The sequence below is a fragment of the Dendrobates tinctorius genome, unplaced genomic scaffold, assembly GCF_039654945.1.
Source record: "Dendrobates tinctorius isolate UK_male_01 unplaced genomic scaffold, ASM3965494v1 ptg000102l, whole genome shotgun sequence".
Lineage (NCBI taxonomy): Eukaryota > Metazoa > Chordata > Amphibia > Anura > Dendrobatidae > Dendrobates > Dendrobates tinctorius.
The window spans coordinates 11,886,960-11,959,048 of NW_027361770.1; positions in this window are offsets into that span (position 1 = coordinate 11,886,960).

Here is a 72,089-nt window from a genome sequence, read left to right on the forward strand (position 1 = left end):
GTTAAAAATAATAAAAAAATAAAAAATTGTGTTATTCTCACCTTCCGGCATCCCACACAGCATCCCCAAGCCTCAGCGATGCTCCTGCCAACTTCCGTTCCCAGCTACGGTGTCGCGAAATCGCTACATCATCAAAGGTCATAATCGCAAGGCATCGTTGGGAACGGGACTTGCTGGGAGCATCGCTGAGGCCTGGGGATGCTGCGTGGGACGCCGGAAGGTGAGAACAATTTTTTATTTTTTTATTATTTTTAACTTTATGTCTTTTTACTACTGATGTTGCATAGGCAGCCTCAATAGTATAGATTGGTCACATTCATCAAACACTATGTTTGACGAGTGTGACCAACCTGACAATCAGTTTTCCCAGCGATGCTACAGATCGCTTGGAAAACGCTAGCATTCTGCAAGCTAACTACGCTATTTTTTCATGGGAATTATGCATGCGGATTTCTCGCGTATTTCCCGCGGCATGGAATTGTGGAATTCCCATGGAAATTTCTGCGGGAATTCCGGACGTGTGCACATGGCCTTACTTTCCTATATTATCGTTTTGAATTTACCGACAGCACTGTGGTTTTTCATTTACAAAAAAACTCATGAAAAATATAAATTGCTTAATCATTGTGCACAAAGTGTAATTGTAATGATACTGTCTGACTTACAAATAGCTGGTGTGTCCACTTTACAATGACAATGTGGATTTCGATAAAAAAAATAGACTGATTTGCAATACAGTTTTATATCTGGCTCAGGCTAGTTTCACACTTGCTTTTTTTTGCAGCGCGTTTTTCCCGCAAAAAAACGCATTGAAAAAACGCATACATAAGCATACAACTGCTGCGTTTTTTTCAAGCATTTTTATGAGCATGCATGAAAAAAACGCAGCGTTTTTAAGCGTTTGTACGCGTTTTTAGTGCGTTTTTACCGCGTTTGCGTTTTTTTCCAACATTTTTAGGTGGCCCCTCACACTACCCAAACCATGACTTTACTAACCCTAACCCTGACCCTAACCCTAACCCTAACCCTGACCCTAACCCTAACCCTAACCCTGACCCTAACCCTTAACCAAATCATACTTAACCCTAACCCAAACCCTAAACCCTAACTAACCCTAACCCTAACCCTAACCCTGACCCTAACCCTAACCCTGACCCTAACCCTAACCCTAACCCTAACCCTAACCCTGACCCTAACCCTAACCCTGACCCTAACCCTTAACAAAACCATACTTAACCCTAATCCTGACCCTAACCCTGACCCTAATCCTTAACAAAACCATACTTAACCCTAACCCTGACCCTAACCCTAACCCTAACCCTGACCCTAACCCTTAACAAAACCATACTTAACCCTAATCCTGACCCTAACCCTGACCCTAATCCTTAACAAAACCATACTTAACCCTAACCCTGACCCTGACCCTGACCCTAACCCTAACCCTAACCCTAACCCTGACCCTAACCCTTAACAAAACCATACTTAACCCTAATCCTGACCCTAACCCTGACCCTAATCCTTAACAAAACCATACTTAACCCTAACCCTGACCCTAACCCTAACCCTGACCCTAACCCTAACCCTAACCCTGACCCTAACCCTAACCCTAACCCTGACCCTAACCCTTAACAAAACCATACTTAACCCTAATCCTGACCCTAACCCTGACCCTAACCCTTAACCAAACCATACTTAACCCTAACCCTGACCCAAACCCCAACCCTAACCCTGACCCTGACCCTAACCCTAACCCTAAACCCCCTTAACTAACCCTAACTCTAACCCAAACCCCTAAATTCCATGGTTAAAAAAAAAAAACGCATATGCAAAAAAACGCATACATGAGCATGCCAGTGCGCACATATGCGCATCCATAGGCTATAATGGCCATTTTTAGCGCAAAACGTGCGCATATGTGCGCATGCGCTTTTTTGCAGGGCCAAAAAATGCAACATGCTGCGTCTGGAAAATACCAACGCACACCCCAAAAAAACGCAGCGCATGAAAATCGCATACATGCGCTTACCAGCGCGCAGGTATGCGCACCCATGTTAAATATAGGGGAAAAAACGCATGCGCAGGTATGCGTTTTTTTCCAGCGCTAAAAAACGCAAATGTGAAACCAGCCTCAGGTATGAAAAATATTTTATCATGTCACACAAAATTCAGGCTAAAAATCCCAGATGCACAATACATGAAACTAATGCAGAGAACTAAACTACAGCGGTATTTATTCTTGCATACCCAGGAAAAGGAAATCCTAGCCTCATGTGATGATAACTGTGAAATTGTAAGCTATCGAAATTTTAGAGTACCTTTTGCTCTATAAAGTTATGTAGGGTATGTTAAAGTATAACCAACTTCCTCCTGACAGTACAAATTCTTAATTTGGAATTGATGTAATCAAGAAGTATATGCATACACGATAACTTTCTTACAGGGAATCACAGTGATTAAACATAATCATCTCATACTGTGTAATTTTGCGATTTTACATAAGATTCCCAAGTTACATTTCTTTGCTTGCCACGTAAAGGAAATACTAGCGAATTCTTTCAAAGGATTGCTTTTAGCAAACAACACTCATGTTACTTTACCTGATTACCTGGAATATTTGAATCATTTATAATACAGGCTGCATTATATCTCATATTAGCAAACTGTTTCTCTACAGACACTTGTCAAATTTTACTGGTCTCAGAAACGAAGTCCTGAAAACATGCAGACATCATCCATATATAAAGACACTTTTTAAACAAAACACCGTAAATTTCAGAATGATAAAAAATGAGGCTTAAGTCTTGTGGAATGATAATTATTTGCAACCTACATTCACCAGCATATTTCACATTATTAAACAATCGGAAAGGTAACTTGTAAAATTACATGTAACAGAAGTGCATGCACAAGGTTTACATCTAACAGCTGCCAGTACATGCAATAGTTCATTGTATGGGTGCGGCAGATGTTGGAGTTCCACTGATCTGGTGATGACCTACTCTATTGATAGAGCAACAATATCTTTTTAGTGAAAAACTCTTTTCTCATTATAGGTTTATGCTTTTCTATCTGAGAGCAGCATAAAATAGGTACAGGAACTCTGATGCAAGCGCTGTATCATTTACTGGGCACCTAGCATTACTTTTCATAAAATCGCTGTTTTATTTGCTCCTTAAGATATGGTGTCATTTCATAATCTATGGAGAAAACCCTACAAATTCCAAATGTTAGTGGATGACTCACCAATTCTGAGAACAGGACTCTTCAGCACTGATAGGTAAACGTGAACAGTAAAGTTCAGGGTCTGCACCGAACACCTACTGTTCAGGCACAGACCCAGAACTATGTGTTGCTGTTTGAGTTTGGCACCCCAAACATCAGATGTTTCCCGTGCTGTCATTTGCATGACAACACGAGAAACACTGGAGACTCTGACCAGCGGTAAGATTATTATTGCCGGTTAGAGCGCCAGAAGCTGTGAGCGGTGGTAAAACATTTACCTCTGGTCACAGAGGCATTGGCTAATGAGAGAGTACTACTCCTATCAGTCTAAGACTGCTGCTGCTAATAACCGCAAGAGCAGGCGTTGCTGATGGGAGTATGCATCAGCCGGCATCTGCACTTTAAATAAATAAATAACTAATAATAAAAAATGACGAGGGATCTTTCTATTTTTGATAACCAGCATGGAAAAACTGACAACTGCAGGCTGCAACCCTCAGCTGTCAATTTTATCATGGCTGGTTATAGAATACACGGGTAAATAATAAACAATAAAAGAAAGTGGCGTGGGGTCTCCCTCAATTTTGAAAAGCAGCCAATCTAAAGCAGACAGCTGGGAGCTATTATTCTCAGGCTGTAAGGGCCAGGCTTATTAGCACCCCAGCCTTAAAATAGCAGCTTGCAGCCGCCCCAAAAAAGGCTCGTCTGTTAGACGTTCCAATTCTGGCACTTTGCAAGGCTCTTCCCACTTGACCTGTGGAGATGGCAAGTGTGGTTTATATTTGTGGGGTTGATGTCACCATTGTATTTTCAGGTGGTATCAAGCCCAGCAAAAATGCTCTCCTAATGCCCATTACTTTGAAGTGCTGGTCTCCTATAAAAAAACTAAAATAAAAAACAATAGTATCCCTCATTGGTCCGACATACTGTCACTATCAGGAGAAACCACCAGGTGGGCACTTACCAGTGGTTTCAGCAGCCCTGACAGTAAGAGCACAGAGCCTCTGATGGCCTGTGACAGCTGTCCTCACAGCCAGGGCTGCCATTAGGGCATTACTGCCCTGACTGGCATATGGGGCCGATGGGCAGAGGGGGCTAAACCGGGCCCTAGAGGCAGTTCATCTCTATAGACGTGCGGGCCCGAGCCCGCACGTCAATCGTTAACAGTCACCAGTCAATCAGAGGCTGGCAGCTGATGTCAGCCGCAGCATGCCTGTTGCTGGCATCTGACATCATTGTTATTTGCCAGAGAGTGCGCTCTTCATCTGCATGGAGGGAGCTTCTCTGCAGGAGCGCGGCAAGGTAAGGAGAGCGTGTTTGATTTTTTAATTTTTATTGAAAGCGGCAAGCCGCCGGCAGAATTGACACTGGGGCAGAATGGACATGGTGGCAGAATGTGAGACATGGGGGGAAGAATGTGAGACATGAAGGCAGAATGTGACAGTGAGACATAGGAGGGGGCAGAATGGACACAGGGCAGAATATGACAGTGACAGTGAGACACAGAAGGGGACAGAATGGACACAGGGCAGAATGTGAGACACAAGAGGGGCAGAATGTGACCGTGAGACACAGGAGGGGCAAAATGTGAGACACAGGAGGGGTCAGGATGGGAGACACAGGGGGCAGGATTGGAGACACATGGTGCAGGATCATTGTGCAGGATGGATACATTGTAGACAGATGGGGCAGGATCGGGAGATAATATGGGGGCAGAATGGATACTTATGAGGGCAGGATGAGAGAACATATGGCTGGAGCCAGGAATGAGACACACGGGGGCCAGGATGGGGGATATTACCAAAGGGGCTAATTAAAGGATATTATTACTGCAGTGATGTATTTATTTTATTTTTGAGAATACTATTTTAAATGGGGTAGGTCCTGTAACTGTTCAGAGCAACACTATGTCGCCTTTTTTTCTTCATTTGTTGTAGTGTAGAAGTTGGGAAAAAAATAAGTAATGTGTTCTGCAATTGTAGCTCTAGGTAACTGTGTTATTTCCTGCAGAGATGAGCCCTGACTGGAAGACATGATGGCAGTCTCTGCTGGATGAAAGATGAAAAGCGAAGCTGAAGGACTTCATCTAGAGATGTCTCTGGTGAGTCAGTGTGTTACCTGTACACTGACACTATACACTATATACAGAGTTCCTGTGTACAATGTCACCAGTGATCACTGTATTACCTGCACACTGGCACTACATATAGAGGTCCTGCGCATAATGTCACCAGTAATCACTGTATTACCTATACACAGACACTGCATACTAAGTACAGATCTCCTGTGTATACTTATGGTGATAGTATTATGTTTATTAATGATCAGTATTGTAGTATTCAGTCACCATGTGGTGGTAATATGTGGTCTGGGCATGAGGTGATGGTATTTGTCCGTTTTATGTGCTATTATTCTGTCACTGTGGTGGTAATATGTGGTCTGGTCATGGTGTGACTGTATTTGTTCCTTGTATGTGGTATTAATGGTCACCATGTGGTGGTAATATGTTGTCTGGTCATGGTGCGGTGGTATTTGTCCCTTTGGATGTGATATTATTGGTCATTTTAAAAATTGAAAAATAAATAAAAAATATACCTAAATTGTATTGGATATGTTAACAAATGTTTAATAGGTTAGAGTAGAGTAGGGCCTGGCCAAAAAAGTCTACCTTGCTGTGGTGGCAGATTTAAAAATTCATTTGGCCAAAACAAGAGCTGCAGGCTACGGGTGTTATCTGGAGATAGGAACTGTTAATATGTGATTGGTGAGAAGTGGAGATTTTCCAAGAGAGAGTGGTGGGACTGTGGACAGTTCGAGGGGTGGAGGGCAGGGCTGGGGTGGAGCCTGGGCAGAGTCTCAAGGGGTCCCCGAAAATTTTGTCAGTATGAGGCCCCAAAATTCTGAGTGGCAGCGTCCAGGAGCAGGGCAAGATGACAGCAATACAGCAGAACTGGAGTGAGCAGAACGCCGGGTGGTGAGTGTACTAACAGGACCTGCAGCATGTGACCACGGGGCCAAGGCTTAGTGTCCTGCTGCTGGAGATGAGTGCAGGATGCTACAGGGACCCTGGCGCAGAGGAGAGGGGAAAAGGGAGGCCACCAGACACCAGTGAAAGGACCAGGCACCAGAAGGAGAGGAAATCCAAGACAAGCCGAGGTCAGTAAATGAGAGAGGCAACGCGGTACACAAGAAGCAAACTGATCAGGAATCGTCAAGGATGTAGCAGGAGTCAGAAAACCAGATAAGCAGATACACAGTACAGAATCAAAAGGCAAACTCACAACGGGGAACAGAACTGGGTCAGAGCCATGCAAGCAATCTAGAACACAGGCACTAGGCACAGGCACACAGGGGTCAGCACACTCAGCCAAGGGCAAAAGTATAACTGACGAGGATTGGAGCTTTGCAGGGCTATAAGAAGCTCTCCTTGAAACTAAGAGAGGCTACAATAATTATCCCCAGTTGTGCAGGTCAGAGCCTGCACTGGAATCAAGACATTAACCCCTGGCGTGCAGATCAAAACCTGCACTGAGATCATGACAGTCCCACGCTGTAAGACATGTCTGCGATAATTGGTTTTAAACCTGGATAGTGCAAAGATACAACCGTCCATGCTGAAAACCACTGGAGAATGAGCTGCTGCAAACCCAGCGTCAGTCAATAGTGGTGATGCAATCGAGGTTACCTCAGGTTACTGAGGCTGCATTCCTAGTTCACTTCAATGTGAATCAGGCCCATTAACTGCAGTGTCCTCAGTGAGATCACTGCTTGCAACATGAGAAAAAGTCTCATGGTGCAGTGTTGAGCTCAGTGCGTTTATCGGAGTTCACTGTAAGAAATTTCGTCCACCACTAACCAGTCTGAATGTAGTGGAAAATACTTCCAAAAGAAGAAGTGCTGCTAATTTTATATATAGGTTGCACAACTTTTTGACGCAATCACGGCAATCAAATGATCCCTGTAAATGTCAATGAGACATCTGCACCTCTCGACAGGTATTTTGGTTCACTCCTCAAGAGCAAACTGCTACAGTTGTCTTGTGTTTGAAGGTTGCCTTTTCCAGATGGCTTGTTTCAGGTCTTTCTAAAGATGCTCAATAGGATTTAGGTCAGGGCTCATAGAAGGCCACTTCAGAATAGTCCAATGTTTTCCTCTTTGCCATTATTGGATCTTTTAGCTGTGTATTTTGGGTCATTATACTGTTGCAAGACACATTGTCATAAGTATTCAGACCCTTTGCTCAGTATTGAGTAGAAGCACCCTTTTGAGCTAGTACAGCCATGAGTCTTCTTGGGAATGATGCAACAAATTTTTCACACCTGGATTTGGGGATTCTCTGCCATGGGGTCATTGTCTTATTGGAAGGTAAACCTTGGGCCAAGTCTGAGGTCCAGAGCTCTCTGGAAGAGGTTTTCATCCAGGATATTTCTGTACTTGGCTGCATTCATGTTTCCTTCCATTGCAACCAGTCATCCTGTCCCTGCAGCTGAAAAACACCCAAATAGCATGATGCTGCCACCACCATGTTTCACTGTTGGGATTGTATTGAGCAGGTTATGAGCAGTGCCAGGTTTTCTCCACACATACCGCTTAGAATTATCACCAAAAAGATCTATCTTCAGCTCATCAGACCAGAGAATCTTATTTCTCATAGTCCGGGAGTCCTTCATGTGTTTTTTAGAAAACTCTATGTGGGTTTTCATATGTCTTGCACTGAGGAGAGGCTTCCGTCTGGCCACTCTGCCATAAATGGCCCAACTGGTAGAGGGCTGCAGTGATAGTTGACTTTGTGGAACTTTCTCCCATCTCTCTACTGCATCTGTGGAGCACAAAAATAGCACAAAAAGAGGACTTAAAAATTCTCCAATAATACAGGAACACAGCAAAAAAGCAGAGGTGCTTACACGTCCAGGCCTCCAGACAAATGCACTATCAGGATGTAGTGGACCCATATAGTTAAGATGGCGGCAACACAGGGTGCAGTTGGGCCCATTTTGACTTGTAAACTGTGGTGTCTGTTCACATGGCATGTATTGTGATAGCACTGGGCAGCACGCCTGATCTAATAGAAGGGCGTAACAAATAGGCTGTTAACCTGGATGCTGTGCATTGCCGTTGTGTGAACAGCGCCACATACAAGTTTTTATTGTGCATTAAAATACCAAGCAACCGCCCCCTCCATGTATTGGTAGGTTGTGAGCGGTTTTCTCATCGGTATTCTTGCACCTGTGTTGCCGCCATCTTAACTATATGGGTCCACTGTATCCTAATATTGCATTTGTCTGGAGGCCTGGACAGGTAAGCACCTCTGGTTTTTTGCTGTGTTCCTGCTTCTGTGGAGCTCAGCCACTGTGATCTTGTGGTTCTTCTTTACCTCTTTCACCAAGGCTTTTCTCCCATGATCGCTCAGTTTGGCTGGATGGCCATGTCTAGGAAGACTTTTGGTGGTCCCAACTGCTTCCATTTAAGGATTATGGAGGATTATGGAGGCCACTGTGCTCTTAAGAACCTTGAGTACAGCATAAATTCTTTTATAACCTTGGCCAGATGTGTGCTTGGAAAGGAAGGAGAGCCATATTGACAGGAAATTGGGAACTTTAGGGAAAAGCTGGCTGGTGCACTATTATAACTACAGCCATTGGGTACTTGTTAAATTTATTTTTGCTATTCATGTTACTATCCTTTTTTCTAGCTGTCTGATTCATGTGTACTTTTATTTACTCCTATGTGTGTTTACATTATCACCCAATGTATTGCCATTTAAATGTGTTTGACATGGATTTCGAGCTGTTATACTCTACCACAGTGCATGGACTCTTGGAGACCCACTTCCTTGCAAACTCACACTATGCATTATAGACTCACCACTTGTGTAGTCATCACCTTATTCTAATTGGACATCTAATATGATTTCTATTAGGATAGTTATTACTGCTCATATCTACTCCTACTGAACATTTTCTAATATCCATTGTTCATTACCCTTCATACACCCTCTTTATCTCTGGGCCAATTGTCACTGTTTCACCCTCATCTTCTACCCTTGCCCATTATTGATGTGTTTTAATTGTCATGGTTTTTTCAATATAATTATATGTTTTATAAGTAGCATGGACTCAGATTTCTCCTTCTATTTATTTTTAGGAAATGTGAACACTCCTGGTTGAGTGTCCATCTGCTGGGTTGGCAGTAGTGTAAGATGTGTCAGTCCCTATTATACTATTTCTACTGTGGTAAAATTGATGCCATTTGGTGGTGTCTGCCACTAATTGTTTGAAATGTGAACACTCCTGGTTGGGTCTCTCCATCTGCTGGGTTGGCTGTAGTGGAAGAGGAATTGGTCTCTATTATACTAATTCTACTGTGGTGAAATTGGTGCCACTTTTGTGGTGTCTGCCAATAATTTTTGGAAATGTGAACACTCCTGGTTGGGTGTCCATCTGCTATGCCTGCTGTAGTGGAAGATGTGCTGGTTCCTATTATACTATTTCTACAGTGGTGAAATTGATGACACTTTGTGTCTGCCAGTAATTTTTGTAAATGTGTAGACTCCTGGTTGGGTTTCCTTCATGTGTGTAGCCTCCGAGACCGGCAGGCCTCCACTCCCTTTGAGTCAACTACCCATGTTACTATCCTTACATTTTTCTGACAATGGTAGTCTGCGAAACTGATATTTGTGCCACTTGAGTGTGGCTAAGCATGAAAACAGGTTGAGGTATTGCATGTGGTATCGGGGCTCCCGGCACAGGAGGCCTACAGCGATCCCTCACCCACCACATCTTAATTTGAAGTTCAATTGAAAACTGTAAATGCTGGCCCATACCCTGATACCTCATGCCTGGCCCATTGCTGCCATCACATTCGAAAATTTGTAAGGTGGGTGAATTGAGGCCACTTTCCTGGTGTCTGTCACTCATTTTATGTGTTTTGGCAGCTTTTGGGCTTTTGAAGATGTTATGTACTGTATGTGTTTGTCTTTGCCTTCCATTGACTTTAATGGCGTTTGGCTATGTTCGGCAAATATTCAAAGAATAAATCAGCGAATACTGCAAATTCAGTGATCATAATCTGAACCGAATATAGAAATATTCGCTCATTTCTAATGATGTCATGAAGTCAAGACGTTCGGCGGGGTAATAGTATTTTGCGCCTAAATGGGAGACGGTGGAGAGCAGTGGGGCCAGAGAGATGAGCAATAAGGTGAGTATAAATATATTTATGTATTATCATTTTTATCGTCATTCTGCTGAATCCGCACTGATGCGACTTAAGAAAAATCTGCCTTTTGGTGAATGTGTTCATTTCAACTTGAATATACCTTTTCCTCTCCTACTAATTAGGTGACTTCTTGTAGGAATTGGTCACTGAGGATTTTATTTAGGGGTATCAAATGCAGGTCTCAGTTTTCAAATTTATATTTTTAAACATTTAGAAAATTATGTAGCATTTCCTTTATAATTGACAAATATTTGCTGCTTTATCTTGGTATATCACATAAAATCCAAGTAAAATACATTTAAATTTGTGCGTGTAACGTGAAAAAAATGTGGAAAAAATTCATGGAGTATGAATACTCTTTCAAGACACTGTATATGCATTTAAACAGTAAAGATCATTTTATTTTTTATTTCATAAATCAATATTCCATATGAAATGAACAACTTTTTAAGATGTCTTATCAGAGCAATCTGCTTCTTTCTCCTGAATTGAGCTTTCATTCTCAATTCATAGGTAAAATCTATATTCAATGAAGAAAGATTTTCCCATTACTAAGATAGAAGATGATCGTTGGTGCTCATAAGAATCTATGGAGAGGGGAGGCAGAGGAGGAGAAAGGAAGATCTACAGTCAGAAGCAGACATATTGCTGCAAGTTCTCTTGCAATGACAGTTGCAGTTCTCCATAGAACCTTATGAGCACTAACTGCCATCTCTTATTTCAGTAATGGGAAATCTGTATTCACTGTAGATAAATTTCATATGTGAATTGAGAATTTTCAGAACAAATGATCTGTCTAGATGTTTGGAGTCATGCAACAAATCAAAGGAGGCGCATGTCCAAATAAAACAATAATACAAAAATTAATGCACACCTATTTTCGATTAATAAAGAATTCTTTTCTTACATTACATTTATTTTGACCATTTTGTCAGTTCATATAACTGTATGTAACAAACATATGAACCCAAAAGTAATATAAAACTCGACATATGCTACAAAGATTACTGTATTACCAGTTTTTTAATATATGAATTAATTAATAGATTTGCCAGTGCATTTTTCAGGGTAATCCTTAGGAAAAGGTAGAGATGAATTCTTAATTTTTTTGTTGCAGTTAACACATTTTGAACTTTAAGGCTAAGGCTGGTTTCACATTAGCGCATTTTCAGCGCGCGCACGGCCGGGGGTAGCTCCGCCCCCGAGCCGGCTCTCTGCCCGGCGTGCCCGCCCCTTGCTTGTAGCGCCGCCTACTAGCGGACAGCGGCGCCTGCGATCGGCGCACCCTATCTTTAGCATAGGGTGCGCAGATCGTGCGCAGGCCGTGCGCTAGTTGCGCTTTGACCTGCGCTGCGCACTTTTGACGGTGCGCCGTGCGCGCCAAAATCAAACTTTTCGGATTTTGGCGCGCACGGCGCACCGTCAAAAGTGCGCAGCGCAGGTCAAAGCGCAACTAGCGCACGGCCTGCGCACGATCGGCGCACCCTATGCTAAAGATAGGGTGCGCCGATCGCAGGCGCCGCTGTCCGCTAGTAGGCGGCGCTACAAGGAAGGGGCGGGCACGCCGGGCAGAGAGCCGGATCGGGGGCGGAGCTACCCCCGGCCGTGCGCGCGCTGAAAATGCGCTAATGTGAAACCAGCCTTAGTGCACACGTACCGGAACTCTCGCGGAAATTACCGCGAGAATTCCGGAATTCCAGTCCGCGGGAAAATCGCATTTTAAATTCCCGCGATTTTCCCGCGAAAAAACTAGCATTTTGCAAGCGTAATTAGCTTGCAAAATGCTAGCGTTTTCCAAGCGATCTGTAGCATCGCTTGGAGAACTGATTGACAGGTTGGTCACACTCGTCAAACATAGTGTTTGACGAGTGTGACCAACTTTTTACTACTGAGGCTGCCTATGCGGCATCAGTAGTAAAATATAGAATGTAAAAAAAAAATAAAAAACGGTGTTATTCTCACCCTCCGACGTCCCGCGCATCCGTTCCCAGTAATCCTTTGCGAAAATGCCCGCGATGACATCAGTTCTCGCGGGATCGCGATGTCTCGCGGTTATCCGCGATGACGTCGCGCGAATGACCGCGAGACTTCGCGATCCCGCGAGAACGGACGTCATCGCGAGCATTTTCGCAAAGGACTACTGGGAACGAGAGCGTGAAGAGAAGCGGGAAGGCTGCGCGGGACGTCGGAGGGTGAGAATAACAATATTTTTTATTTTAAATTCTATTTTTTACAGGGATATGGTACCCAAAGCCCGGAGGACAGTCTCCTCTCCTCCGGACCATGGGTACCATCCGCAATTGTTCTGCTTACTTTCCGCATGGTGTGCACAGCCACATGCGGGAAATAAGCGGAACAATGCATTCCTATGGGTGCGGGATCGCCGCGATTCCGCAAATTAATGAGCATGCTGCGGTTTTTACCGCGAAGCGATTCCGCCGCGGTAAAAACCGCAGCATTAGCACAGCATTACGGAATCCCATAGGAATGCATGGGATGCTTATTTTTTGCGTTTTCGCGGCAAAATCGCGCGGTTAAAACCGCAGCGGAAACACGAAAAAAACGCCACGTGTGAACTCAGCCTTACATTTTTTTATTTCAATCTTTTTTTGACTAGATTGAATGAATGATACATGCCTTCTTATAATTAGAATTCTTTTTAAATGATTTGATTGATTTTTAATATCCACACTGATTAAACTGTCTACATAGATTTATAACTTGCACATCAGCCTATTCTGACAAATCATAGGAATCATTTCTAGCCTAAAACCTATTTTTAAATATGGAAGACTGGCTCTAACTTCCAGCTAATAATTCACAAAATATTCTCACATACCCTATCTCAGTAAGACATCCCAACACAATATTGGTTTTTGATTAAAATTTTATATACCGTAGAAATTTATTATATTCACTCTACATGATTTAACTTTTTTCCTTTAAAGAGTTTATTTTTAGAGCATAAAATTTATATCTGTTTAATAAAATGTAACATACTTAAAATTAATAATTGTCTCAATTATATCCATGTTGGGGCCAGTAGAGATGTTATCAGGTTCAAGGTGTTACTAGCATATGGATGTAGCCAAGCCCTGTGCCTTTGATTGTCTAACCTCCCCTATTGTCCTAGCCAATTTATAATTTATCCCAAATTAGTTCCCACAATCCCTCTCACCTGATCCTCTACTCAGTCCTATATATTTAATAGCAACGTAAGGGGGCACGCGTGTGGGGTCTGGCACGTGTCTCCCTGCAGCATAAGTATCACTGCAGCAAAAGTATCTTGAAGATGCAGTTATTCCAATGGCAGTTAGTTATGGCAGGAGTCAGAACACTATGTACCTGTCTCTTTTGGGTATGTCTGCCGAGTAAACACTACTTATTACTTGGATCCAGCTTTTCTATTAACCCTCTTACTCCTTCACCATGTTTACATATGCCCTCACAGTGTTTGGTCCATTACTCCTCACTTTCCTACTCTATCCCCAAACCCCAGTACCCTCTAACCAAATAATCATCTCCCATTCCCTCCTTCCTCCCCACCTGACCTCCTCTGCTGACCTGCTTCTCAACCTCAAATCTGTCCTACTGAAACATAAAACAAGCTGTCCACTCTCCTTCTCCCATCTGCTCTCCCTTTCTCTGCTTCTCCTCACTGCTGGCGACATATCTCCCAATCCTGGACCCCCACAGCTCATACCCCCCATTACTACGCCTTCCTACCGCTCACTATCTAATAAGAACTACCGCAATCTTTCCAACGTAAAACCCATGCCATTGACACCCACTCCCCTGCTTCCTCTTTCTGGAGCACTCTGGAATGCCCGCTCCATCAGCAATAATCTTCATGTGTTTCATGACCTCTTTCTCTCTCGCAATCTTGCCTTCCTAGGCCTCACAGAAACCTGGCTGACACCCTCTGATACTGTGATACTGGCTCCCCTGCTGCACTATGTTACGGCGGCCTCCACTTCACCCACACTCCTCGCCCTGGCAACAGACATGGTGGAGGAGTGGGTCTGCTCCTTTCTTTCAACTGCACCTTCAACACAATCCCACCTCTTCCCTCCCAATGCTCCCCTCTTTTGAAGTCCACTCTGTCTGCATATACTCTCCCTCCAACCTCCAAGTGGCCATCATATACCGACCTCCTGGCCCGACCACTGCCTTCATTGACCAATTCTCTACCTGGCTTCTTCACTTTCTTTCAACTGACATCCCCACTATCATCATGGGTGACTTCAACATCCCCACTGATACACTTCAGTCAGCAGCCTCTAAACTCCTGTACCTTATTTCATCCTTTGGACTTACTCAGTGGTCTTCCTCAGCCACCCACACAGATGGACATATATTAGACCTGGTCTTCACCCGCCTCTGCTCTCTTTCTAAATTCACCACCTCCCCTCTCTCTCTATCCGACCACCATCTACTCACTTTCTCATCCCTGTCCTGCTCACCTGTCACCCATGTCCAGCAATATGCGCACCCCCGCAGAAAACTTGCACACCTAGACACCCACAAGCTCTCTGACTCTATTCTACCACTGTTCAGCAGTATGCACAGCATGCGCCCGGGACCTCTACACTCAGCAATTTGAAGCAGCATCCATAGTCGCCCCACATGGATGCACTGCCCATAATTTGATCTACATATACAGCAATCAGCGCTTGGTTACAGCGATAGTAATTACATATAAAGGACATGCTGAACTAAATCCAGCTTATTTGAAGCACACTTTTTATCCCTCTGAACCAGACTAATACTCTGATGAAGGTCCACTGTGGGACCGAAAACGTTCAGTTATTTCTTCTGTTTTGTCTGGATGCAAAATAAATTAAATTTCCTCATATTTCATCAATTTGAGTGCCAAGTTTATTTTTGCTTCTATTCTACCACTGGCATCCATATCCTCACTCCACGACACAGACACTGCCACTGCTTTCTACAATGCCACTCTCGCATCAGCGATTGACATGGTTGCCCCTCTCGTTCATGGCAGAATGCGACGTACCAACAGACAACCCTGGCACAATAACACCACTAAAAAGCTCCGGCAAGTGTCCAGGATTGCAGAGCAGCGTTGGAAGAAAACAAATTTGCAAGAAAACTTCACTACATTCAAGCAGGAAACACTCGCTTTCAAATCAGCCCTCACCTCTGCTAAGCAGGCCTACTTCACAACCCTTGTATCTTCCCTAGCTTACAATCCCAAACAGTTATTCAAAACTTTTAACTCTCTCCTCCGCCCACCACTGCCCCCTCCAACCTCCCTCATCTCAGCTGAGGACTTTGCCACACACTTCAAAAATAAGTTCAACCAAATAATAATAATAATAATAAATTTTATTTCTATAGCGCTGACATATTCCGCAGCACTTTACATTTCAGAGGGGACTTGTACAGACCATAGACATTACAGCATAAAAATAATCACATAGATCATAACAGATACCAAGAGGAATGAGGGTCCTGCTCGCAAGCTTACAATCTATGAGGGAAAAAGGGGAGACATGAAAGGTGGGTGGTAACAATTGCCCTGATTGTTTGGACCAGCCATAATGTTAAGTCTGTAACAGTACGGATACAGAGGGCTAATAGATGCATAAAGCATGTGGGAACATGATACGGGGAACCTGGTTATGGTAAAACTTTTGACTGTGCCACACAGGGATAGTTAGGTTAATGTGTTGAGGCAGTAGGCCAGTCTGAATAAATGAGTTTTCAGGGCACGCTTAAAATTGTAAGGATTGAGGACTACTCGTATTGACCTGGGAAGTGCATTCCAAAGAATTGGTGCAGCACGTGTATAGTCTTGGAGACGGGAGTGGGAGGTTCTGATTATCGAGGATGCTAACCTCAGGTCATCAGCAGAGCAGAGGGCACCGGTAGGGTGGTAGACTGAAACAAGGGAGGAGATGTAGGGTGGTGCTGAGCCATGGAGTGCTTTGTGAGTGAGGGCAATAAGTTTGTACTGGATTCTGGAGTGGATGGGTAGCCAGTGTAAGGACTGGCACAAGGTAGAGGCATCGGTGTAACGATTGGCGAGGAATATGATCCTGGCTGCAGCATTCAAGACAGTTTGGAGGGGGGAAAGTTTGGTAAGAGGGAGACCGATTAGAAGAGAGTTACAATAGTCCAGACAAGAATGAATAAGAGAAACAGTAAGAGTTTTTGCAGAGTCAAAGGTAAGAAAAGGTCGAATTCTAGAAATGTTTTTGAGATGCAGATAACAAGAGCGAGCCAGTGATTGGATGTGGGGCTGAATGAAAGCTCGGAGTCAAGTATGACCCCAAGACAGCGGGCATGTTGCTGGGGAGTAATAGTGGAACCACACACAGAAATGGCAGTGTCGGGTATAGGTATATTAGTAGCGGGAGGAAACACAAGGAGTTCAGTCTTTGACAGGTTCAGTTTCAGATATAGTGAGGACATGATGTTAGACACAGCGTTTAGACAATCACCGGTGTTTTCTAGAAAGGCTAGCGTGATGTCAGGAGAAGAAGCGTATAATTGGGTGTCATCAGCATAGAGATGGTACTGGAAACCAAATCTACTGATTGTTTTACCAATAGGGGCAATGTACAAGGAGAAGAGGAGGGGGCCTAGAACCGATCCTTGAGGAACCCCAACAGTAAGGGGAAGATGAGAGGAGGAGGAGCCGGCAAAAGATACAGTAAAGGAGCGGTCAGAGAGATAGGAGGAAAACCAGGAGAGAACGGTGTCCTTGATGCCGATGGAGCAGAGCATAGTGAGGAGGAGCTGATGATCCACCGTGTCGAATGCTGCAGAGAGATCCAAGAGAATTATCATGGTGTAGTTAGATTTAGCTGTTAGTAGATCATTAGAGACTTTAGTGAGGGCAGTTTCAGTAGAGTGTAGAGAGCGGAAACCGGATTGGAGAGGGTCGAGAAGAGAGTTATCAGAGAGATAGCAGATCAGACGGGAGTGGACCAGGCATTCCAGGAGTTTAGAGATGAAGGGAAGATTAGAGACAGGTCTATAGTTAGCGGCACAGTTTTGGTCGAGGGATGGTTTTTTAAGTAGTGGATGTATGATGGCATGCTTAAATACGGAGGGAAAGATACCAGAAGAGAGAGAGAGGTTAAATATTTTAGTTAGGTGAGGGGTTACAGCAGGGGAAAGGGACTGGAGCAGATGTGACGGAAATGGGTCACTGGTGCAAGTGGTTGGGCGAGAAGATGCAAGGAGCCTGCTTACTTCTTCTTCTGTGACTGGTTCAAACTCAGAGAGTGAGCTAGATGCAGTGGGGGAGGGAGGACAGTGCATGGTATGAGATGATTGGGAGATAATTTCCTGTCGGATATGATCAATTTTTTCTTTGAAGTATTTGGCCAGATCGTCAGCTCGAAGCTCTGTGGTTGGGGTCTGCACTCTTGGGTTGAGCAGGGAATGAAAAGTGTCAAAGAGACATTTCGGGTTATTGGACAGTGAGGTGATGAGGGTGTTGAAATAGGTTTGTTTGGAGAGGTGAGGGCAGTGTTGTATGTTCTAAGCATGAACTTATAATGGATGAAATCTTCGTATAGATTGGATTTTCTCCATAGACGTTCAGCACACCTGGAGCACCGCTGCAGGAAACGTGTTTGCAGGGTGTGCCAGGGTTGTCGCTGTCTTTGTCGTGTTGTTCTATGTATAGGAGGTGCAAAATCATCCAGGGCAGTTTGAAGTGTTTCATTGTAATGCTTCAGTGCAGAATCAGGACATGAGAGGGAGGAGATAGGGGCCAATGAAGACCGCAAGTTCATCGTAAGTTTCTGGGTGTTAATGGCCTGTATGTTTCTATAAGTATGGACAGTGGGGGTGACCAGAGCCGCCTGGCAGTTCTTGATAGAGTTTATTACACACTGAGCGAGAATTCCAAAGGGCACAATTAATAGAGACAGAAGGCATGCAGGTAATATTAATAAGATTAGAGGGGTTTCTGAGTGTAGCATTTGGGGGGTTTGACTTTCTATAACATGGGGGACCAGGGTTGGGAGCAATGTCTCCTGCGACTAGGAGAAGGAGGATAGAAAAAGTGAGCAGATGATTGAGTGATTTGTGGGAGCGTCTCTTATGTTGAATGGTGGGACTGAATGGATATGTGCAATTTAACAATGTGAAAAGAGCATGAGTGCTATACATAGGAGAGGAAAGGAGTGAGGGGCCGATATGGATGGAGTGTAGAGAGTTAATGCCAGGGCGGTGGATGTGTGTGAATGCAGCGGCCAGGATATAAAGTACACAAATGCATATGGTATATATTTGTTGTACTACAAATGTACAGGGAGTAGATGTATATAAATGTCTTACCTGTCTCCTGCCTTGTCTAACTGCTAATGTTATAACTGCCAGTACTTTGATAAACTGTACTTCAATAAAGTGTGCAAAAATGCCCCCTGCACCAAACAAGGCAAGTCTTCATTGCTCAACCACCATAACCCCTTTGTATTCCATAAAAATATATAGCGCTAAAGTGTACACAGGTTATATGCAAAATATCCAGCTAAAACAAGTACAATGACCCCATGAGAGGGCGAATTACCTTGAATTTTACTTTAGTTGGCAAGGGAGGAATTATACCGAGGAAGAGAATCTTCAGGAGTGAATCCAAGGAAAAAGGTCCTTTCCACTGATAATCAGTCGCTCTGAGATAACAGTTGTCTCTGCTGCAAACAAGGGGGTCTAATCTCCCTGCACGCCGCTGTCCAGGCCGGAAACTAGCGTGCGGCTGGAGATATGAAGCGCCGACCTATGCAGCTTACAGACGCTTTGTAATCCCTTTGTATTCCAGACCAATGCCCAAACCCCATAACCTCCCTCTCCAACATCATTGAAGGGGAGCTTAATTGCTTCTAGACCTGTCCTCTGCTTTCGACACAGTTGACCACTGCCTCCTATGACAGATCTTCTCCTCCTTTGGCATCAAAGACCTCGCTCTATCCTGGTTCTCCTCATACCTTTCCAACTGCACATTCAGCATCTCCCACACTACCTCCTCATCCCACCCTCTCTCTGTTGGGGTCCCCGAAGGCTCTGTTCTAGGACCCCTACTCTTCTCAATCTATACACTTTGCCTGGTGCAACTCATAAAGTTCCACAGATTCCAGTACCACCTTTATGCCGATGATACTCAGATCTACATCTCTGGCCCAGACGTCAACTCTCTGCTGTCCAGAATCCCGGAGTGTCTATCAGCCTCCTTCTTCTCCTCTCACTTCCTCAAGCTTAATGTTGACAAATCTGAACTCATCATCTTTCCTTCATCTCACAGATCTTCCTTACCTGACCTATCTATCACAATTAATGACATCATGCTTTCCCCGTACCAGAAGTCCGCTGCCTCGGAGTAACCTTTGACTCTGCCCTGTCCTTCCAACCGCACATCCAAGCTTTTCTACCTCCTGTCGCCTTCAGCTCAAAAATATCTCCAGAATCCATCCTTTCCTCAACCCTCAATCTACTAAAATACTTGTGCATGCCTTCATCATCTCCCACCTCGGACTACTGCAACATCCTTTTCTGTGTCCTCCCTGCTAACACTCTCGCACCTCTCCAGTCCATCCTTAACTCTGCTGCACGACTAGTTCATCTCACTCCTCGCTACTCCTCCGCTTCTCCCCTCTGCAAATCTCTTCACTGGCTATCATTCCCTCAGCGGATCCAGTTCAAATTACTAATACTGACCTATAAGGCCATCTATAACCTGTCTCCCCCATATGTCTCTGAACTAATCTCCCAATACCTTCCCTCACATAATCTCTGATCCTTCCAAGACCTCCTTTTCTCCTCCACACTTATTCACTCCTCATCCAACCGCCTCCAAGACTTCTCCCGAATATCCCCCATCCTCTGGAATTCTTTGCCCCAACATGTCTGACTATCAACCATATTCGGATCCTTCAGATGGAACCTGAAAACCCACCTCTTCAAGAAAGCTTACAGCCTGCAATGACCCCGCTACCTCCTCACCACTACCGTAGGTATCGCCTCAACCAACACCGGAACTGCTGCAACCCACCAACCAACTGTCTCCATCTCCACCATCCTGTAGAATGTAAGCCTGAAAGGGCAGGGTCCTCTCCCCTTCGTATCAGTCTGTCATTGTTAGCTTGTTTAATGTTAGTGATATCTGTATTGTAACCCCTTCTCATGTACAGCACCATGGAATCAATGGTGCTATATAAATAAATAATAATAATAATAATTGTGTATTTATTTTTTATGAACTCTGATGTTCGATTCACAGTGATTGTTGGAAGCACTCCATTATAGGTTGGATTGAAGAACACTTTTCCTTATGGTCTTATTGCCCAATATGCTTAGTGCTTTCCTCAGTGAGCTGCTTAGAGAGACGCTGCATAGCAAATTCTTGTGGCCAGTCAGAGGCAACACCATACTAAATGCTAACCAGCGTCGGACTGGAGCACCTTGAGCCCACCAGAGAAAATCGTTCTTGGGGCCCACTATGTAGCTACATAGAAATAAATACAAGACCACAAACTGTGTGGTAAAACTCGCTATTATCAGGGTATAATATAAGGTAGTACACGTCTTAATTATGTAGCAGGGGTAGTTGTAGAATACTAGAGAGGTAGCATAGAATATAATGTAGCCCCCTCATAAAATATAATGTAGCCCCCTCATAAAATATAATGCAGCCCCCTCTCATAGAATATAATGCAGCACCCCAAAAATATAATGCAACCCCCTCATAAGGTATAATGCAGTCCCCACCATAGAATATAAAATACCACCCTCACAGGTTATAATGTAGCCCCCCAGAATATAATGTAGTCACCTGAGAGAATAATGCAGCCCCACCATAGAGTATACTGTAGCCCCATCATATAGTATGATGTAGCCCCCCGGAACTTTTTTGGAAGTGCATTGAGCAGCAGGGTGGTTTGCTGGTAAAAGGGAAAAAAAATCTCTTTAAATCTTCTGCCTGAGCGAGTGTGAATGAGCTGAGTGTGACCTGAGCGTAAGGGAGTTTCCAAGGGAGGTATTACTGAATTACTGTTATATTTTATTAATACTTTTTATTTATTTTTAGTTATCTTTTCTGTCTGGTGCAATCCCCATTAGGATGTGCTCCACTCTTACCAATGCCATCCAGTGTACGTCTTGCCGCATGTATGAAATCCTTGAGAAAACCGGTCGAGGGTGCATACTGCTGTGTGAGATGTGAGCACATTGTGCATTTGGAGCCCAGATGCTGGATCTAAATGTGCAGTTGGCAACACTGTAATCCATAGACAATATGGAAAGGAGTCTTCTGCTCACTGAGCAGATGCTCAATGGGATAGATGAGGGGGGGATGGTAGGTTGGAGCTACAGGACAGTGAAGCAGCTAGCTGGGTGACAGTTAGAAGGCAGGGTAGAGGGAAGAGCACCAGGGAAGCTAGTCCTGATCTGGCATACCCCAATAAGTTTGCTAAGTTGGCAGATGAGGGGAGTGTCTGTGCAGGAGTAGCACTGCTGCAGCAAAGCATGTCCTCTGAAAGCCGGAGGAGTGTCTGCTCCAGTAAGGGGGGAAATAGGAATACAGGGCAGGTCAGGCAAGTGCTGGTAGTGGGGGACTCAATTATTAGGGGAACAGATAGGGCAATCTGTCTCAAAGACAGGGATCATCGAACGGTGTGCTTCCTACCTGGCGATCAAGTCCGACACATCGCTGATCGGGTTGACAGATTACTGGGACTGGCTGATGAGGATCCAGCGGTCATGGTGCACATTGGGACAGATAGGGAAATCTGTCTCAAAGACAGGGATCATCGAACGGTGTGCTTCCTACCTGGCGATCGAGTCCGACACATCGCTGATCGGGTTGACAGATTACTGGGACTGGCTGATGAGGATCCAGCGGTCATGGTGCACATTGGGACAAAGTACAAAGTTAGAGGTAGGTGGAAGGTCCTTAAAGATGATTTCAGGGAATTAGGCTGCAAGTTTAAAGCAAGGACCTCCTGGTATTTTCGGAAATACTTCCTGTTCCATGTGCCACGCCAGAGAGACAACGGGAGATTAGGGAGGTTAATAAGTGGCTCAGGAATTGGTGTAGGAAGGAGGGGTTTGGGTTCCTGGAGAACTGGGCCGACATCTCAGTTGGCTACAGGTTGTGCGCTATGCACGGGCTGCACCTCAATGGGGAGATTGCAGCTGTGCTGGGGGAGAAAATGGCTAGAAGGTATAAACTAGGGACTGGGGGGAGGGTATTCCTTTTATAGGAGGGGAAGACAGTGCAGATAGAGACTTGGGCACAAATAATAAAATTGGGGGTGGGGGTGGCATGGGGGTGGGGATAGAACAGTTAATAATTTAAGAAAAAATAGAGGTACAGAGAGATACATAAAGTGCATGACTGGGCTGTTAATTTACAGGGCTATAGTCTGTTCAGAAATGACTGTACAAATAAGCGAGGGGGAGGCGAGTGTTTATATGTTAAATCATCCTTAAAACTAGAGATGAGCGACTTTGCCTTTTTTAGGGTCGAGTCGGGTTTCATGAAACCCGACTTTCTCAAAATTCGAGTTGAACGAAATCGGCTGACTATAGGGAAAAGTCGGGAAAAGTCGTGAAACCCGAAATCCAATGCAAGTCAATGGGGAGAAAAGTCGGCAGTGAGTGGAGGACTGTAAACACACCTGGCATGAATTTTAACCCTAGAGGCGGCGAAATCTCTCTCTCTCTATTCTCTCTCTCTTCTCCCTCTCTCTCTCCCACTCCCACTCCAGCTACGCTTCGCTTCTCTCATTGGCTGAAAAAAGTCACTTGCAAGCATTCGGCGAAACCCGACTTTGGCGCTTGGGTCGCCGACCGCATGGCCAACTTCACACTGTGGTCGGGTTTTGTTTCATGAATCCCGACTTTGGCGAAAGTTGGCGACTTTTGAATCTGACCGACCTGTTTCGCTCAACTCTACTTAAAACCCATCCTGCATGATAATATATATGAATCTAATGAAAATGTAGAGTCCCTGTGGGTGGAGATAAGGGGAGGGGGAAAAAATAATAAAATACTGATAGGGGTTTGTTATAAGTCTCCAAAAATAATGGAAGCAACAGAGAATATCCTCATAAAGCAATTGGATGAAGCTGCGACTCAAGGAGAAGTCATTATTAGAGGAGACTTCAACTACCCTGAAATACATTGGGGAACCAAAAAAGTTAATGGGTTTTTGACAACTATGAGAGACAATTACCTTTCACAACTAGTTCAGGACCCAACAAGAGGGGGGGCACTGCTAGACCTAATATTAACCAACAGGTCAGACCGCATATCAGATATAAGGGTTGAGGGTCACTTGGGATATAGGTATCACAAAATAATAAGTTTTCATGTATCCTTTAATAAGATGTGTAGTAGAGGGGTTACAAGGACACTAAAATTCAGGAAAGCAAATTTCCAACGGATGAGAGATGATCTTGGTGCAATTAACTGCGACGATATCCTGAGACATAAAAATACACAAAGAAAAGGGGAGATGTTTATTAGCATCCTGAATAGGACCTGTGCACAATATATACCGTATGGGAGTAAACATGCTAGAAATAGGAGGAAACCACTATGGTTAAATAGAGCTGTAAGGGGCGCAATAAGTGACAAAAGTAAAGCATTTAGAAAATTAAAGCAAGTAGGTAGTGATGAGGCATTAAATAAATACAGAAAATTAAATAAATTCTGTAAAAAGCAAATCAAGACAGCAAAGATTGAGACAGAGAAACTCATTGCCAGAGAAAGTAAAAATAATCCCAAAATATTCTTTAACTACATAAATAGTAAGAAACTAAAAAATGATAGTGTTGGCCCCCTTAAAAATAGTCTGGGTAAATTGGTGGATGAGGATGAGGAAAAAGCCAATATACTAAATGACTTTTTTTCAACAGTATTTACACAAGAAAATCCCATGACGGATAACATGATCAATGATAAAAATTCTCCATTAAATGTCACCTGCTTAACCCAGCAGGAAGTACGGCAGCATCTAAAAAATCACTAAAATTGACAAATACCCGGGCCCGGATGGGATACACCCCCGAGTACTGCAGGAATTAAGCACAGTCATAGATAGACCATTATTTTTAATCTTTAAAGATTACATAATAACAGGGTCTTTACCACAGGACTGGCGTAAGGCAAATGTGGTGCCAATATTCAAAAAGGGGACAAAAACTGAACTTGAAAATTATAGGCCAGTAAGTTTAACCTCAACTGTGGGTAAAATCCTGGAGGGTATTCTAAGAGATACTATACTGGAGTATCTGAAGAAGAATAACCTCATGACCCAATATCAACATGGGTTTACAAGGGGCCGTTCCTGTCAGACTAATCTGATAAGCTTTTATGAAGAGGTAAGTATCGGACTGGACCAAGGGAATGCAGTGGACGTGGTGTACATGGACTTTTCAAAAGCTTTTGATACGGTGCCACACAAAAGGTTAATACATAAAATGAGAACAATGGGGATAGGGGAAAATATGTGCAAGTGGGTTAAGAGCTGGCTCAGGGATTGGAAACAAAGGGTGGTTATTAACCCTGCTGTTCTGTTCGTTTCCACTATACACTTGTACTGTTCTGGTCATTTTTGACCGAACATATTAAAATGCTGCTTTAGCTATTTAAAAAATTTTTTTTGAATACCTGTTGCATTATTATACTGTATGTGAACATGGTTGGTCATTATAAAAAAAATACGTAAAAAACTCAATTTTTTTATTTATTTTGTGTTTATAAAGGTTACAAGGGCTTATTGAATTCTGCACAGAAATTACAAATTTGAGCTTAACTAATTAACTAAAACAACTACTACTACTACTACTACTACTACTATAACAACTATAACTAACTATAACTAAAATTAACTATAGTATAAAATTTAACTGCGTGCAAACATTTTGAAAAAAATAGTAAAAATAATAAAAAAAATAAAAAAAATCAGTTTTTTTTCCAGAAAATCTTCACATAATTCTATTGTTTACATTCAGGACAACAATAATACACATGTCTCTTGCACATATATTTTTCGCAACGAAAACAAGTCATGCTTGATTTGTGGTCATTCGAAGGAGGGCAAAAGCAGCATCTCTTTCTTTTTAGGCTGGCAGCTGTGCTGGTGGAGGATGTTGATTCAGGAATATTATAAAAAATAATCATTGGCCACAGATTGGTTTTTCGTTTGCAAGTATAAGTAGTTATTAGTTGGTCAAGTGTATCTACGGCCCCTTTTGTTGCATTGTAGTCCATTATCATGTCCGGCTTTCTATCTTCTCGATTGCTTATTGCATCATCATTGTGCATTGTGCTCTTATGCTCTTATGTATCACTTGTTTATTTTTTTTTGGAACATAAGAAAACACTGTTGTGTCTTGAGTGAAATAAAACATGGAACTATGTACACCTCTTTTGCTGAGAATACCTTGTGGAAGCTAAGGCTTGTTTTTTCTTACCGTTCCCAGCATTGTCATTTTTCTTTTTTGCAATATCTGCCCAAGTTGGTACGATGTAAAGAAGTTGTCACATGTCACATTTTGCCCTTTCATTCCTTGTGTCAAGTCAAGAACAACTCGCATGCCCTGATTTTTTTCAGGTCTTTCTCCATGCTTTTTTCCTGTATAAACTTGAACATTTGTGGCATAGGAACTTTTACTGTCACAAACTGTCCATATTTTTATGCCATACTAAGCTGGCTTACTCGGGATATATTGGCGGAATGGGCACCTTCCTCTGAATGCAGCCAGTTGTTCATCAACCGTTATATTTGTACCAACATTATACAATTTTGGTAGAATATCTGCACCTAAAGCAACTGTTTACTTCATAAACAATAGTAGATGCAATAAGCAGTCTCAAAAGAAACTATAACTCATTTGTTTTACTCAAAAAATGGCTGAAATTAGCATAAAATGCTATTCGGTCATTTTTTACCGGGAACAGTACAAGTGTAAAAAAAAATGTGGCGCAAAAAAAAAGGACCCTTATAAAGAACCACTCAAATTAGGAAAATAGAAGTAACCACAAGTTTCAGAACCGCAGAATGAATTTTTTAAAAAATATCAAAGTTCAAAAACGGTCATTTTTGACCGAACAGAACAGCAGGGTTAATGGAGCACACTCGGACTGGGTCACGGTTAGAAGTGGGGTACCACAGGGGTCAGTATTGGGCCCGCTTCTTTTTAACATATTTATTAATGACCTTTTAGGGGGCATAGAGAGTAGAATTTCAATATTTGCAGATGACACTAAACTCTGCAGGGTAATCAATACAGAGGAGGACAATATTATATTACGGGAGGATTTATGTAAACTAGAAGGTTGGGCTGATAAATGGCAAATGAGCTTTAATGGAGATAAATGTAAGGTCACGCACTTGGATAGAACAAACAAGATGTATAATTATGTGCTTAATTGTAAAACATTGGGCAAAACTGTCACTGAAAAAGACCTGGATGTATGGGTGGATGACAAACTCACATTTAGTTGCCAGTGTCAGGCAGCTGCTGCAAAGGCAAATAAAATAATGGGATGCATAAAAAGAGGCATAGATGCTCATGAGGAGAACATAATTTTACCTCTATATAAGTCACTAGTGCGACCACACTTAGAATACTGCATACAGTTCTGGTCTCCGGTGTGTAAGAAAGACATAGCTGAACTGAAGCGGTGTTGTGAACACTTTTGACCTGACTTCTGAGTTTGGGCACGGTGATGAATAGAGGATGGCATTTAATACTCCTGAGGTACATTTTGAGTACCTAGTGATGCCTTTTGGGCTCACTAATGCCCCTTCCGTCTTCCAATCTTTCATGAACGATATTTTCTGGGACTTTATGCATAAGTCGTTTTGTCTCAAAGAGATCCGGTAACCTCTAAGATGAATCCCTGTGCCTTCTTTTCTCGAAAATTTTCCCCATCTGAACGTGACTATGATGTGAGGAATTGGGAATTGTTGGCTATGAAGTGGGCATTTGAAGAGTGGAGACATTGGTTGGAGGGAGCCAGACATCAAGTTGTGGTCCTCACTCACCACAAGAACTTGACCTATCTCGAATCAGCCAAGCGATTGAATCCTAGCCAGGCTAGGTGGGCCTTGTTTTTCACGCGTTTTAATTTTGTGGTCTCCTTTCTTCCGGGTACTAAGAATGTTAAGGCGGATGTCCTCTCTAGGAGTTTCTTTGTGGATTATCTTGATGTGACCAAGCCTACTGCCATTCTAAATGAGGGTGTGGTTCTTTCTGCCATTTCACCCAATTTGAGACTTGCCTTGGAGGAATTTCAGGAGGACAAACTTGAACGATGCCCTATGGGGAAATTGTATGTTCCTGACCAGTGGAGGAGGAGAAGAGTAATGTCTGAAATTCATTGCTCCATGTTAGTTGGTCATCCTGGTATTTTTGGTACCAGAGATTTGGTGAGTCGGTCTTTTTGGTGGCCTGCTTTATCTAGTGATGTCAGGAATTTTGTGCAGTCCTGTGGGACTTGTTCTCAGTCCAAACCCTGTTCTCGTTCTAGTTGTTTGTTAATGCCCCTGCCGGTGCCAAAGAGGCCATGGACCCATATCTCAATTTATTTTATTTCTGACCTCCCTGTCTCTCAGAGAATGACGGTTATCTGTGATCTGTGATAGATTTTCTAAGATGGTCCATCTTGTTCCACTCCCAAAGTTGCCATCTTCTTCTGAGTTGGTGCTCTTGTTTTAACAACAGGTGGTTCATTTGCATGGTATTCCTGAGAACATTGTGTCTGACAGAGGAGTCCAGTTTGTTTCTAGATTTTGGAGAGCTTTTTGATCTAAACTGGAAATTCAGTTGTCTTTCTCCTCTGCATTTCACCCTCAGACCAATGGGCAGACTGAAAGAACAAACCAGACTTTGGAAACCTATTGAGATGTTTTATATCTGCTGATCAAGATGACTGGGTCTCATTTTTGCCCTTGGCTGAATTTGCTCTAAATAATAGGGCTAGTTCTGCCACTTTGATGTCTCCTTTTTTCTGCAACTTTGGGTTTCATCCTCGATTTTTTTCAGAGCAGGTGGTGGCTTTGGCCTGCCCAGGTGTGGATTCTGTGGTAGAGAGAATGCAGCAGATTTGGGATCAAGTAATGAATATGTTGTCTCACTCTCAGGAGAAGGCCCAATGGTTTGCCAACTGGCATAGGACTATTGGTCCCCAGTTTAAAGTGGGTGACATGGTTTGGTTGTCTTCAAAAAATATTCCTATGAAAGTTGTGTCTCCAAAATTCAAGCCAGGGTTCATTGGACCTTATAAGATTTTGGAAATCCTTAATCCCATTTCTTTCCGTTTGGCTCTTCCAGGAACGATTAAGATTCACAACGTTTTTCATAAATCTTTGTTGAAAAGGTTTGTGGAGCCAGTAGTTCCCATGGCTGCGCCCCCTGATCCTGTATTGGTTAAGGGTAATCTGGAGTATGAGGTAGAGAAGGTATTGGATTCTCGTCTGGCTAGATGGAGACTCCAGTACTTGGTCAAGTGGAAGGGTTATGGCCAGGAGGATAATTCTTTGGTCTCTGCTTCTGACATTCATGCCGAGAGATTGGTTTGTGCTTTTCATCGGGCCCATCCTGATCAGCCTGATGGCTTGGATGAGAGTTCGGTGACCCCTCCTCAAGGGAGGGTACTGTTGTGAACACCTTTGACCTGACTTCTGAGTTTGGGCTCCCTCTGGTGGTTGCTGCGGGTAATGGAGCTGGTCGGGTTGACAGAAGTCAATCACCTGAAGAGGATGATTGGAGGTCAGGTGTTACAGACTTGGAAGATTTAAGTCAGCAAGCTTCCCTCAGTTGTTGCTGGTGATTTGATTTTCTTCCTGTGCATTTTGAAGTCCGCTTGCCCCCTGCTTGGTCCTGCATCGTTATTTGTTTGCTGGAATATTTTTGCATTTGATCCAGTTTTTGCCTTTCTCTGCTTTCCGCTTTGCTGTGTGGGTTCAGCATTGTTCCCTGCTGGGTCCTGTCCTGGACCCCGTTCCATATGTCACAGCTTATGTATGTCTGTTCAGTATTGCTAGTCCCCTGTTTTATCAGTATCTTTTGTTTTGCTTCCAGCTCACACCAGAATTCTGATCTAGTGGGGGAGAGGTCGTGTGGCCTCAGTATTTTTGCATATCAAACATGTTGGATTTTTTTAGGGTTTTTTGTGTGATTGCAGACAGTATCTTTCCTGTCCTGTTCTATCTAGACAGTTTGGGCCCCATCATTTGCTTACTCTATTTTCTGCCTGTATTTGTGCTTCATCTTGTCTCACCGGCAATACATGTTTGGGGGCTATCTATTCCTCTGGGGTTCTACTCCTGGGCAGTTTAGCTTTCCCCTTTCTTGCTTTAGGCTTAGTTAACTCTTTGGCTGTGCTGAGGCATCTAGGGCATCATAGGTACGTCCCACGACTAATTCTAGTTGTGTTGTTAGTTTTAGGGGTCTGCAATCCGCTAAGTTACCAACCTTTCTAGTTTTCTGGTTGCCTAGCTTAATCCCCGGCTATCCTCCTCGGTGACATAATCATAACAGAGCTGGTGCAGAGAAGAGTGACCAAGGTTATTAGGGAACTGGGGGGGTGCAATACCAAGATAGGTTATTACACTTGGGGTTATTTAGTTTGGAAAATCGAAGGCTTAGGGGTGATCTTATTACAATATATAAATATATGCGGGGACAGTACAAAGACCTTTCTAATGATCTTTTTAGTCTTAGACCCGTGACGGGGACAAGGGGGCATCCTCTATGTCTGGAGGAAAGAAGGTTTAAGCATAATCACAGATGCGGAATCTTTACTGTAAGAGCAGTGAGACTATGGAACTCTCTGCCATATGATGTTGTAATGAGTGATTCCCTACTAAAATTTAAGAAGGGACTGGATGCCTTCTTGAAAAGTATCATATTACTGGGTATATACACTAGTTTCCTTAATATTGCATTGATCCAGAGAGCTAGTCTGATTGCCGTATGTGGAGTCGGGAAGGAATTTTTTTCCCCAATGTGAAGCTTACTGTTTGCCACATGGGTTTTTTTTTGCCTTCCTCTGGATCAACATTTTAGGGCAGGTTAGGATAGGATATGGGTAGAACTAGATGGACTTAAAGTCTTCCTTCAACCTTAATAACTATGTTACTAGTCCCCTGAGAGAATAATGCAGCCCCACCACAGAATATAATGCAGCCCCGCCATAGAGTATACTGTAGCCCCCTCATATAGTATTATGTAGCCCCCAGAACATAATGTAGTCCACTGAGAATAAAGCAGTCCCCCCACAGAATATAATGTAGCCCCCTCTGTTATGATTGGGTCACCGAGGAGGAAAGCAAGACCAAGCTAAGCCACAGAAAACCAGAGAGGTTGGTAACTAAACAGATTGCAGACCCCTGATCCTATCCACACAACTAACAGCCGTGGAGCGTACCTACAATTATTCTAGACGCCTCGACACAGCCGGAGAACTAAATAAGCCTAATGCAAGAAAGGGCAAATCTAAACTGCCCCAGAGCAGACCCCAAAGGAATAGATAGCCCACAAACATATATTGTCGGTGTGACAAGACGAAAACACAAACGCAGGTAGGAAAAAAGGCTGAGCAAACAATGGGGAACAAAACTAACTAGACAGGACAGGAAAGGAAAGACACTGTCTGCAATCACGCAAAAAAACCTGCAAAAAATTCCCAACATGTCTGATAGAAAAAATACTGAAGTCACTAGACTTCGCCCACTATGTCAGCACTCTGATATGTTCTGAAAACAGAGCAAAGAGGTCAATCTAATAAGGGACAAAAACAAACTGGCACAAACATAAGGTTGGAAATTCAGCACAGCCCCAGCCGGGGGCTGGCTGACCACACAAAACTGAAATAGACAAAACCAAATCAAATGTGAACAATAGCAAAAGAACACTTAGCTTGAGCATGCAGGGACTGAGCAGGAAACTAAGACCTCAGGAGGCAGGAAAATCACCAGCAGGGATAAAGGAAGTCGGCTGTCTTAAATCCAGTCAGAAACTCCCAATGTCCAATCGTCCTCCTCATTATCAGGTGGCAGGCCTCTGTTAATTAGATCAGCTCCATTACCTCCTGTAACCACCAGAGGGAGCCTGGAAAGAGAACTCGCGACCCCTCTGTCAATATAATCATATCCACTACCTTCACCAGCAACCAGAGGTAGGCCAGAAAGTGAATTCACAACAGTACTCCCCTTGAGTACGGGTCACCAAACCCTCATCCACGCCACCAGGCTGATCAGGATGACCCCAGTGAAAAGCACCGACCAATCTATCGGCATGAATGTCAGAAGCAAAGACCCAAGAATTATCCTCCTGGCCATAACCCTTCCATTTGACCAAGTACTGGAGTCTCCGTCTAGCCAAACGAGAATCCAATTTTTTCTCTACCTCATATTCCACATTGCCTTTAACCAATACAGGTTCAGGAGGTGCCGCCATAGGAAACACTGGCTCCACAAACCTCTTCAACAGAGATTTATGAAACACGTTATGGATCTTAAACGTAACTGGAAGAGCCAATCGAAAAGAAACAGGATTAAGAATCTCCAAAATCTTATAAGGTCCAATGAATCTTGGCTTGAACTTTGGAGACGCAAACTTCATGGGAATATTCTTTGATGACAACCAAACCATATCACCAACTTTAAACCGGGGATCAATCGTACTATGCAGTTGGAAAACCGTTGGGCTTTTTCCTGAGAGAGGGACAACTTATCCACCAGTTAGTCCCAAATCTGCTGCATTCTCTCTACCACAGTGTCCACGCTTGGGTTGGTCGAAGATTCCAGTTGCCCTGAAGAAAATCGAGGATGAAACCCAAAGTTACAGAAAAAGGGCGACATCAAAGTGGCAGAACTAGCTCAATTGTTTAGCGCGAATTCGGCCAAGGGCAAAAATGAGAACCAGTCATCATGATCAGCAGATATAAAACATCTCAAATAGGACTCCAAAGTCTGGTTTGTTCTCTCAGTCTGCCCATTGGTCTGAGGATGAAACGCAGAGGAGAAAGATAATTGAACTCCCAGACTGGAACAAAAAGTTCTCCAAAATCTGGAAACAAACTGGACTCCTCTGTCCGACACAATGTTCTCAGGAATCTCATGCAACCGAACCACCTGTTGTAAAAACAAGGGCACCAACTCTGAAGAAGATGGCAACTTTGGGAGTGGTACAAGATGGATCATCTTAGAAAATCTATCACAAATCACCCAGATAACAGTCATTCTCTGAGAGACAGGAAGATCACAAATAAAATCCTTTGAGATATGGGTCCATGGCCTCTTGGGTACCGGCAGGGGCATCAACAACCCACTAGAACGAGAACAGGGTTTAGACCGAGAACAAGTCCCACAGGACTGCACAAAATTCCTGTCATCACGAGATAAGGCAGGCCACCAAAAAGACCGATTCACCAAATCTCTGGTACCAAAAATACCTGGATGACCAGCCAACATGGAGCAATGAATTTCAGATATTACTCTCTTCCTCCACTGGTCAGGAATAAACAATTTTCCCATAGGGCAACGCTCAGTTTTGTCCTACTGAAATTCCTCCAGGGCATGTCTCAAATCGGGTGAGATGGTGGAAAGAACTACCCCCTCACCTAGAATGGCAGAAGGCTCTGTCACAATAAGAGAATCCGTAAATAAACTCCTAGAAAGGACGTCCGCCTTAACATTCTTAGTGCCCGGAAGAAAAGAGACCACAAAATTAAAACGCGTGAAAAACAAGGCCCACCTAGCCTGTCTAGGATTCAAGCGTTTGGCTGATTCAAGATAAATCAAATTCTTGTGGTCAGTGAGGCCCACAACTTGATGTCTAGCTCCCTCCAACCAATGTCTCCACTCTTCAAATGCCCATTTCATGGCCAACAATTCCCGATTCCCCACGTCATAATTGCATTCAGATGGGGAGAATTTTCGAGAAAAGAAGGCACAGGGATTCATTTTAGAAGTCACTGGATCTTTTTGGAACAAAACAGCTCCTGCACCAATCTCAGAAGCATCTACCTCCACCTGAAATGGAAGTGAGACATCAGGTTGCCGTAGAAACGGAGCAGAAGTAAATCTCCACTTAAGCTCCTGAAAGGCCGAGACTGCCTCTGGAGACCAATTCACCACATCAGCGCCCTTTTTGGTCAGATCAGTCAGTGGTTTGACAATACCAGAAAAATTACCCATACATTTACGATAGAAATTAGCAAAACCCAAAAACTTCTGGAGAGCCTTCAAAGAAGTGGGTGGAACCCAATCATAAATGGCCTGTACCTTGGCCGAGTCCATTTCAATAGCCGACGGAGGCAAAATAAATCCCAAAAATGAAATCTTCTGTACACCAAAGAGGCATTTCGATCCCTTAACATAAAGGGAATTTTCCCTCAAAATCCGGAACACAGTCCGGACATGTTCCACATGAGGATCCCAATCACTGGAAAAGATCAAAATATCATCCAGATAAATGATCAAAAACTTATCCACAAAGTCCCGGAAGATATAGTTCATAAAAGATTGGAAGACAGAAGGGGCATTAGTGAGCCCAAAACGCATCAACAGGTACTCAAAATGTCCCTTCAGAGTATTAAACGCCATCTTCCATTCATCTCCATGCTTGATGCGAATAAGATTATACACCCCTCTGAGGTCAAGCTTGGTGGTAAACCAGCAGGCACTTTTAACTCTGGAAAATAAATCAGACATCAGAGGTAACGGGTACTGATATTTAACCGTCATCTTGTTAAGGGAACGATAGTCAATACATGGTCTTAATGAACCATCTTTCTTGGCCACAAAAAAACCCAGCACCTAAGGGTGAAGAGAATGGTCTAATATGACCCTTCTCCAATGACTCATTGATATAAGATCGCATAGTATCATGTTCGGGTACAGATAAGTTGGAAAGCCGACCCTTGGGAAATTTACACCCGGGCACCAACTCAATTGCACAGTCATAACTCCTATGAGGAGGCAAAGATGTAGACTTACTCTCACTGAATACATCAGAAAAATCAGCCAGATAATCAGGAATATCATGGGACTTGGGAGAGGTGGAGAAAACAGGAGTGTCACTAAGAACACACTGACAACCCCAACTCACCACAGACACAGATTTCCAATCCAAAACAGGATTATGAGTTTGCAACCAGGGAAAACCCAGAACAATAGTATCATACAAATTGTGCAGCACCAAAAATTTACAATTTTCTTGGTGGTCCGGGGCGACCCGCATTATCACCTGGGTCAAAAACTGGGTATTCTCCGCCAAAGGAGTAGCATCAATACCCCTCAAAGGGATAGGAGTCCACAGGGGTATCATGGGAAAACCACAACGGTTAGCAAAGTCCAAATCCATCAGATTCAAAGCTGCTCCTGAATCCACAAAAGCCTTAGCGGAAAATGTAGATAAGGAGCAGATCAGAGTAATTGCCAAAAGGATCTTAGGTTGTACACTGCCCACAGCAAATGTGTGCGCAAAACATTTCTCTCATTTAGGGCAGACAGAAATAGTATGAGAGGTATCTCCACAGAAAAAACACAGCTTATTACGCCTTCTAAACTCCTGATGATGCGTCCTAGACAAAACCCTATCACATTACATGGGTTCAGACGTTTGTCCAAAAGGCGGCAACGCCTCTCGTGTAGTTTTACGTTCACGTAGACGCCGATCAACTTGAATGGCTAATGACATAGAATCATCAAGACCAGAGGGAACAGGAAATCCTACCATAATATCTTTTATGGTTTCTGATAAACCCTTCCGAAAGAGAGCTGCTAAGGCACCGTCATTCCATGTAGAAAGGACCGCCCACTTTCGGAATTTTTGACAGTATAACTCTGCAGAATCCTGACCCTGGTTCAATGCCAATAGGGTTTTCTCAGCTTGATCAATAGCATTAGGTTCATCATACAACAACCCCAAGGCTTGAAAAAATGCATCCACATTAGTCAGAATAGGATTTCCAGGTGTCAGAGAAAAAGCCCAATCCTGGGGATTGCCGCGCAGCAAGGAGATGACAATTTTAACCTGCTGCACAGAGCTCCCTGATGAATTAGGCTTCAAGGCAAGAAATAGTTTACAATTATTCTTAAAATTCAAAAGTTTAGACCGATCCCCAGAAAACACATCAGGAGTAGGGATTTTTGGTTCAACAGCAGGTGATTGAGCGAGATAGGCGGAAATTCTCCGCACTTCAGCAGCGAGCTGCTCAACACGATCAGACAATTGCTTAATCTCCATTAAAGAAAAAATCATCCTATGGCCCCAGAGAAAAAGAGGAAAAATATATATAAAAAAAAATTCTGACAATTTTTTTTTTTTTTTTTTGCAATTCTCTCCTGCCTTTGAGTACCCTAGAATCTGCGGTTTAGGCTGGTGATTCTGTTATGATTGGGTCACCGAGGAGGAAAGCAAGACCAAGCTAAGCCACAGAAAACCAGAGAGGTTGGTAACTAAGCGGATTGCAGACCCCTGATCCTATCCACACAACTAGCAGTAGCCTGTGGAGCGTACCTACAATGATTCTAGACTCCTCAACACAGCCGGAGAACTATATAAGCCTAAAGCAAGAAAGGGAAAATCTAAACTGCCCCAGAGCAGACTCCAAAGGAATAGATAGCCCCCAAACATATATTGTTGGTGAGACAAGATGAAAACACAAACGCAGGCAGGAAAATAGGCTGAGCAAACGATGGGGAACAAACTAACTAGACAGGACAGGAAAGGAAAGACACTGTCTGTAATCACGCAAAAAACCCTGCAAAAAATGCCCAACACGTCTGATAGAAAAAATTCTGAAGTCACTAGACTTCGCACACTATATCAGCACTCTGGTATATTCTGAAAAAAGAGCAAAGAGAGGTCAATCTAATAAGGGACAAAAACAAACTGGCACAAACAGTAACATAAGGATGGAAATTCAGCACAGCCCCAGATGGGGCTGGCTGACCACACAAAACTGAAATAGACAAAACCAAATCAAATGTGAACAATAGCAAAAGAACACTTAGCTTGAGCATGCAGGGACTGAGCAGGAAACTAAGACCTCAGGAGGCAGGAAAATCACCAGCAGGGATAAAGGAAGTCGGCTGTCTTAAATCCAGTCAGAAACTCCCAAAGTCCAATCGTCCTCCTTATTATCAGGTGGCAGGCCTCTGTTAATTAGATCAGCTCCATTACCTCCTGTAACCACCAGAGGGAGCCCGGAAAGAGAATTCGCGACCCCCCTGTCAATACAATCATCTCCACTACCTTCACCAGCAACCAGAGGTAGGCCAGAAAGTGAATTCACAACACCCCTCAAAGTATTATGCAGCCCCTCTCCACCCCCATCACTGTCCTCATCACCACCTCTATCATTACCTTCTCCCCAAACCACCCCTATCATTCTCCCACTCCACCCCATCACTGCCCATTCCACCACATCAATCATTGCCTCCTCCCCCACGACCATCATTGTCCATTTCATCACTTCCATCATTGCCTCCCCCACCACCATCATTGTCCATCACCTCCACCATTGCCTCCCCCACCACCATCATTGCTCATTTCATCACCTCCATCATTGCCTCCCACACCATCATTGCCTCCCCAACCTCCATCATTGCCCATCACCTCCATCATTGCCTCCCCCACCAATATCATTGCCCTTCCCCACCACCCCTCTCTCTCACACACACACACACACACTCACACAAAGCACCGCATCTCTCTCTATACAGGAAAGATGTATATCTTTGTACCGTGTTAGCCAGTAGATAGAAAAGTATTTAGAATTGAGAGTCCTCAGTGGTTGATACCTTTTACTGGCTAACTGAAAAAATGGTAACACATTGCAAGCTTTCGAGACTACTCAGGTCTCTTCATCAGGCATTGACTAATACAAAATCTGAAGAATCATATGTTTATACACAAAACAATAGAGACAAAAGGCAATAGCTAAGACAAGTGATGTGAAGCAGAACTTGTAATTATAGGGGAGTGATAGACAGTTATGGCAGTAAATATTGGACCAGTTCATAGATAAGGAGTGAAAGTTTTATTGTCCTCTGATTGGGGTCTGGTAATGTGTTGTGATGCCCCACAAGGTCTTAGGAGCAAATTCCTTTATTGATGTTGTAGGGATTCTACTTGCTTAAGTGCGACAGGAGGCAACCAGGAGGCACGTTCCTTTTAAAAGTTCACAGTGTTTATTGCTTCATAACTAGAGTTGAGCGATACCGTCCGATACTTCAAAGTATCGGATCGGAATGGATCGGCCGATCTTAAAAAAAAGTATCGGTATCGCCGATTCCGATACCGGAAGTCCCATTCAAGTCTATGGGACTTCCGGTATCGGAATAAGAAAAACCCTGTTTTTCCCTTGTACAGCCTCTCTGGGGTCTGTACGGGCCTTTCGGGGGGCTGTGCCGGCCTGCCAGGGGGTCTGTGCAGGCTCCGGTGGTCTGTGCCGGCCTGCCGGGGGGCTGTGCCGGCCTGCCGGGGGGGCTGTGCAGGCTCCGGTGGGCTGTGCCGGCCTGCCGGGGGGCTGTGCAGGCTCCGGTGGGCTGTGCCGGCCTGCCGGGGGGCTGTGCCGGCCTGCCGGTGGTCTGTGCAGGCTCCGGTGGGCTGTTCCGGCCTGCCGGGGGGCTGTGCAGGCTTCGGGGGTCTGTGCAGGCATCGTCCGATGGGACTACAAGTCCCATCGGGCGATGCCTGCTACCATGACAGTGATTGACACATTAGCCAATGATGGGACAGTAGTAGTCCCATCATCCGGCTAATGTGTTGAATGTAAAAAAAAAAAATAAAATTACATGCTACATACATGCTACATTCATACTACATATATACTACATGCAACATACATACTACATATATACTACATGCATGCAACATGCATACTACATATATACTACATGCATGCAACATGCATACTACATATATACTACATGCATGCAACATGCATACTACATATATACTACATGCTACATACATACTACATATATGCTACATATATACTACATGCATGCTACATACATACTGCATGCTACATACATACTACATATATACTACATGCATGCTACATACATACTACATATATACTACATACATACTACATGCATGCTACATGCTACATACATACCACATACATACTACATACATACTACATACATACTACATGCTACATACATACTACATATATACTACATGCATGCTACATACATACTACATGCTACATATATACTACATGCTACATACATACTACATGCATGCTACATACATACTACATACATACTACATGCATGCTACATACATACTACATGCTACATACATACCACATACATACTACATATATACTACATGCATGCTACATACATACTGCATGCTACATGCATGCTACATACATACTACATACATACTACATGCTACATACATACCACATATATACTACATACATACTACATGCAATACATTCATACAATACATACATAGACATACAGTACATATAACATAGAGTAACATACTTACCAATACTTGTCACATTGTTCCCCGAAGCCATTGTCTTTTAAAGGAATAAATATTAACATAACAAACCACAAAAATACTCACCCACGATCCAAAGCAGTCCACGAGTGTGTCCCACGACGATCTTGGGTAGAGAACTGCAGCATCAGCTGATGCCGCCGTTCTCTACGGGCTGCAGGAATCCAATGACGGAAGGTAGGTATCCTTCCGCACTGTATTCCTCCGCCACTTAAAAAAAAAAAAGTCCCTAGTCTCACTTTATGCCATTGCTGTGTGGGAATTTCTTATAGTCCCATCGGACGATGCTTGCACAGACCCCCGGACATCAGCACAGCCCCCCGGCAGGCCGGCACAGCCCCCCGGCAGGCCGGTACAGACCCCCACAGGGTGCACAGACCACCGGCAGGCTGGCACAGCCCCCCGGCAGGCCGGTACAGACCCCGGGCAGTCCACACAGCCCCCCGGCAGGCCGGCACAGCCCCCCGGCAGGCCGGTACAGACCCCGGGCAGTCCACACAGCCCCCCGGCAGGCCGGCAGAGACCCCCGGAAGGCCCGAAATGACGGCGCATCATGATGCGCACACACCGCGCATCATGATGACGTCAGGCTGTCAATCAACTTTGAACTTCCGATTCCGATGCCGACTTCCGATATTGAAAAAATATCGGAAGTCTGTATCGGAATTCCGATACAGCAAGTATCGGCCGATACCCGATACTTGCGGTATCGGAATGCTCAACACTATTCATAACCCATAAAGCAGCACATAACACAAGGAATAGCCTTTAGCTCAGGTGAAAGCAAGCATAAGTGTCCATGATTTCAGGCTCAGTCCTGGAGCCTCAGCAAAACACAGGAGGCTTGTCCCTCCTCACATACAGCCAATATACATAGGCCTCCCCGGGTCAGCAGCCTCAGCACGTGGTCTTCAGGAAGGTAGCACACCTTCTTCCACCTAGGCCTGCCGGGACCTTCCACATGGCCCATCAGATCCATGCGCTCTCTCTCATGTGACCTACTCTGGTTACCTTATATGGTCCGTAGCCACGCCCAGCGGGTCACATGGCTATGACCTCATCACAGGTCCTTCAAGCATTCATACATATATATGACACTCTTAAACACACCCCTGGGTGGATTTGTAGATAGCTCTTGCTGACACAGTGTAACAACAGCTCAGCAGTGCCTCTGCTTATCTGCACATAAGCAAGCCTTCATCTCAAGGCCACCTACCTTGAGATACATAACGATCCTTCAGTATCCTATACCCATTACCACAATGGATATGACTGTAGGCCCGTCCTGAGACACCCACATGGCGCCCCCTAGTGGACATAGTGGTCACTGCACCACAATGTAAAAAGATATAAATCCATGCGACACATTCATTCATGCATTGAGCGTGTCAAAGGTCATCATGAGTTTGTACTCACAGACTGTTCTCTTTCTCTGAGATGTGAAGTTACCTTTCAATACCAGCAATTTCATGCCCATGGTGCTGTGATCAGGCATACAAAAATGTTTTGCCACAGGTAGATCCATTCTTTTTTCCTCTTATTGTGTGGCGATGAGAATTCATCCTTGTTCTAAGCTTTTGCCCTGTTTCCCCCACATACAAACCCCCAGCTGGACATTTAGTACAAATAATGAAGTACACCACGTTAGATGTGATGCAGCTGAAAGTTCCTGGGATCTTGTAGTCCTGATGTGAATTGGGGATCTTTATCTTGTCCGTGGTCATTATAAATGGACAGGTTTTACATTTTTTCTGGTTGCAAGGAATGATTCCTGCAGCTGCTGGAGAGGACAGGGAGCTTCTGACAATGATGCTTCTTAGATTTGGGGACTGCCTAAAACACAGTAGTGGGGGGTCTGAAAAATTGGATTGTAATAGGGCATCTTTTTATAGTAAAGGTTGTAATTTCCGTACAGCTCCCCTTAGCACTTCCAGATTTGGGTTGTAGGTGACTACTTGAGTCACCCAGTTATTTTCTTCTTTAGCTTTGTATTGTAGCAGGTGACTCCTTGATATACTGGTGGCTCTTGTAATTTGGTTTTGAATTGTTCTTGGATGGTAGCCCTAATTCAAAAAGGTCTTTTTGAGGCGACCAAGGTGTTTATGTCTGTCCATAGAGTTGGAACATATACGATTGTATCTGATGGCTTGGCTGTAGATAATAGAGTTCTTTATGTGTTTTGGATGGAAACTGTCCCATTTAAGGTGTGTTGGATGGTCAACATCCCATTACTCTATGACACTCACACACAAAGCACCGCACCACATAATAATAATAATAATCTTTATTTATATAGCGCCAACATATTCCGCAGCGCTTTACAGTTTAACAGTTTCAAAACACAAGTCATAAGTAACAACGCTAACAATACAATAATTAAAGCAAAGTAAGACGAAATAAGATGACCCTGCTCGTGAGAGCTTACAATCTACAATGAGGTGAGGGAGATACAGAGTACAGAGTACAGGGGTGTATATACAATGGTGTATTTACAATGAAGGTCCAGCCATCTTGCGGGAGTGAAGGATGGATGGAGATAGTGAATGGGCTACACACGCACACTTACACAGAGAATGACTTTGATTAGTGAATGTGATAGGCCGCTCTGAACAGGTGTGTTTTGAGGGAGCGCCTGAAACTATGCAAATTGTGGATAGTCCTGATTTCTTGGGGTAGAGCATTCCAGAGGATAGGAGCAGCACGGGAGAAGTCTTGGAGTCGGGAGTGGGAGGTACGGATTAGTGCAGAGGTTAGTCGAAAGTCGTTTGCAGAGCGCATCGATCGGCTAGGCCGATAGACAGAAATGAGAGAAGAGATGTAAGGGGGTGCCGCACTGTGGAGAGCTTTGTGGGTGAGAACAAGTACTTTGAATTGGATCCTATAATGAATGGGCAGCCAATGTAAGGACTGGCGAAGAGCGGACGCGTCTGAGTACCGATTACCCAGATGGACGGTCCTGGCCGCTGCATTAAGTATGGACTGGAGAGGGGATAGTCGAGTGACGGGGAGGCCAATTAATAGAGCGTTGCAGTAATCCAGGCGAGATTGGATCAATGCAACAGTGAGTGTTTTTGTTGTTTCCATAGTGAGAAAAGGGCGGATTCTAGAGATGTTCTTTAGGTGTAAGCGGCAAGAGCGGGCAAGGGATTGTATATGGGATGTGAAGGAGAGATTGGTGTCAAACATAACACCCAGACAGCGCACCTGCTGCCGGGGAGTTATTGTGGTACCACCCACGGAGAGGGAAATGTCAGATTTAGGGAGGTTAGTAGACGGCGGGAGCAGAAGAAGTTCAGTTTTGGAGAGGTTGAGTTTCAGATAGAGAGCGGACATGATATTGGAGACTGCGGACAGACAGTCACTGGCGTTCTGTAGTACAGCGGGGGTAAGGTCGGGGGAAGACGTGTATAGTTGTGTGTCATCAGCATAAAGATGGTACTGAAAGCCAAATCTGCTGATGGTCTGTCCAATTGGGGCCGTGTAGAGAGAGAAAAGAAGGGGGCCAAGGACTGAGCCCTGAGGTACCCCAACAGCAAGAGGAAGAGGAGATGACGTGGAGCCAGAGAACAAAACACTGAAGGAGCGGTCAGAGAGATAGGAAGAGAACCAGGAGAGTGCAGTGTCCTTAATGCCTAGTGACTGGAGCCTAGAGAGTAGGAGATGGTGGTCAACAGTATCGAAAGCTGCAGATAGGTCAAGAAGAATGAGCAGAGAGTGGTCACCGTTACGTTTTGCTGTCAGAAGGTCATTGGTCACTTTGATGATTGCAGTTTCAGTCGAATGTAGGGGGCGGAAGCCGGACTGTGAAGGGTCTAGAAGGGAGTGAATGGAGAGGTAACGGGTAAGGCGGGAGTAAACTAGGCGTTCCAAAAGTTTAGAGATGAAGGGGAGATTGGAGACTGGAGACTGGTCTGTAGTTGTTTGTGCAGGATGGGTTGAGAGCAGGTTTCTTTAGCAATGGAGTAACGATGGCGTGTTTGAAGGAGGATGGGAAAATGCCCGAGGAGAGGGAGAGATTAAAGATTGTAGTTAGGTGGGTTGTGACGACTGGAGAGAGAGACTGGAGGAGATGTGAGGGAATGGGGTCGGTAATGCATGTAGTCGGACGAGAAGAAGAGAGGAGTCTGGAGACTTCTTCTTCTGTGATGGGATCAAATGTGGAGAGTGAGCCAGGGGAGATGTAGGAAGGGATGGGAGTCACAGCACTTGGTGGTTGGGAGCAGATTTCTTGACGGATATTATCTATTTTTTCTGTAAAGTGGGAGGCCAGGTCATCAGCACAAATGTCTGTGATAGGGGCTTGTGCTTTTGGCCTGAGGAGGGAGTGAAAAGTGTCAAAAAGTTTCTTGGGGTTGTTGGCTAGTGAGGAGATCAGGGTGGTGAAGTAGGTCTGTTTGGCAAGGTGAAGGGCAGCGTTATAGGTTCTTAACATAAATTTGAAGTGGATGAAGTCTTCTGGTGTGCGGGTTTTTCTCCATAGGCGTTCAGCACTCCTGGAGCATCGCTGGAGAAGTTGAGTTTGCGATGTGAGCCAGGGCTGTTTTACTCTGTGTTTGGAGGTTCTGAGGGTGAGGGGAGCTACTTGGTCAAGGGTGCTTCTAAGAGTGTCATTGTAGTGATGAACAGCCAGATTAGGACAGGAAAGAGAGGAGATTGGGGACAGAGATGAGTGTAGGGAATCTGAAAGTGTCTGAGGGTTAATAGCTTGTAGATTTCTGACTGTGTGGTAGGTAGGAATGAGCTGGGGTGGGCGAGGATTTGTGAGCGTGAAGGAGAGAATGTTGTGGTCAGAGAGTGGAAGCGGTGAGTTGTTTAGGTGGGAGATTGAACAGAGCCGGCAGAAGACCAGATCAAGGGTGTTACCGTCCTTATGTGTCTCAGAGGTTGAAAGCTGTGAGAGGCCTAGAGAGGTGGTTAGTGATAGATGCTGGGATGCAGATGTGGAATTAGGGCTGTTAATGGGGATGTTGAAGTCTCCCAGGATGAGGGTTGGTAGTTCTGAGGACATGAAGTGTGGCAGCCAGGCTGAAAAGTGGTCAAGGAAGTGGGTGGGTGAGCCTGGGGACCGGTATATGACCGCTACCCTGAGGGAGAGGGGACGGAAGAGCCTGATGGTGTGGACCTCAAAAGAAGGGAATAAGAGTGATGGGACTGGGGGGATGACCTGGAAAGTGCATTGTGGGGACAGGAGTATGCCAACTCCACCACCAGGTCTGTTTGTGGGTCTCGGGGAGTGAGAGAATTGTAAGCCACCATAGGAAATGGCAGCAGGAGAGACAGTGTCAGAATCCTGAATCCAGGTTTCAGTGAGGGCCAACAGATTAAGAGAGTTGTTCAGAAAGTAGTTGTGTAGGAAAGGAAGCTTGTTACAAGCAGACCGTGGATTCCAGAGGGCACAATTAAAAGATTGAGGTGAGGGAGTGCAAGTAATGTTAATCAGATTATTGTGGTTTCGATATGAGGTAGGGTAGGGGTTGAGGTTGGGGGATGGTGGACCAGGGTTGGGGGAGATGTCCCCTGAAATCAGTAGGAGAAGGAAGATAAAGAGCCAATAGTTGTTGGAATTGTAAGTAGTTTTTTTCTGTGATGTGTTTGGGCAAGATGGGCTGAGGTTTCTCAGGAAGGTGAGGAGTGTGAGCTGTACATGGGAGAGGGGAGTATAGAGGGGCTGATGTGTATGAGTCGTGATGGAGGGGGGATAGGGTGATGAATGTGGATGGCAAGGGAACACAAGAGGATAAAAATAAAGCACATGGTTAAAGGGGAGAGCAAAGTGTGGGTTACCTCACTCCTGCCCTGACTAACTGCCATGTATAACTGCTGTTTTGCTGGATGCTTATCTTCTGTGATGCTTTGCTTATGGGATGCTTGCGTGCTGTACCCCACACTGCGTGCTTCCCCTTAGCAACTACTACATATATAGGCCACACTACAGGGTCAGGAGAGAGGGATTGTGGGAGATGGTTGGGTATAATTTGTCAGCTGGGGCCAGCACACCAGGGGATGGTTAGATGATCAAAGGCACTAGACCAAGATGTGGCAAAATGCTATAGCACCTTCCACCTGATAAGATCTAGAAAGGCCCCAGTCACAGATCTAAAGCAGTAAGTATTACATACAGTGCACCACATACACACACACGCAGACACACAGCACAGCTCACCTCCCCGCAGCAGTAGCACATCCCGGCAGCCTCTTTCTCGCTAGCAGCTTTCTTTCTGAGACAGCATGCTGGAGGATGACGTCATCCAGCCGGGCTGTCTCAGACAGGAAGCACCGGGCAGGAAGCAGGTGAGGTGGAGGAAGGCAGGCTCATCTGCAGACTGCAGTGCACACACAGGCATGCTATGCACAGCTCACCGTTTAGAAGCTGGCAGTAGCAGCAGGTGATGTGAAAGAGCTGCCCCGCGGCTGCATTGCTCACATCAATTGCATAGCTTACATGCTGCTGTCGGCTATAGAATACAGTGTACACCGCTTGGTGCACACTTCACAGGGCAGGGACTAAAGAAGGAGGTAGGAACTGGGGCTGGGTGTGGGGCCCACCGGAGGATTCTCCGGTGTCCCGGTGCCTCAGTCTGACCCTGATACTAACTCTGAAGTAATGAAAAGTTTCACATAGATAACACTGATCAATTGATATTTAAAATGTCTTGGATATTGGAATGTAATAGCTTTTTTCACATTTTTTTCAGTTAAAGATTCATTCAGGAAATAAGTTCTGGTATGGTTGTCTTAAATAAAAATAAGATGAAAAAATAAAATGACATAATAATGAGGAAATAATTTCTATGCTTATGTAAGGGTGTTTTGGAGTCAATTCATACCCTTCATCCCTTCCTAGTAAAACTGGTACATATTTAGAGTAACATTGTTCACTATGTGATGACATATGTGTAATATACAGTTGTGCATTTTTATAAGACTAGGGACAAAGTTAGGAAACTAAAGCGCAAGTGTAGGATTTAATTAGAGTAGTAAGAACGGTTAGAATAATAATCTTTGTTTATATAGCGCTAACATATTCCGCAGCGCTTTACAGTTTGCACACATTATCATCACTGTCCCCGATGGGGCTCACAATCTAAATTCCCTATCAGTATGTCTTTGGAATGTGGGAGGAAACCGGAGTACCCAGAGGAAACCCACTCAAACACGGGGAGAACATACAAACTCGTTGCAGATGTTGTCCTTGGTGGAATTCGAACCCAGTACTTCAGTGCTGCAACTGTAGAATACGGTTTAGTACAGTGGAGGGCACTGTAGTTTAGGATGTTTGGTAAGATCAGTACAGAAATAGTTAAGGCTATAGGGAATTTCCGAGTTGGGAGGGGTAGGAGTAGGAATAGTTGGGACACTTCCTAGTTTAGTGCGGTTAGGCTACTCTCAGACTTCAGTTTTTCTGTATCAGGCGCGATGCGGCGCCGTGCCGCATCGCCGGATCCGGCATAAAATGTGAAAAACTGATGCACCGGTTCCGGTTTTTTGCCGGATCCGGCTGAATCCGGTGTCCGGATGAGTAAAAAAACTGGAACAAGCGCATCAGTTTTTCCATCCCGTTTGTCTGTTTTTTGCCAGATCCAGTTTTTAAAATACGCCCCAAACCCACCATTGGCTAGTGGTATTCAAAGGAAAACCTATATATACCTTGGTTTTACACCCTGTTGAGAGGTTGATGTTTTGGAGCAAGATGGAAGCTATTATTGGAAACATCGTGCAGGCTTACATTGATTTTACTTTTGAGGCCAATTCTTTGGCAGCAATTGTCATGGAGAAGGAGCGACAAAGGCAGCGTATCATGCGTCTGCGCCGATGTCATTTCTGGATTCACCCTATAACCGCTCAGAGGATGACACTGGGAGTCTTTGCAACATTATATCTGTTGTTGCGAGGAAATCCAGAGAAGTTTTTGCTTTATACGAGGATGAAAGTGGAAACTTTTGATTTTTTGATGGACAGGGTTGGAGAACTGATCCGGAGACGTGACACCTACTGCCGCTTCTCCATCTCACCACCAGAGCGTTTGATGGTCACTCTCCCGTAAGCAAATTTTTATTGCTTCTCCTCCAAAGCAGACTTCAGTATACTGGAAATGTGTCTGTTATTTTGCATTAATTAGTTGTTTTTGACTTTTCCCACATATTCCTTGCAACAGGCGAATCCCTTTCATTGCTACATTACCAGTATAGCATTGGGATTTTAACATTATCAGGTATCATCAAGTACACATGCCGCGCATTGTGGGACAGTCTACATGAAGAGTTTATCCCACAGCCCACAACAGAGAGGTGGCTAGAAATAGCTGACCAATTTTACAGCATCTGTCAGTTTCCGAATTGCCTGGGTGCAGTTGATGGCAAGCACATCAGGATCACAAAACCCGCTGGATCGGGATCAGAATTTTTTTATTATAAAAAATATTTCTCAATAGTCCTGATGGTGATTGCAGACGCCAAGTACAAATTTATTGCGGTGGATATTGGGGCCTATGAACGCTCCAATGACTCAAGTTTTTAAAATTTCATCAATGGGCCATAATTTGTATGGAAACACATTCCAGTTCCCATCTCCAAGACCGCTTCCTCAAACTTATGGACCATCACTGCCATTTGTATGCGTAGGTGATGAAGCGTTTCAACTGTCAGAACACCTGCTGAAGCCGTATGCAAGCAGAGACTTGACACCAACAAAAAGAGTGTTCAACTATCAACTGACAGGAGCACGGAGGATGGTGGAGTGTTCTTTTGGAATTCTTACAGCAAAATGGCGAGTTCTGTTGACCGCAATTAACTTGAAAATTGAAAATGTGGATGAGGTGGTAAAAGCATGTGTTGTCCTACACAATTTGTTATTACTAAGGAACAGATTGCCATAGAAGACAATGATGTCGAAACCACATTGCATGATTATCGCACTGTTAATGTTCGAAGTACTCTAGCAGTAGCCAGAGTGAGGGACACATTTGCCGAGTACTTTATGTCACCTGAAGGTAGAGTTGAATGGCAGGATGACATGGTTTGAGATTTTAAAACAAGGTTTGTACCTTGTTGTATTGTACAATTTTTTTGGTAACGTTATTGTACCTTGTTACCTTACATTTTGTCAAAGTATTGTACCTTTGTAATTCTAAAATCTTTTAGTACCTTTTTTTTGCCCAAAGTATTCTAAATTATGACATTCCAGACAATAAATCTCTTTAAAAGCTAAAAAGGAATAATTTATTTAAACACTTTGTACAAATTCATGTAGTGTGGGGTGCAGAAAATAATGTAGGGGCTATACAGCTGTATTCTGGAGGGTGGATGGGATTGTTGATTTCTAGGATATTACGTGGAAACAATGGTGGGATGTGAATTGTGAACAAAGAGGTGGAGGATATAGAAGGTAGGATTTGTGACATGGATGTTGACTGGTGGTACTGGGCAGTAAATAGACCACCACTGTTCCATTGTCCAGAATGAGGGACACATTAGCTCTGTATGTCACCTCAAGGTAGAGTGCTCTAGCCATCCTATCAAAATATTAGCTTTGACCTTTGGCCTCTTTTTGGTTTCATGGTTGGCCCTTTTTCAAAGCAGTATTGGCCATTTTGTTTAACAAGCATTGAACTTTTTTGACCAATTTTGCTCTTTATGTAAAACAATTATTTTCCCTTTTTTTAACAATTAGTACCTGACCGGCAGTACGCTGACTGCCATATTGCAGTACCCTTATGGATATGCCATGGTGGGACCCGCTGGTGATACCAGGACCTTCTACAGTACTGCCAGCACCGGCAGGCCCCCCCACCCACCGCCACACACGTACTTACTTGTACACACACTCACATACTCACTCACATACTCACACACATACTCACACACATACTCACACACATACTCACACACGTAGTCCACACTCACATACTCACACACTATTTCAGTTTTATACATAGACATTTAATATTCGACAGTAAAATGAAACAAAATAGATTAGAAGAGCCAATCGAAAAGAAACAAGATTAATAATCTCCAAAATCTTATAAGGTCCAATAAATCTTGGCTTAAATTTTGGATATGCAACTTTCATAGGAATATTCTTAGACGACAGCCAAACCATATCACCCACTTTAAACCGGGGACCAATGGTCCTACGCTGGTTGGAAAAACGCTGGGCCTTTTCCTAAGAGAGTGACAACTTATCCACCACTTGGTCCCTTATCTGCTGCATTCTCACATCCACAATGTCCACACCTGGGCAGGACGAAGATTCCATTTGCCCTGAAGAGAATCGAGGGTGAAACCCAAAATTACAGAAAAAGGGTGACATCAGAGTGGCAGAACTAGCTCTATTGTTCAGCGCAAATTCAGCCAAGGGCAAAAATGAGACCCAATCATCTTGGTCAGCAGATATAAAACATCTTAAATAAGACGCCAGGGTCTGGTTTGTTTTCTCAGTCTGCCCATTGGTCTGGGGATGAAACGCGGAGGAGAAAGATAACTGAATTCCCAGATTGGAACAAAAGGCTTTCCAGAATCTGGAAACAAACTGGACCCCTCTATCGGACACAATGTTCTCAGGAATCCCGTATAACCGAACCACCTGTTGTAAAAACAAGGGCACCAACTCAGCGGAAGATGGCAACTTTGGGAGTGGTACAAGATGGACCATCTTCGAAAATCTATCACAAATCACCAAGATAACAGTCATTCTCTGAGAGACAGGAAGATCAGAAATAAAATCCATTGAGATATGGGTCCATGGCCTCTTGGGCACCGGCAGGGGCATCAGCAACCCACTAGAACGAGAACAGGGTTTAGACCGAGAACAAGTCCCACAGGACTGTACAAAATTCCTGACATCACGAGATAAGGCAGGCCACCAAAACGACCGACTCACCAAATCTCTGGTACCAAAAATACCCGGATGACCAGCCAATGCGGAGCAATGGACTTCAGACATCACTCTCTTTCTCCACTGGTCAGAAACATACAATCTTCCCATAGGGCAACACTCAGGTTTATCCTCCTGAAATTCCTCCAGGGCGCGTCTCAAATCGGGCGAAATAGCAGAAAGAACTACCCCTTCACCTAGGATGGTAGTAGGCTCGGTCACATTAAGAGAATCAGCAAAGAAACTCCTAGAAAGGGCATCTGCCTTAACATTCTTAGTGCCCAGAAGAAAAGAGACCACAAAATTAAAAAGCGTGAAAAACAAGGCCCATCTAGCCTGTCTAGGATTCAAGCGTTTGGCCGACTCCAGATTAATCAGATTCTTGTGATCGGTGAGGACCACAAATTGATGTCTAGCTCCCTCCAACCAATGTCTCCACTCCTCAAATGCCCATTTCATGGTCAACAATTCCTGATTCCCCACGTCATAGCTGCGTTCAGATGGGGAAAACTTTCGAGAAAAGAAGGCACAGGGATTCATCTTAGAAGTCACAGGGTCTTTTTGGGACAACACAGCTCCTGCACCAATCTCAGAAGCGTCCACCTCCACTTGAAATGGAAGTGAGACATCAGGTTGCCGTAAAACTGGAGCTGAAGTAAATCTCCGCTTAAGCTCCTGAAATTCTGAGACAGCCTCAGGAGACCAATTCAGCACATCAGCTCCCTGCTTGGTCAGATCCGTCAGTGGTTTGACAATACTAGAAAAATTGCCTATAAATTTACGATAGAAATTAGAAAAACCCAAAAACTTCTGGAGAGCCTTCAAAGAAGTAGGCTGAACCCAATCATAAATGGCCTGTACCTTGGCCGGGTCCATTTCAATAGTCGATGGAGACAAGATAAATCCCAAAAATGAAATCCTCTGTACACCAAAGAGGCACTTCGATCCCTTAACAAACAGGGAATTCTCCCTCAAAATCCGGAACACAGTCCGGACATGTTCCACATGGGAATCCCAATCACTAGAAAAGATCAAAATATCATCCAGATAGATGATCAAAAACTTATCCACAAAGTCTCGGAAAATATCATTCATAAAGGATTGGAAAACAGAAGGGGCATTAGAGAGCCCAAAAGGCATCACCGGGTACTCAAAATGTCCCTCCGGAGTATTAAACGCCGTCTTCCATTCATCCCCGTGCTTGATGCGAATAAGATTATGCGCCCCCCTGAGGTCAAGCTTAGTAAACCAGCAGGCACTCTTAACTCTGGAGAATAAATCAGACATCAGAGGTAACAGGTACTGATATTTAACCGTCATCTTGTTAAGGGAACGATAATCAAAACATGGTCTTAATGAACCATCTTTCTTGGCCACAAAAAAAAACCAGCGCCTAATGGTGACGAGGATGGTCTAATGTGATCCTTCTCCAATGACTCCCTAATATAGGATCACATAGCATCATGTTCGGGTACAGATAAGTTGAAAAGCCGACCCTTGGGAAATTTACACCCAGGCATCAACTCAATTGCACAGTCATAACTACTATGAGGAGGCAAAGACGCAGACTTACTCTCACTAAAAACATCAGAGAAATCAGCCAGATAATCAGGAATATCATGAGACTGAGGAGAGGTGGAGAAACTAGGATCGTCCCTAAGAACACATTGACAACCCCAACTCACCACAGACACAGATTTCCAATCCAAAACTGGGTTATGAGTTTGCAACCAGGGGAACCCCAGAACAATAGTATCATGCAAATTATGCAGCACCAAAAATTTTCAATTTTCTTGGTGGTCTGGGGCAACTCGCATTATCACCTGGGTCCAAAAATGAGGTTTATTCTCCGCCAAAGGAGTGGCATCAATACCCCTCAAAGGAATGGGCGTCTGCAGAGGCGTCATGGACAAACCACAACGTTTAGCAAAGTCCAAATCCATCAGATTCAGAGCTGCTCCTGAATCCACAAAAGCCTTAGTGGAAAATGTGGACAAGGAGCAGATCAGAGTAATTGCCAAAAGGAACTTAGGTTGTATACTGCCCACAGCAAATGTGTGTGCAAAACGTTTCTCTCGTTTAGGGCAGACAGAAATAGTATGAGAGACGTCTCCACAGAAAAAACACAGCTTATTACGCCTTCTAAACTCCCGACTTTGAGCCCTAGACAAAACCCCATCACATTGCATAGGTTCAGTTACTTAGGAATAAATTCTTGGACTTTAAGTGCGCTGCCAGACAAATTCCATAACCACACAAGGTTAAAAAAGTTAACCCTTTAATCCCTTTAAGGGATTAAAGGGTTAACTTTTTTAACCTTGTGTGGTTATGGAATTTGTCTGGCAGCGCACTTAAAGTCCAAGAATTTATTCCTAAGTAACTGTGTTGCGGTTCCCCTGTGGACCGTTGGACGTGCAGCAGGCTGACATACTATACAGGCTTTACTTTTTCTTTGAGAAGGTGAGTATAAATACCCTTATTATTTATACATTTTACCAGGATAAGACCCTATTGCGCTCTTGTCTCAACCTTTTAGTTTATACAAATATTGCATAGATTCAGACATTTGTTCAAAAGGTGGCAGCGCCTCCCATGTAGTTTTACGTTCACGTAAACGCCAATCAACTTGAATGGCTAATGACATAGAGCCATCCAGACCAGAGGGAACAGGAAATCCCACCATAACATCTTTTACGGTCTCTGACAAACCTTTCCGAAAGAGAGCTGCCAATGCACTATCATTCCATGTAGTAAGGAGCGCCCACTTTCGGAATTTTTGACAGTACAACTCTGCAGGATCCTGACCCTGGTTTAATGCCAACAGGGTTCTTTCAGCTTGATCAGCGGCATTAGGTTCATCATACAACAACCACAAGGCATGAAAAAATGCATCCACATTAGTCAGAATAGGATTTTCAGGTGTCAGAGAAAAAGCCCAATCTTGGGGATCGCCACGCAGCAAGGAGATGACAATTTTAACCTGCTGCACAGAGCTCCCCGATGAGTTAGGGTTCAAAGCAAGAAATAATTTACAAATATTCTTAAAATTCAGAACTTTAGGCCGATCCCCAGAAAACACATCAGGAGTAGGAATCTTGGGTTCAGCCGCATGAGACTGAATAAGGTAGGTGGAAATTCCCTGTACTTCAGCAGCAAGCTGCTCCACACGATCAGACAGTTGCTTAATCTCCATTAGGAAAAAAATCCTCCTACGGCCCCAGAGAAAAAGAGGAAAAAAATGCATAATAAAAAAAAAAAAATTCTGACACTTTTTCTTTTTTTTTTTTCCCCTTCTTTCTCTAATAATTCTTTCCTGCTTTTGAGTACCCTAGAATCTGCGGTATGGCTGGTGATTCTCTTAGGCCTCTTTCACACATCAGGTTTTCGCCGTCAGGCGTGATCCGGCGCTTTTGACAGAAACCGGATCCGGCGAAATGCAATGCCGGATCCAGTTCCCCCCCATTGACTTGCATTTGCGCCGGATCGCGCCGGATGGCCATGCGTTTCATCCGGTTTTCGCCGGATCCGGCAATGTGTCGCGATCCGGCGTCTGGAAAAAACGGCTACTGTAACGTTTTTTGTCTCCGGCGAAAAAGCCGGATCCGCCGGATCCGGCGCGTCCGGCTTTTTCACACAATGAAAGCCTATGAGCGCCGCAATGCGCCTGATCCGGCGAAAGCCGGATCCGGTGGCCGGATCCGTTTTTTTTGGTCTGAGCATGCTCAGTAGCTCTGCCCACAAGACATATATAAAAGCAAGACAGTGGGACCCACAGCCACACCCAACATGCCACCCAAGAAAGCAACCAAGCGCAGCAGGAGAAGGCAGGAGACCACTGCAGCACCATCAGCACCACCACCACCACCCCAAATGGAGCAGCAAATGGAACATGCTGAGGAGGGGAGTCCAGCAGCAGATGAGAGACGGTAATTATCAAATCCCCCATTCCTCCAAACTAGGGCCATGGAATATCAAGATATTCATTGGCCCTTTGTTTCTCTTTATTCAACAGCCGCCCAAGAGATGCAGCAGCAGCAGCAGCAGAAATGGCATCACTGGCAGCAGCAACAGCAGCAGCAATACCCACAGCCATGGAGTCTGGCCATCAACAGGACAGCACATCTTCTTCTGGGAGCCCTCCCTCGCATCGTCAGCGTTTGACGGTAAGTTTTTATTTCCAAAATCCATCATCTCTGTAATATATGTCTATTCATTGCCTTTTATTTCAAAACAGGAATCACAAGATGAAGAGGAGCTCCCAGAAGAAGAAGGAAGGGGTGGACAGACACCTGGAGTGGGCTCACAATTGGTAAGTTTTTTGCATCAAACGCAGAAACACAACATCACACTACACACAACACATAGAAAACAATGTTCTGCAGACCACACACAGCAAACAAATGCCTACATCCAAAGACATAACATTTTTTGTTTTCTTCTCTAGTCTTCCCAATCTGGTGCTCGGCCAAGAGGTCCTCGCAGTGCCTCCCAGGGTCGTCGGCGACAGCAACGCGGCGGTCACCAGCGTGTAAGTATAAATATTTTTGCTTTGTTTTTTTGCACTTTTTATTTCATTTCTTTTGTGGAGGCTAATTATGTTACTTTTGTCTTTTTCTTTAACAGCCTTCACAGCGTGCTCCCGACTCTGACGGTGAGGATGGAGGACTCGATGTGGACCACCTCATCGATCTCGTCAGAGAAAGGGAGCCGCTCTGGAATATGGCTGACCGCCGCCACGCTGACCTTATCGTTACCCGACGACTCTGGGAGGAAATCTGTTCGCTCCTTGTGGGCCGCTGGGAGGACCTCGATGTTCGGGCCCAGATTAAAGAGCGTAAGTATATACAGTACCGGTTGCTTGATGTAAACCAGTGTTTCCCGAACTCCAGTCCTCGTGGTCCCCACGGATCATGTGTTCAGGATTTCCATTTACTATGGAAATCCTGAAAACATGACCCCTGGGGACCATGAGGACTGGAGTTTGTGAAACACTGATATTGTATACTAACCACTCCTTTCTCGTTTCAGGGAACAGAATTGTGAATCGGTGGCGGTCTGTGAGGGATCGTTTCAAGAAGGAGTTCAATAAAGAGATGCGGGCCCCGAGTGGATCTGGAGGACGCAGGAGCACGTACAAGTACGCACAAGCCCTGTCGTTCCTCCGGGAGACAATGCTCACCAGAAGGTAAATATTACACACCACATGTGAAAAAAAATGTTAGATGTAACTTTTTTTTTTCAGCCAGGGCCATACCATGTCAGTATTTTAATTGTTTTTTTTTCTCTTTATTCCACAGTACGGTGAGCAGCACTCGGGAGCCTGCACGATTGGACCCTTCTGAGGCGATCCCTGAGGAGACCGGCACCGAGGGACACTTCGACCGCCCCGGTACATCTGCACCTTCCCAGCCTTCCCACACATTCGACCCATCTGTCCCATCCACCAGCACAGGAGCATCGTGGCCGCCTACATTACATGAAGCTGCTGGTGAGGAGATCGCTTTCCCTTTAACCCACCCTTCTGCCCCTGCCGCCTCTAGTACACCTGCGGGTACTGGGCGACAGCGGCAGAGGGGTCAGGAAAAGAGTTATGCGCAAGAGTTCTTGCATCTGAATGCATCTTTCCAGAACTGTCTAAAAGTCTTGTCAGAGCAAATCTCCGCAGGCTTTCAGCAGATCAACTCCAGCATTCTGGAGGTGAAGACACTTCTGCAAACCATGCATTCAGAAGCAAGATCTTCGCCAAACCACACCTTTTTCAGGTCTGTTGTGGAGCGCATGGCAACACTATCTCCTACCCAGCAGATGCATGTAATGCATTCGTGCCACGGTGCTCTACAGCAGGTTACCTCCCAACCTCCACCTCCCACCACTGTAGTTCCTCCACCTGCACCCCCTCCAGCCACTTTCCATCCTCCACCTCCTATTACATCTGCACCCCCTCCAGCCACTTTCCATCCTCCCCCTCCTATTACATCTGCACCCCCTCCAGCCACTTTCCATCCTCCCCCTCCTATTACATACCAGCAACCTCACCAGTACCAGCAACCTCCCCAGTACCAGACATCTCCCCACTTCCAGCAACCTGCCCCGTACCAAACTCCTTCCCCGTACCAAACTCCTTCCCCGTACCAAACTCCTTCCCCATACAACTTTCCATCAACATCATCTGCTCCTACAGTCCCTGCCCAACCCTCCACTCCACCGCCCACCACCTCTTCTGCCTCCCACATGTCCACCCATTCTGTAGCTTTTTCCACACCTTCACCTCTAACTGTTCCTTCCCCACCACGATCCCAGTCCTCTCTCCACACACCCAGTGTCGAAGTGTCCCGCAGCCCCTCCAGCAGTATTTCCACCCCACACTACACAGATTTGTAATGTGTGTTTTTTAATAAAAATGCCCATTGGGTTTAAAAACTTTATTAAAAAAGTTTTTTGCAAAAAAAAAAAAAATTTAAATAAAAGTTAAATTATCGTTTCACAATGGTTGTCTGTCATTTCTTTCTGCGGCGAACTATGTTTAAAAAAAAGGTTAAATACAGGGTATTTCAAAGGTAAAAAGGTATTCAAAACTAGGTATATAACTGTGGGTAAATTTTAGCTTTTTGCCACAGTTGTGTTCCTGGTTGTGTTTGAAGCAAAGTATTTCACCTAAAAAGTTGTGTTTATTGTTGGTGATTTCCTAACAATGTACACAACTTTTGTTAAAAGGTGAAATACTTTGCATAAAACACAACCAGGTACACACCTGTGGCCTAAAGCTAAAAATAGTAAGACCATGACAAGATAGCCAACTTTGGTTGGCAAAGGTATATACTGTTGGTCCAGAAGGTACACAAGTTTGGTTAGGGCACAAATCTTTCACACTCTGTCATCCTGCCAGTGTACTCTGCCTTGAGGTGACATAAAGTATAGTGCAAAATTGTCCCTCATTACTGAAACCATCACAGAACTTCTAATGGTAATATTTCCAATGACAACATCCATCTTCGCCAGTAACTTGCTCTTCTCTCCAACCTGCACTTTCTTCTCTACAACCTGTCAAAGAAGGGCTGTAGGAACATGCTATATATAGTTTTCCAGTAGCCAATCCCGTTCGGAAGGCCACAAGGGTCAATTTTAAAAACCGGATCCGGCGTAATCCGTCGAAAAACGGATAGAAAAACGGATGAACCGGATGAGACGGATCCGGTTTTGTCTGTCAAGAACAAGACGGATCCGGCAGAAAACCGGATCCGGCTCATCAGGTTTTACAAAACATTTGCCGGATCCGGCATTCCGGCACGACGCCGGATCGCGCCTGACGCCGAAAACCTGATGTGTGAAAGTAGCCTTATGAATGGGAAACCGAGGAGGAAAAAAAAGCAACAAGCTTAGGCTACTTTCACACATCAGGTTTTCGGCGTCAGGCGCGATCCGGCGTCGTGCCGGAACGCCGGATCCGGCAAATGTTTAGTATAACTGGATGTGACGGATCCGGTTTTCTGCCGGATCCGTCTTTTTCTTGACAGACAAAACCGGATCCGTCTCATCCGGTTCATCCGTTTTTCTATCCGTTTTTTGACGGATTACGCCGGATCCGGTTTTTAAAATTGACCCTTGTGGCCTTCCGAACGGGATTGGCTACTGGAAAACTATATATAGAGTGTTCCTACAGCCATTCTTTGAGAGGTTGTCGAGGAGAAAGTGCAGGTTGGAGAGAAGAGCAAGTTACTGGCGAAGATGGATGTTGTCATTGGAAATATTTTGAAGAATTTGGCGGATTTTATAGCGGAGGCGAATCGTTTGAGGGTGATTGTTCTGGAGAAGGAGAGAGCGAGACAGCAGCGCATCAGGCATCGTAGATGACGTTTGTGGATCCACCCCATCACAGCCAAGAGAATGACGCGTGGGGTCTATTCTACACTCTGCATGGACCTTCGACGAAACCCAGATAAATTTTTTGGATATGTTAGGATGAAAATGGAGAATTTTGATTACTTGGTGGAGCGCATTGCACACCTCATAAGAAAAGCGGACACCTATTGCCGCTTCTCTGTTTCACCCGCAGAGCGTCTGATGGTGACTTTAAGGTAAGCCACATTTATTGGATGTGATCGCATCAGAGCACACTTTCACTGCAATCTTGTTGGTGGTAGTTTGTATCTCCAAGTGTTATAGCTCAGTTTTGGTATGTAATGCTGTGATTTAAAACTAATTTATTGTTTTTTAATTCCCCACAGATTTCTTGCAACTGGAGAATCCCTTTCGTCACTGCATTTCCAGTACAGACTCGGGATTTCCACCATATCTGGAATTGTGAAGTACACATGCCGTGCACTGTGGGACTCCTTAGCTGAAGAGTTTTTACCAGAGCCCACAACAGAGAGGTGGATTGAAATTGCTGACAAGTTTCAACAGATATGTCAGTTTCCCAACTGCTTGGGCGCTGTGGACGGGAAACATATCCGCATTGTAAAGCCAGCTGGATCGGGATCGGAATATTTCAATTACAAGAAATATTTTTCAATTGTCCTCATGGCCATCGCTGACGCGGAATACAAATTTATTGCGGTTGATATTGGGGCCTATGGCCGCTCCAATGACTCTCAAGTTTTCAAACTGTCTGCCATGGGGCGTAAACTGTATGGAAACACCTTCCAGTTCCCACCACCTAGACCGCTGCCGCAAACATCTGGTCAACCTATGCCATTTGTCTGTGTAGGGGATGAAGCCTTCCAGCTGTCAGAACACCTTTTGAAACCGTACTCTAGTAGAGGATTGACAAGACCAAAACGCATTTTTAATTACCGCCTCACAAGAGCAAGAAGAATGGTTGAATGTACCTTTGGTATTCTGACAGCCAAATGGCGGGTCCTATTGACTGCGATCAACCTCAAGACAGAAACTGTGGACGAGGTGATCAAAGCGTGCGTGGTACTCCACAATTTTGTTATCTGCAAGGAACCCATTTCCATTGAGGACACCTCTGAAGAAACCACCTTGCAAGATTACCATGACATTACCACTAGAAGTTCTGTGACGGTTTCAGTAATGAGGGACAATTTTGCACTATACTTTATGTCACCGCAAGGCAGAGTACACTGGCAGGATGACAGAGTGTGAAAGATTTGTGCCCTAACCAAACTTGTGTACCTTCTGTACCAACAGTATATACCTTTGCCAACCAAAGTTGGCTATCTTGTCATGGTCTCTATTTTTAGCTTTAGGCCACAGGTGTGTACCTGGTTGTGTTTTATGCAAAGTATTTCACCTTTTAACAAAAGTTGTGTACATTGTTAGGAAATCACCAACAATAAACACAACTTTTTAGGTGAAATACTTTGCTTCAAACACAACCAGGAACACAACTGTGGCAAAAAGCTAAAATTTACCCACAGTTATATACCTAGTTTTGAATACCATTTCACCTTTTAAATACCCTGTATTTAACCTTTTTCGCCGCAGAAAGAAATGACAGACAACCAGTGTAAAATAATTTAACTTTTATTGAAAAATGTTTTTTTTAGTAAACTTTTTTAAAATTTTAATAAACTTGTTTAATAAAGCTTTGAAACCATAAAACTGGTCATTTTTATTTAAATACACACATTATAAATCTGTGTAGTGTGTGGTGGAAATACTGCTGGAGGGGCTGCGGGACACTTCGACACTGGGAGTGTGGAGAGAGGACTGGGATCGTGGTGGGGAAGGAACAGTTAGAGGTGAAGGTGTGGAAAAAACTACAGAATGGGTGGACATGTGGGAAGCAGAAGAGGTGGTGGGTGGTGGAGTGGAGGGTTGGGCAGGGACTGTAGGAGCAGATGATGTTGATGGCAAGTTGTATGGGGAAGGAGTTTGGTACGGGGCAGGTTGCTGGAAGTGGGGAGATGTCTGGTACGGGGCAGGTTGCTGGAAGTGGGGAGATGTCTGGTACTGGGGAGGTTGCTGGTACTGGGGAGTTTGCAGGTACTGGGGAGGTTGCTGGTACTGGGGAGGTTGCTGGTACTGGGGAGGTTGCTGGTGCTGGGGAGGTTGCTGGTGCTGGGGAGGTGGATGGTATGTAATAGGAGGGGGAGGATGGAAAGTGGCTGGAGGGGGTGTAGATGTAATAGGAGGGGGAGGATGGAAAGTGGCTGGAGGGGGTGTAGATGTAATAGGAGGGGGAGGATGGAAAGTGGCTGGAGGGGGTGCAGGTGGAGGAACTACTGTGGTGGGAGGAGGAGGTTGGGAGGTAACTTGCTGGAGCGCAGCGTGGCATGAATGCATTACATGCATCTGCTGGGCAGGAGAGAGCGTTTCCATGCGCTCCACAACAGACCTGAAAAAGGTGTGGTTTGGCGAAGATCTTGCTTCTGAATGCATGGTTTGCAGAAGTGTCTTCACCTCCAGAATGCTGGAGTTGATCTGCTGATAGCCTGCGGAGATTTGCTCTGACAAGACTTTTAGACAGTTCTGGAAAGATGCATTCAGATGCAAGAACTCTGGCGCATAAGTCTTTTCCTGACCCCTCTGCCGCTGCCGCCCAGTACCCGCAGGTGTACTAGAGGTGGCAGGGGCAGAAGGGTGGGGTAAAGGGAAAGCGATCTCCTCACCAGCAGCTTCATGTAATGTAGGCGGCCACGATGCTCCTGTGCTGGTGGATGGGACAGATGGGTCGAATGTGTGGGAAGGCTGGGAAGGTGCAGATGTACCGGGGCGGTCGAAGTGTCCCTCGGTGCCAGTCTCCTCAGGGATTGCCTCAGAAGGGTCCAATCGTGCAGGCTCCCGAGTGCTGCTCACCGTGCTGTGGAATAAAGAGAAAAAAAACAATTAAAATAGTGACATGGTATGGCCCTGGCTGAAAAAAAAAAGTTACATCTAAACATTTTTTTGTCACATGTGGTGTGTAATATTTACCTTCTGGTGAGCATTGTCTCCCGGAGGAACGACAGGGCTTGTGCGTACTTGTACTTGCTCATGCGTCCTCCAGATCCACTCGGGGCCCGCATCTCTTTATTGAACTCCTTCTTGAAACGATCCCTCACAGACCACCACCGCTTCACAATTCTCTCCCCTGAAACGAGAAAGGACAAAGTGGTTAGTATACAACATCAGTGTTTCCCAAACTCCAGTCCTCATGGTCCCCAGGGGTCATGTTTTCAGGATTTCCAAAGTAAATAGAAATCCTGAACACATGATCCGTGGGGACCACGAGGACTGGAGTTCGGGAAACACTGGTTTAAATCAAGCAACCGGTACTGTATATACTTACGCTCTTTAATCTGGGCCCGAGCTTCGAGGTCCTCCCAGCGGTCCACAAGGAGCGAACAGATTTCCTCCCAGAGTCGTCGGGTAACGATCAGGTCAGCGTGGCGGCGGTCAGCCATATTCCAGAGCGGCTCCCTTTCTCTGACGAGATCGATGAGGCGGTCCACATCAATCCCTCCATCCTCACCGTCAGAGTCGGGAGCACGCTGTGAAGGCTGTTAAAGAAAAAGACAAAAATAACATAATTAGCCTCCACAAAAGAAATGAAATAAAAAGTGCAAAAAAAACAAAGCAAAAATATTTATACTTACACGCTGGTGACCGCCGCGTTGCTGTCGCCGACGACCCTGGGAGGCACTGCGAGGACCTCTTGGCCGAGCACCAGATTGGGAAGACTAGAGAAGAAAACAAAAAATGTTATGTCTTTGGATGTAGGCATTTGTTTGCTGTGTGTGGTCTGCAGAACATTGTTTTCTATGTGTTGTGTGTAGTGTGATGTTGTGTTTCTGCGTTTGATGCAAAAAACTTACCAATAGTGAGCCCACTCCAAGTGTCTGTCCACCCCTTCCTTCTTCTTCTGGGAGCTCCTCTTCATCTTGTGATTCCTGTTTTGAAATAAAAGGCAATGAATACACATATATTACAGAGATGATGGATTTTGGAAATAAAAACTTACCGTCAAACGCTGACGATGCGAGGGAGGGCTCCCAGAAGATGTGCTGTCTTCCTCATGGCCAGACTCCATGGCTGTGGGTGGTGTTTCTGCTGCTGCCATTGCTGCTGCTGCTGCTGCATCTATTGGGCGGCTGTTGAATCAAGAGAAACAAAGGGCCAATGAATATCTTGATATTCCATAGCCCTAGTTTGGAGGAATGGGGGATTTGATAATTACCGTCTCTCATCTGCTGCTGGACTCCCCTCCCGTTGTTCAGCATGCTGCTCCATTTGGGGTGGTGCTGATGGTGCTGCTGCTGCAGATGTCTGCTGCCTTCTCCTGCTCCTGGTTCTTGGCTTGGGTGGCATGTTGGGTGTGGCTGAGGGTCCCATTGTCTTGCTTTTATATATGTCCTGTGGGCAGAGCTACTGAGCATGCTCAGACCAAAGAAACCGGATCCGCATTGCGGCGCTCATAGGCTTTCATTGTATGAAAAAGCCGGACACGCCGGATCCGGCGTGTCCGGCTTTTTCGCCGGAGACAAAAAACGTTACAGTAGCCGTTTTTTCCAGACGCCGGATCGCGTCACATTGCCGGATCCGGCGAAAATCGGATGAAACGCATGGCCATCCGGCTCGATCCGGCTCTAATGCAAGTCAATGGGGGGGAAACCGGATCCGGCATTGCATTTCGCCGGATCCGGTTTTAGTCAAAAGCGCCGGATCGCGCCTGACGCCGAAAACCTGATGTGTGAATGAGCCCTAAGTCTCAGAAAACCAGAGAAGTTGGGAACTATGCAGATTGCAGATCCCTGATCTTAACAGCACAACTAGCAGCAGTCGTGGAGCGTTCCTACGTTGGTTCTAGACGCCTCATCACAACCGGAGAACTACATAAGCCTAAAGCAGGAAAAGAGGAAAACTAACTGCCCCAGAGCAGACCCCAAAGGAAAGACAGCCCCCCACATGTATTGATGGTGAAACAAGATGAAAATACATGAAAATACAAACAAAGGCAGGAAAATAGGCTGAGCAAATGATGGGGCCCGTCTAACTAAAAAGGACAGAAATGGAAAGACACTGTCTGCAATCTGCCAAAAAAAACCTACAAAAATATTGACCAACACTTCTGATAGCAAAATTAACCCTGAAGTCACTAGACTTCTAAACCTATATCAGCACTCTGAAATATTCTGAGACAGAGCAAAAAAAGAGGCCAATCTAATAAAGGACAAAAAGCAGATTGGCAAATACTGATTAATAGGAGTAGAATTTCAGCATAGCCCCAGCAGGGGCAGGCTGATTACACAAAAAACTGAATTGACCAACAAGCGCAAGTGTGAACAATAGCAAAAAACAAACTTAACTTGAGAAGACTGGAAGAGAGCTGAAGTCCAGGACCTGAGAAGCAGACTGAATCACCAGCACCCGGATAGGGCGTCGGCTGTCTTATATCCAGTCTGATACTCCAGAGTTCCAATCGTTATCTTCCTCATCAGGTGGCAGATCACTACCACTTAAACCAACCGCACTACCTCCTGTCACCACCAGAGGGAGAACGAAAGCGGAACTCTCAGCTGGTGGAGCAGAAAATGAGTTCATGACAGTCGTGCGTCTCTGCACACGCTCCGTGCTTGTACTTCATCTCTTGTCCCGTCCCTTGTCTAGTGTTTCCTTGCTCTGATTCCGTTCTGTGCTTCAGTCTAACTTCAGTTCCTTGTTCCGTACCTTGCCTTTGCTCTGCCTTGTTCCTCCCTATGGTCTCTGTCTTGCTTGCTCTGCCTTGCTCTCTCCTATGGTGCTCTGTAGTGCTCTCTGGCACACGCACCATTCCTCCTCTCCTACTTTTGGTGCTCTTTTCCATGTCTACATTAGTCCCAAGGCTCTGCCTTGGCCTGGCTCTGGGCTTCGGCCTACGCTCCACTGCTAGACTCTTTCCTATTGTGCTCTCTTGCACGTTTCTAGGCTAGTCCCAAGGCTCTGCCTTGGCCCGGCTCTAGGCTTCGGCCTATGCTCTGCTGGTAGCTCTGTTCTTGTTCTGACCTGATTCCGTGTTTCTGCCTATGCTTCCGTTCCTGCTTCCGTACTCTGCCTAAGGTCTGCCTAGTTTCATGCCTTGCTTTGCTTTATTGCTCCGTGTGCCCTTTGCATGTGCCTGGCCTTCCTAGCCTCCTGTTTGTGCCTCAGCCATGCCCGCCCTAGCCATGCCTGCCTGCTTGTGCCTCAGCCATGCTCGTCGGTCAGTGACAGCTGTGTCGCCTGCCATGCCTCAGCCGGGTTCGCTGGAGTCTTGCCCGTCTGTCAGTGCCGCAGCCCGATCAGCTAGCCAGTGCCCCAGCCGTGTTCTCTGTGCTCCCTTGCACCTCACGCTGTTTCTGCACTGCGCTCTACGTGCTCTCTAAAGCACGCGCAGGTTCTCGCCTTCTCCTTGGCATACCTCCCCGTGCTTCTGTAAAAGTACGCGCAGGTCTTGCCATGTACCCTGCCGTGCCCTCTTGCACGCACAGGTCCTAACCCTGTCCTCGCCTGTCCCTGGCGTGCCTCTCTGCACGCGCAGGACTCTGTTTCGCCTGATCCTGGCTTGCCGCTCTGCACGCGCAGGACTCTGCCTCACCTAACCCTGGCGTGCCTCTCTGCACGCGCAAGACTCTGCCTCGCCTGACCCTGGTGTGCCTCTCTGCACACGCAGGACTCTGCCTCGCCTGATCCTGGCGTGCCTCTCGGCACGCACAGGACTCTGTCTCGCCTGACCCTGGCGTGTTCCTCAACACGCACAGTGTCTCTAACTTGTCTTGTCTCCTTGCATGGAACCCTGGTTTGTCTGCCGGATGCCCAGAACCTGCCGATTGCTGCCAGAGATCGTAAGCCTGATGACTGCGGCCTGATGTCCAGAGCTGATGTCCGCAGCCTGATGCCCTGATCATGTCGATCGTTGCCAGATGTCCGGAGTCCGATGCCAGCGTGCCTTTGCCTGCCATCTCGCACGTACCATGTCTTGGACCTTGGCATGTCTCCTTGCACGCACTCTGCCTTGGACTCTGGCGCGTCTCTTAGCACGCACCTTGTCTTGGACTCTAGCGTGTCCTAGCACGCATCCTTTCTAGGAACTCTGGTGTGAACCCTAACACGTACCCTGCCCTGGACCCAGGTATGTTTTCTGCATGTGTTATGTCTGGAACATTCAGCGTGCCCTTGCACGCACCTTGCCGTGTTTCACTTTTTGTGTCCTGCACCTGATTCCTGTTTATGCCTTGCACCTGAATAAAGTGTGTAAACACGTTTTGCAGAAGAAACCCTGTGACTTCGCTTTGTGTTTAGTATCCTGTCCGTCCTGTTACCAGACACTCAATAGTATCTTCCTGAGCCGGCCGTCTGGTCCAGCTGCTGTGGTGGCTCACCCCCTTGGTCTTGCCCCTGACACTCCCTGTATAGGGGGTGGATTCTCACTAGGTCAGCTCACTCTAGGTGGGTGGGTGCCACGGCCCAGAGGGTCCACTCTAAAAAGGAAAACGACTCAGCGTAAGCTGACGCTCATCACAGCGGCGTTATTGAGGGAGGATGGAGTTGCTGAGGGCTCAGAGACCAAAGGAGAATGCATAGTAATGGAGAAAAAAGGTGAAGGGTGGATAAAGCAGGTGAAGGGGTGGAGAAAAAAAATAGACTGTGGGGAAACAAAACTGTGGGTGTTGATTACGGACGGTTGAATTTGGGATGTGGAAGGAGACTGGATGTATTGGGCAGGAAGTGTAGGTTGGGAAGGGAGCGTAGGTTGTGCAGGGAGTGGAGGCACGGATGCAGTTGGGAACTGGTATGGGGAAGGAGACTGGAAAGGGGCAGGAGGTTGGTACTGGGTAAAATGGTATGGTACAGGAGGGGCAGGAAGGACAGGGCCTGGAGCAACTACTGGGCAGGTTGGGGGGGCTATTGATGTCATCTGTGCTAAGGCCACCTGGCAGGCTTGCATTACATGCATCTGCTGTTCAGGAGTTAGGTTGTCAAGACGCTCAACTACAGCCTTGAAAAAAAAATGATGCGGCGCTTTATTTGCATCTAGATGCATCCTTTCAACACGCGTACTTAAATTAAGCACCTCTCGACTAACAAGATTGAACCCAGCAGTCATTTGCTGGGTCATGATTTTCATGGCGTTTTGAAAGGATGCATGTAGATGCAAAAACTCCGTCGCAACCTGCCTTTCCTGACCCCGCTGACGCAGCCGCCCAGAACTCACAGGTGTTCTATAGAGGGCAGCAGTATCAGAGGAGTGAAGTAAAGGAAAGCCTACCTCGTCAACAGCAGCTTCAAGTAATGAAGCCTGCACAGATGCTCCAGCAGCGGTTGATGGGGGCTAAGGGATCACACAAACAAGGGAAGGCAGGGAGGGTGCAGAGGGGTTGGGTATGTCATGATCCCCGGTGACAGCCTCCTGGGGGATCGCTCCAGAAGGGTTCAATGCAGGCTTCCACGTGCTGGTGAAGGTGCTGTTGGAAAAAGTGGAAAATTGACATTAATATCATGCTATTGATTAGCCTTGGCTGAAAAAAAGGTTACACATTTTAATAGATTTAATTAGTAAATTCTGGTAGGAATATTTACCTTCTTGTCACCATAGTTGATCGGAGGAAGGTCAGGGCCTGTGCATATTTATAGCGGCTCCTGCATCCTCCTGATCTGCTGGGAGCCTGCATCTCTTTGTTGAACTCCTTCTTGAAGCGATCCCGTATTGACCGCCACCACAACTGAACTCTTTCCCCTGAAAAGTGAAAACACAAAATGGTTAGCATCAAACACAATACATCCGGAAATATTACTGAAATGTGAATACTTACGCTTTTCTTTCTGTGCCCGAGAATGAAGTTCCTCCCAATTATGTACCACAGCCTGGCACACTTCCTCCCAGAGTCGTCGAGTTACACTAGCATCCGCATGGAAGCGGTCAGCCATATTCCACAGCGGCTCACGATCTTGCACCATATCAATGAGGAGGTCAACATCAATAGCCACCTCCTCACTGTCGGAATCGTGAGCACGCTCTGAAGCCTGTTTAAAGACAAAAAAGGTATACATAACACTCACAGCATAAAGTACAAACCTTACAAAAGACCCCAAAAAAATTACTTACTCTATGGCGACCGCCCCGACGTGGTTGGAGGCGACTCTGGGAGGCGCTTTGAGGAACTCTCCAACGAGCCACAGAATCAGAAACCTTTAATGAAAAACAAACAAAAAAAAAGAAAATTAAATGCTTTTATGTTGACCTGTTTTTTGAGTACAGTGATGTGTATGAAGATCTTTTGGTGCAGTGCATGTACAGATACTTACACTCGGGGAGCCCACTCCAGGATTTTCTCCGCTACGTCCTTCTCCTTCTGAGAGACCCTCTTGTTCATCTTCCTATGAAACAAGAATGCTTATATAGGGTTATGTGTACCAAGAATGTTCTGCCCAAAAAAAAATTAAACATATGTACCTCATTTCGCTGGCGATGTGAGGGAGGGCTCCCAGAAGATGACATGTCTGGCCTAAAATCTGTAAAGTACAAAGAATTGTTACCTACAACACAAACCATATTTAAAGCTTTCAGGCCTTAATACTTACATTATGGGTTTCAATGGGTTTACACTGGGTTTTGGCAGTGGTGGCCTGGGCAACTTCCTGCAGTAAACAAGCACGATGTAGTTAATATTTGTTGTGTGCAACAATGATTTTTAAAATAAAACAAAGTTAAAAAAAGGTAAAAAATAAGATATTTTGCATTCCACTCTCACCACCCTCAAAAATACACCTTGGACAACCAACCCCCGCAAAAACTCAAACAACATAATCCGTATATACTCATGTATAAGGCTTCCTGTGTATAAGCCGACCCCCCAATTTTGGCCCCCAAAATTGGTAACACTTATTGACTCGTGCATAAGCCGAGGGTGGAATCCATATGCTGCTCCATTGTATATGCCCCCATATGCTGCAAAAAAGCAAAAAAAAAATGCACATATTCATGAATGGTAATGAGCGGTACCACGTGACCGCTGAAGACAGGAAGGGAGACAGTGGAGAAGCGAGCAAGGCTACAGATACCGCAGCAGTACTGGTAAGTATAATCTGTGACAACCCCGCTCCCCCTCCAACCCCCAGGTATATGACCCATGTATAAGCCAAGAGGGGGACTTTAAGCCCAAAAAAATGGGCTGAAAATCCCGGCTTAGACGCGAGTATATACGGTACCTCTCCCTACAGTATTTCAATTTAAATACACACACCCAACCAAGTATTACCTGGCAAACTACATCACACTGTCCTTTCCTTCATACTTAAAATTCCTTCCCACACTGATGACCACAACTGTAACTTTTTAAAAACACTGGTACAATGTAAGAACAACATTAACGTGTGTGTGTGTGTGTGTGTGTGTGTGTATGTGTGTGTGGGTGTATGTATACATATACATGGTGGGCAGGCAGTGGTAGGTCCAGCATGGTGGCCAGCAGTGACGGCAGTGGTGGGGGTTCTGCGGCGGCGGTGTACAGTGGCTGGTGTGGGGGTCATGGCGGCAACAAGTTGGCAGGAAAGACAGCAGCTTGCAGCATGTGAAAAGGCCGCAAGTCACAGTCTGTCCTGCCGGGTGTGATGGGGATGGGTGGCCAAGCATCGACAGATCTGGCGGGGGAGGGGAAACAACAGCAGCATGTCCAGCAGCAGCAGTGGGGGGGAGCCATGACAGTGGTGGGGTCCCAGCAATGTCCTGCTAGTGGTACTGTGGAAGGGCATGGTACCAGCAGTAGGTGCCATATTGAAATGCCCATCACTTGGGTATTTCAATTTGGCGGTCGACGTTTGTCCAGTTGGCGCAGTGGATTGTGTGATTCAAGGACATGCAGACAGAAGTATATATAGACTCTACAAAATGAAAACCATTAATGCTTGCATGGCATGGAAATGTTGAAACTCACACTCAAACTCCTGCTGGATGGATGTCCAATACAGTGGATGGCTGGCAAATCCAATTGGTTGGTGGCTATCTTGCAAATCCAGTGGCTGTGTGGATGAAATCCAGTCAGTAGCTCTTGCTCCTCTGCTGTCTTGCGTGTGACTGGATGAATGCCCTCTACCTTTCCTAGACGGGGGTGTGGATTGGCAGGTGTTTTTCTAATAATTTGATACTTTATTGAGCATGCTCAGTCCAAAAATCGGATCAGGCGGCAGAATCCGGCAAAAACCGGATAACGCCGGATCCTGCACCCATAGGATACCATTATACAAAAAACCGGATGCCGCCGGATCCGGCTTCAACCGGTTTTTAAACGCAGACAAAAAACGTTACATGAAACGTTTTTCCCAGACGCCGGACAAGCTATTTTTACCAGATCCGGCAAAAAACGGACGCGCCGCATAGGCATCCAGCGCAATGTGGCGATAATGAGAGTCTATGGGAAAAAAGCCGGATCCGGTGGCAACAGGCGCCGAATCTGGTTTTTACACTTTTCGCCGCACCGCGCCTGATACAAAAAAACTGAAGTCTGAAAGTAGCCTTAGTGAGTTGGGAGGAGATCAGTGAGGTTTATTCCAGAAACAAGTTCAAAGGAGGAGTAACAGGGCCATTGAGCTGAAAGTCACAAGGATATGAGGAAAGGGGAGCAGCATAAGAACGACAGCGACTAAGTTCAGTGGGATTACACGGAACATCGGAGACCTATGATCTGGAAAAGCTATGAAAGAGTCATCCTTAATTTCGCCCTAATAGGGGAAAATGGGTGGAGACCCCCAAGCAAGAACTAGCTTGGAAAGTAGGTAAGCTGTGGTACCGGATGATACGTTTCAAGGACAAGGATTGCCAGGAGAGCAAGGGACAGCACAGCTAGAAGGAACTGTTATGCTTGAGAATAACTGTGCGATATTTGTGATTGAATTAAACTTGTGGAGTAAAGTTAATATGTTGAAAATGGATTTGCCGTCTGTCAGTCAATGTGTGGGGACACCTGGAACCAGGATTGTGGGACAGCGAAGATCTCCAATCCATACCAAAAATGAGTGTTGTGCACTATATGATGCGATGGCTTCGGGACCACCACAATGCAGGGAGACTACGGTACACAAGATGATCTGCAAGCAACAAAGGGTTAAGTTATTTACAGGCAAGGAATGCAGTGTTTAGGAAAATACAGAAACAGGGGTATGCTATGGAAAGACAATTTACAAGGATAATATTCTTTAGCTGGGCTGTCAAACAGCACGGAGCACCAACTACAACAGCTCAGTGTATTTATCCAACTGGCAAGACAACACAGTAAAGTAATGTATGATGCTACACTAACTATAACCTATCTGGCCTTTGCTAACCAGGCCACATGGCTGCCATGCTCTATCTATTGCAGCCTATCCTAAACCCTAGCATGTGCACAGAAGGGGTTAACACTCACAGTAGCATAGGTATCTCAGTCCAATCCGGGGGGCCCCTGCAGCTTTGCAAGATGGTGCACATTTCTTCCTGGAAGCTCTGTGCAACATGGTCTTCTCCTTGTGTGCAAGTCCAGTGATGCTCCTAGAAACGGTGGATTCCCTCCTCTGGATTTCTTTCTTGTCTTTTCTTCATGGCTCCTCACGGCAACACAGGAAAGCCACTTTGTTATCCCCAGAATAGTTTACAAAGTCACAGTCTCAGACTCAATGTTCTTTTCCTCACAGCTCCAGGCAGGCACGTCTGCTTCCTGCAGAAATCTCGGCTCTCAACTCACACACAGAAAAGCAGCTCCTCCCCTCTCCAGTGCTGGCAGAAGAAACCACACAGTCTTTACTGCACGGGAGAGAGAATGTCCCATTGCTATTACCAAGGAGGTGTTGTCTCTTAAAGTGGCAGCTTGTCTCTATGGTCCATAGCAACGCCACCCCCTTACATGCCTCCCTACTTAAAAATGGTCATCCTCAACCATCACAGCATCAAGGTTGCAGTGGGATAGAGACACTTGCAATGCGGAATAGCACCTATAGGGGAGAAAACACAAGTGGAGAAACAGACAGAGAACACTGTTCTATGTATCGGGCTGGTGGAACCCCTGCAGTAGACCTCTGGGATCTCCGGATATCTTGACTATCTTCCAGAGGAATACTTGCTGCAGAAGTTTCAAAAAGCTCTTGTCTGGACTCATCATCACGTGGCGGCAGTGGTACCTCCAGAAGATTGCCATCTCTGTCCGGCTGAGGGCCCCCTATGTTGTCAGGGCTGATCCACCATTCATCATTGATTTCACCAGCAGGCAAGGCAGGTTCAGGAGGTGGAGCATCACCCTCAAGCGGCACTGGTATAGGACGGGCCTCAGACCGGCATAGCCGCAGCATATTTCTATGGAGCAGACACCCCATTCTCAACCTGCACCTTGTAGACCAAGCCGTCAGGATACACTCGCTCGATTACTTTGTATGGCTGTATTTCCTATATAGCTTACCCCTGGGGCATTTCTCTCTGACTTATACTCGGTCCCCAGGATGGAGCGGTATCTCCTGAATCGGTTTACGGCCTATATGTTCTTTCTCCTGTAGCTGCTGACCCACCAACTGCTGTATTGTTTGCAAACGTTGCTGATGTTCCTTCACCCATGAAGTGATGGTTTGCTACATGAGCTCTTCTGGCTATTCTAACTTCAACTCAATGATCTCTCATCCAGCTCTTCCAAACAGCAGCAGATATGGGGTGTAACCCGTGGTGGAATATACCCGATTGTTGAAGGTCCAGACCAACTCTGGCATGTAGTCTGGCCAGCATGCCTTCTTGTCCTCCGCCAAGGTCCTCAGCATTTGTAGCAAAGTTTGGTTGAAGCGTTCACATGCTTTGTTGCCTTGTGGTAGTAAGGGGTGGTCCGGGACCGCTCGATACCATACAAACGATATAGTTCTTCCATCACCTTGCCTTGGAAACATGCACCTTGGTCAGAGTGGATGCGCTTTGGGCACCCATATACTCGGATGAAGTCTTGACAAATGGCCGACCCGGCAGTCTGATCTCTGGTCAGGGTGACTACCGCGAATTTGGAGAAATGATCGGTCATCGCCAAACAGTACTGTCGCCCCTGGGCTGAGTGTCCCACGAGGAGATAGTTGATCATCAAGACGTCCAGTGGTTCATATGTATGGTCTGGATGGGTGCCCTTTGTTCAGTACTCTTAATGAGGTCACATACCCGACACTGCAGGCAGACCTCTTCTACCACAGACTCCAACCGGTGGCAGTACACGTACCGTTGTAACCACTGGTAGGTCTTTGTGGACCCAAAGTGGGCTCCGAATTCATGGGCTTCTTTAGCCACTTCCTGGGCCATTCATCCTGGGATGACCACCTGCCACCTTACTTCAGTGTCTTTTGGCTGTTGTC